Here is a 70847-nt window from a genome sequence, read left to right as displayed (position 1 = left end):
GGAGGAATATTATGAAAGCATCTTACCTATGAATCGACAGATTCATCGTTCTTACGAAGTCCCCGACTTAGAGTAGTCCACTCACCGCCATGTTTCGATCTCGGAGCCATGTTATATCTCGAAGTTGCCAAAACCGGACAGGTTTAAGGGTTGGAGGAATATTCTAATGGCACCGATATTATTTATAGATAGACGGATTCATCGTTTTTACGAAGTCTCTGACTTAGAATAGTCCACTTACCAGTTACCGCCAGGTTTCGTGCTCGGAGCCAGGTTATATCTATGTTACTTAGAGTGTTACCACCAAAATTTTTTTGTTGTAATTTTGTCTAATCCAACGTACCAAAGTTAGGGGAAGCAACTGCTACTAAATCTAACGGTGGGAATTTTGTGTTTGTTTGTCAAAAATTGTGTTTCTTTGCCAATCCGTATGCTTTTGCTTAGACCAATCAGATATTCCACTTTCCCGCCCAAAATCCCGCCCAAATTTGGTCACGTGTCTGCCCAAGAATTTTTCAGAGAATATTTAATTTTTGACAACTGCAACGTGTCCTATCCCATGTTTCCCCCCAATATTTTCACAACGCGCCCAAAATCATTAGTCTCTTCACTCTTCACAAAAATAAGAAAACTCTCTCACCAAAAAAAAAAGGAAAAAATCTCTCACCTATCGCCATGTCTGCAACTGTGAAGCTCTAACCCTAACAATCTCTTATCGTAAAACCCTAACAATCTCTCATCAGAAAACCCTAACAATCTCTCATCAGGAAACCCTAACAATCTCTCATCAGAAAACCCTAACAATCTCTCATCAGGAAACCCTAACAATCTCTCAATCACTCAAACTCTTCAGAAAACCATAACTATCTATTAATCTCAGAGTTCTTCAACTTTGAAGAAAACCCTAACAAATTTTCAAGAAAAGGATTTCACGAAGGGGTAATCTCTCATACTCTCAAATCTTAAGAAAATAAATCTCTTTGTTCCAGTTTTCTATTTTAGTAATTTTGAGTTTTTTTTTTCTTCACATAAATGTTCAGATCTTCACATGCAATTTAGGATTTGTTGTTTCCATGATGAAATTGGTATTGGGTCCTATTTAATTTTGGGAATTTTCGATTTTAGGTCTTTTTATGATGATTTTCATTTCGATGATTGTCTCTGCAGCTCATGTTCTAGTTTTTTTAGGTCTTTGTTCTGTGTTATAACAAAAAATCCCCCCTTTTCTTCCTTCCTATTTCCAATCCCTCTCTCCATCTTTCAATTAGCAAATACAGAGAACCCTAGATGGCCATGATTCCCATTAGCAACAGAGAATAAAAAATCATGTTAATGGGGAGGTGCTCTTCATGGGCTCATGACTACATCTTTAGTGTAATAATTGTAGTAGCAAAGATATGTGGAGTACTAGTGCAGAAGTTTAGCCACTGTGATGCATGAAGTATAATTTAGAATTCGTAAGAATTTGTGATTTGATAGGTGTAGCCTTATTCTCTTTAGGTGTATGATTTGATTATATTTGTGCCAAAGCATGAAGTTTAGCCACTGTGATTATATTTTTGCAAGGCATAACTGCAATAATGAAGACTAACAAGGAAACAATAAAGAAAAATCTGGTCAGGGAGTTGGCCATAAAGGTAAAGGCTTCTCATCTCAATTTCAGTGTAAATAAATTTATTCACCATATCATAAAACTAACCTATATGCATTATTGTTGCAGATGAAAAACAAACAGTCCAAAACTGATAAAGGTTCTCCATCAGCAGAACCATCCCTTCCACCTGAAAGTAGGCGATCATCACCAAGGAACAAGAAGTTTGCGATAAAGGTAAAGACTTTTCATCTCAATTTCACAAAAAACTACTTACCTTCTCATTTTAACTAAGCTACACTTTTTGCAGATGAAAAACAAACAGTCCAAAACTGATAAAGGTTCTCCATCTGCAGAACCATCCCTTCCACCTGAAAGTAGGCGATCATCACCAAGGAACAAGAAGTTTGCGATAAAGGTAAAGACTTTTCATCTAAATTTCACAAAAAACTACTTACCTTCTCATTTTAACTAAGCTACACTTTTTGCAGATGAAAAACAAGCAGAACACTCAACAGTCCCCAACTGAAAGTGCTTCACTCACTTCAAAGCTGCAACCCCCAACTCAAACCAAGTCCCCGACTCCATCTCTTTCACCTGGAAGTAGGCGATCATCACAAAGGAACAAGAAGTTAGAACCAAGTGCTGCTGTTTCTTCTCTAACTAAATGTGCAACAACTCCAAAGCGTCGTCTACAACCTGAAAGTGCTGAAATGTCATCACCAACTACAAAGAGACAGGCTACTAGGAAGAAGAAAGTGCAATCTGAAAGTGCTCAACATTCACAGACCACAACTACAAAGTCCCAATTAAAAAGCTCTGAAGGAGATACTGAAAAATCTGGAGTGGGGCGAAAGAATGTAAAGCGAAAACTTGACACAAGCAGCACAGGCCCATGTCTGAATGTTCAACTTAGGGATCCACACGACACTCTCGCAGATTTTCAAGATGAAGAAGAAGAGGAAGAGGAGGAAGCTGTGGAAGAGGATAACTCTGATCATGTGGAGCCTGATGTGGAAGAAGAGAATGATAATGGTAATGGTGATGAGCCTGAATTGGAAGAATAAAATGATAATGGTAATGATGATAATGAGGAAGGTGAAGAAGGAAAAGAAGCGAAGAAAAGAAAATATGTTCCACGTGGTCCAACCCAGATGTATGCACTGAAGTTAGATTCTGCTGATCCGAAAAGAAAAATTTCCTTCAACTCTAATGAACAACCGATTGGTGATCCATCTGTGCAACTTGCTAGTGTGCTAGGGGTGCTTGTTCGGAAACTTCCATTAACGTACAAGGATTGGAGACTTGTCCCTTATGAAGCCAAAGAAAACATATGGAAGATAGTCTCGGTTCGCAATTGATAACTCTTTAACTCTTTTCATTCGTCAATAATTATTTAAGTCATAGTCAACAATTATTTAATTCATAGCGTATTCTAATTCAATTATTTAAATTTATTTGTAGAACCGATTCATTGTGCCTGAGTATTACAAAGACTATTATTTCAGCAAGATGGGAACTTATCTTAGAGAAGCAAGGTCAAGGAAAGCTGGTTTGGTACTCGACGCTTTGGATCGGCTACAAGGGGAAGAACAAAAGAAACGGCTGGAGAAGTTAATGCCCAGGACCATGACAGTTAGGGAGTGGGAAGAGTTTGTGAAACATGTAGACTCTATTGAATTCAGAGTAAGTAATTTCTATTATATAGAATGCCTATATATTTGTATTAAAAACTTTAAAGTCCGTCAAATGATTTTTTTACTTTTCTATTCAGGTCAGAAGAATAAAAATGCAAGAAAATCGTTCAAAACACACCACCCCACATACCATAAGTCGAGAAGGTTACGCCCGATTGGAGGTGAAATTGGTATGTTCTACAGTCTTGATATTCACCATGTGAAAGCTATTGCATCGTTAAAAATATAATTGTTTGAAGTTCTCTACAAAGTTTTATCTTAGAAATATTCTGAGATAATACCATGTTGTTATGCTATTCTTGATGACTCATGTATTGATACATTTATTTGGCAGCAAAAAGAGCAAAACACAACCAAAGAGATTGATAGAGCTATAATCTGGAAAGTTGGTCATAAACAGCGCAAAGGAAAGAAACCACATCCTGGTGTTGTAGAAGCTTTGGTAAGAAATCTTCTCATGTTACTTTGTTTTATTTGTGTGTGCTTGAAAAAGTCAAAAATATCTGATGTTTTACACGCTTACACAGGAAAAACTTGAAAAAGCTCGAGAAAAGTATCATGTTGATTGTGGATCATCCGTGACAGATGATATTCTTGCAAAGGCCTTTGGTGAGGACAAGAAAACTAAAGGGAGACTTAAAGGAATTGGTTTTGGAGCGACACGTAAAAAGGTTGTTGCGCAGTCCCACTATAAGATGATGATTAAAGAGTGTCAAGAATCCTATAAAGCATTGAGTGATCGAGTGGTGCAGCTAGAGGTGAGAATTTAACTTGTATTTTATTAGGTCTCCTTTTCTTGATAAACTCAAACTCGATAATGCCCCTCATACTGCTGTTTGGTCTTAATATAGGGAACGAAATCAAAATGTGTCTGCAATGGAGTCTTACCCTCTCACATGTTAAGTCCCAGCAACAATCATGAGGCTAGCACTAGCAGAAATGTTATCTGTAATGAAAGAGTCTCAACTGATACCACTCCAAGTCATGTCAGGAAACAAGATGAGGTTCAAGTGCCAAAGAGATTCCAAGTTTGCAAGTTGTTAAGCTGGTACAAGGAGGACGAGGTGGTTGCAGAGGCTGAAATTGCTGAAACAGATCCAAGTAAGCAGATACATGGAAAACCAATCGGTCTTGGAGCCTACACTGTATGTGTGAAGGTTTCTTATGTTGATGATGCTCTTGTCTACCAAGCTACTTCAGAAGTCATAACTGTTCATGATGCTGCTTCAAATTTTATCACATGGCCCAAAGATAGAATAATCTACCAATAGACTTCTTAATCTTCTGTGATCTTTTTTGGAGACTTAACTTTTGGTAACAAACATATCACTGCCACTTTTTTGTATGTTTTGAGTATATCACATTGGTATGTGAATGCTTTAACTCTGGGTTTGGTTTAATTTGAATGAATCTTTCAGTTTAATCCAATTGTTTATTTACATTTCAGTTTAATCTAGTTGTTTCTTTACATTTCACAAATAGTAGTGACAAAAGTGAAATATATATTCTGAAATATGGGTTTGATCTTATTCACAAGTATTGTAAAAGATAGTCCTACTACACATAGTAAGTTGTATCAAGGTACTTCTACAATGCTAACAAGTGTACTAACTGTAATATTCACAATACTAATAAGTGTTGTGTTAACAATTTCTGCTACCCATGACAATAATTGTAAAAACAAATGTTCTACAATGCTAACAAGTGTACTGACTGTAATATTCACAATACTAGTAAGTGTTGTGTTAACAATTTCTACTTCATACCATAATCATTGTAAAATGAAATCTTGCAACATCAGCAGGTGTTGTTCAGAATAGTTATACAACTCAAGGAAGTGTAGTGAGAAGAGTATTCACAATACTAATAGACATCGTGAAAAGGTTTTCAACTACATAAACTAGATATAGTGAAACAGTTACTTTACAACATAAGTTCTTTGTTGTCCAAGATAGTTCTACAATTCATACAGGTGCTGTGCAAATATTATTCATAATACTGGTAATTGTTGTTGCATATGTTTCTACGATATGCAACTTATGTTGTCCACAATTGTTCTACAATACAAGCAAGAGTTGTGTTAGGTTATCAAAAAAATTGAAAAAGAATCACAACATTGGCAAACTATTGTTGAACCATGAATCACATCACTCTTTACAACACTTGTCATCCATTGTAGAAAAACTTGGACTTTCTACAATACCCCCGTTCCACAATGCATGAAATGGAGTTGTCGTAGGGGTACTGCAACTCTTATCTTGTGTCGTCAATGATGATTTTTCCCGTAGTGTGTCTTGATATTTGGTTCGTTTCCCATCAAAATGGACTCCTCTTGAGCTAAATTACGACACTCGGGTTTTTAGCCTCCAGATAGGCTATAGCTTGCTCTTTGTAGCTTGATAGGAAGTATGAGCATCCACTTGCTGGCATGCAACTAAGACTCATCAAGTATGGCTACAATCATCTATTTCGTCGAGCTACCGAGCTTAGATGATATGAGGGGCCAGAATGTCACAATCATCTCACAATTAGATGATATGAGCGACAGAGTGCTAGACCGGCAATGCTGCAACTAATTGAGCGACAGAGTGCTACTCTAAAGGGATCAAGCGCATACCGTAGTTCATCCCGAAGGGACAAAATCTTAAGCCAACTCATTTGCATGGCCGTGGCAAAGCAATAATGGTAATGTCCTAGTCCGTATAGGCCGCTCCATAAAAATGCATCCAAGTGAGGAATACATGGTTTGCGACATGGAATAGTGATGCGTAAGCATCAAATTCCCTCTTCGATAGTCTACACAACTATAAATGAGCCTTAGGCATCATCTATACTCGTCCGGCTAAGCTATGAAGCTTACTTGGTACATAGTCCGCATATGCACCATCAACCAACTTCCCCTCCCTATATATGTTAATTTGACATTTTTAGAACTCAAATTAGGGGAGAAAAAAATCATTCATCAACTTCCCACTTTTACTATTCATGGTCGTTGCCATGTACCCGGCCATGTTGGCTGTCCACTGCCAACCTGATGTGTAGCTATGTTGGCTGAACATTGTCAACGCATTGGCCAAGGGCCAATCTTCCTTTTCCAACGCAACAGAATCTTTGGATGAAGCTTCATCACAAGCAAATGGCGAATCTTTTATCATGCACCATGCTAAAAACACGGGGTGTTACTTTATCACACCCTTCAAAGAATTTCGTCCTCAAAATTCAAAACCAAACTATTGTGGACAATCTCTTCAGTTTGGATTTCCTGAGCAGAAGTCACATACCAGAAGCTCAGAAATCACGGGTTTCTTGAAGTTTCCATGAACAACAATTTAGACCTTCTGAGCAAATATCCCAAACCACCTGCCCAGGAATCCAAAAGTTCCCACAACAATACCAAGAATCTCAATTTGCCAGTGCCAAGAGGATACCTCAATAAGATATCCTAAGTATGCATCCCATACTACACACTCAGGAGTCCCTAAATGTCACAAGGTTGATGTCATTGAAATGACAAGATTTTAGCACAGTCATGTGTGGATCAGTATCCAGTTGCCCACAGTCCCTGATGGTCATCCAGGTTGCCACTCGTAAGTGGGATGCTAGCCGGGCCTGACAACGCACACCATTGGCCAGTTGACAATGTGTGGGGATGATTAGTCACATTGTCTACGCACCTTCCCAGAAGGTCTTCCGGATATCCACTCGTAAGTGGGGTGCCACTTAGGCCAGGCAAATTCACAGCGCATGAACAAGCTCAACTCGACTATTTCCGCGCAAAATTTGGCTTACTCTCCAACTTTATATCACTTTGAAGGAAAAATACTCGTTTGACGAGTCCATTCCGCACATTCCCTTGTGTTTTATTGGAACTTGCTCTGTTACCAACTATGACGGACCGAAAAATTACGCCTTTGGGGCGTTGCCACGTAGGCCGTAACTCCCCCGGTGCGCCATGATGAAGCTACGATCAGGGCTTTCAAGATAGGCAAATGCACGTCCATTTGCCCTTGCAAGCATGCTCGTGGAGCATGATGCGGCGAAATTAGCTTCCACACCTTTCCAACTTACCCTCGTTCCTCGAAGGGTTCATTAAGAAAATAAAAACTTTCTTTAAACGGCTAACACGGCCTTTTGAGGCCTTAAACGATAGTTTGGCTAAATTCTGGTGACCATGTGGATCTATAGATCACATGTCTTGATCTTTGGGTCCTTTCCCATCAAAATGGACTCCTCTTAAGATAAATTACGACACTCGGGTTTTTAGCCTCCAGATAGGCTATAGCTTGATCTTTGTAGCTTGATAGGAAGTATGAGCATCCATTTGTTGGCATGCAACTAAGCCTCATCAAGTATGGCCACAATCATCTATTTCATAGAGCTACCGATCTTAGATGATATGAGGGGCCATAATGTAGCAATCATCTCACAATTAGATGATATGAGCGACAGAGTGCTGGACCGGAAATGCTTCAACTCATTGCGGCTTCCTACGTAACCTTCCCTACTCTAAAGGGATCAAGAACATACTGTAGTTCATCCCGAAGGGAAAAAAGCTTAAGCCAACTCATTTGCATGGCCGTGGCCAAGCAATAATGGTAATGTCCTAGTCCGTATAGGTCGTTCCGTCAAAATGCATCCAAGTGATGAATACTTGGTTTGCGACATGGAATAGTGATGTGTAAGCATCAAATTCCCTCTTCGAAAGGTTACACAACTATAAATGAGCCTTAGGCATCATCTATACTCGTTCGGCTAAGCTATGAAGCTTACTTGGTACATAGTCCGCATATGCACCATCAACCAACTTCCCCTCCCTATATATGTTAATTTGACATTTTTAGAACTCAAATTAGGGGAGAAAAAATCATTCATCAACTCCCCACTTTTACTATTCATGGTCGTTGCCATGTACCCGGACATGTTTGCTGTCCACTGCCAACCCGATGTGTAGCCATGTTGGCTGAACATTGTCAACGCATTGGCCAAGGGCCAATCTTCCTTTTCCAATGCAACAGAAGCTTTGGATGAAGCTTCATCACAAGCAAATGACGCATCTTTTATCATGCACCATGCTAAAAACACGGGGTGTTACATTATCACACCCTTCAAAGAATTTCGTCCTCGAAATTCAAAACCAAACTATTGTGGACAATCTCTTCAGTTTGGATTTCCTGAGCAGAAGTCCCATACCAGAAGCTCAGAAATCACGGGTTTCTTGAAGTTGCCATGAACAACAATTTAGACCTTTTGAGAAAATGTCCCACACCACCTGCCCAGGAATCCAAAAGTGCCCACAACAATACCAAGAGTCTTTATTGGCCAGTGCCAAGAGGATATCTCAACAAGGTATCCTAAGTATGCATCCCATACTACACACTCAGGAGTCCCTAAAGTTCACAAGGTTGATGTCATTGAAATGACAAGATTTTAGCACAGTACTGTGTGGATCAGTATCCAGTTGCCCACCGTCCCTTATGGTCATCCAGTTTGCCACTCGTAAGTGGGATGCTAGCCGGGCCTGACAACGCACACCATTGGCCAGTTGACAATGTGTGGGGATGATCAGTCACATTGTCTACGCACCTTCCCATAAGGTCTTCTGGATATCCACTCATAAGTGGGGTGCCACTTAGGCCAGGCAAACTCACAGCGCATGAACAAGCTCAACTCGACTCTTTCCGCGCAAAATTTGGCTCTCTCCAACTTTATTTCACTTTGAAGGAAAAATACTCGTTTGACGAGTCCATTCCGCACAGTCCCTAGTGTTTTCTCGGAACTTTCTCTGGTACCAACTATGACGGACCGAAAAATTACGCCTTTGGCGCGTTGCCACGTAGGCCGTAACTCCCCCGGTGCGCCATGATGAAGCTAAGATCCGGGTCAAGCTAGGCAAATGCACGTCCATTTTCCCTTGCAAGCATGATCGTGGAGCATGATGCGGCAAAATAGCTTCCACACCTTTCCAACTTACCCTCGTTCCTCGAAGGGTTCATTAAGAAAATAAAAACTTTCTTTAAACGGCTAACACGGCCTTTTGAGGCCTTAAACGATGGAATTTTGCTAAATTCTGGTGACCGTGTGGATCTATAGATCACATGTCTTGATCTTTGGGTCCTTTCCCATCAAAATTGACTCCTCTTGAGCTAAATTACGACACTCGGTTTTTTAGCCTCCAGATAGGCTATAGCTTGCTCTTTGTAGCTTGATAGGAAGTATGAGCATCCACTTGCTGGCATGCAACTAAGCCTCATCAAGTATGGCCACAATCATCTATTTCGTCGAGCTACCGATGATGATATGAGCGACAGAGTGTTGGACCGGAAATACTGCAACTCATTGCGGCTTCCTACGTACCCTTCCCTACTCTAAAGGGATCAAGCACAGACCGTAGTTCATCCCGAAGGGACAAAAGCATAAGCCAACTCATTTGCACGGCCGTGGCCAAGCAATAATGGTAATGGCCTAGTCCGTATAGGCCGCTCCGTCAAAATGCATCCAAGTGATGAATACTTGGTTTGCGACCTGGAATAGTGATGCGTAAGCATCAAATGCCGTCTTCAAAAGGCTACACAACTATAACTGATCCTTAGGCATCATCTATACTCTGACGGCTAAGCTATGAAGCTTACTTGGTACATAGTCCGCATATGCACCATCAACCAACTTCCCCTCCCTATAGATGTTAATTTGACATTTTTAGAAATCAAACTGGGGGAGAAAAAATCATTCATCAACTCCCCACTTTTACTATTCATGGTCGTTGCCATGTACCCGGCCATGTTGGTTGTCCACTGCCAACCCGATGTGTAGCCATGTTGGCTGAACATTGTCAACGCATTGGCCAAGGGCCAATCTTCCTTTTCCAACGCAACAGAAGCTTTGGATGAAGCTTCATCACAAGCAAATAGCGCATCTTTTAGCATGTGCCATGCTAAAAACACGGGGTGTTACATTATCACACCCTTCAAAGAATTGCGTCCTCGAAATTCAAAACCAAACTATTGTCGACAATATCTTCAGTTTGGATTTCCTGAGCAGAAGTCCCATACCATAAGCTCAGAAATCACGGGTTTCTTGAAGTTGTCATGAACCAAGATGGGAAGATGAACTCAACTTGTACCACATACGATTCGAGCTTGATGCACAGAATGTGGCAGATGCATCAAATGGAAACTATCAAAAAGTTAGATGGGAATCTCAAGCTCTCATTCTAGACATTATGGATTTTTTAAGCAAGCATCCAACTTGGACTTGTAATTATATTAGTATGAAATTAAATAAGCCAGCTGATAATCTAGCCAAGCATTCTCGTTCTTTTCAATTAGTAGAAGTTGGATACAATATCCACCAAACTTCATTGATGCAGCATTACATGCTGAAACAACAATTGTACAGACTGCAATTCTTAAATAAATTCCTCTTTGCATCAAAAAAAAAGTGAAAGTCCTAAGCTTGTAAGGATGATCTATCATGATGCGGACAAGGCCAAGATTCTCATTATCGATGAATGAAATTATATTTTTGACAAGATTGGTAGAGAATTTATGGGTGGTGTTAAAGCTGTAAGGATCGTTGTTGATAAGCACAAGATGGCTACTGGTCACACGGTTGTTATTCTTAAAAATGACAGGACTCATTTTACTGTGATGTGCGAAGAAGATGGTTGTGGTTGGAGGATTCACTTTGGGCCTGTGAATGGTGACATTTCTCGGCTTGTGCTGAAAGATTCTAATGTTATTCACAGGTTAGTGTTGTTCATATTAGTCCATATTACTTATTCTTGTTTTTGTGATCCACGTTATTTATTTTTAGGATTTAATATGTTGACTTGTTTTAGGTGTACATTGTAGTGCACCTTACTTGTTGTAGGCTTTTTAGGTGGCACATTGTGGTGTAAATTTCATATTTTTGCTTGTTCTGTGCTTTCTTTTTGCATATGTGTTGTTGGTTTTGAAATCTTATTATGTGTACATTGTGGTCCACATTACTTATTCCAGTTTTTTTTTTTTTTTTTTTTTTTTTTTTTTTGTAGTTGTGGTGTTGGTTTGAGGTTGAAGAGTCCTGCGGTGACAACCAAGTTAGTTAAGCATTTGATCCCTGAAAATATATACAGGGTGATCCCACTTTAAAACCCAGACAAATCATGTCACTTTTTAAGAAGACATATGGGTCCAATATTAAATATCACCATGCCCGTAGAGGGAAAGAAGTCGTATTTGAAGAACAGATTGGGGACGACGAGAAGTCGTATAGCGATTTAACTTGGTATGTCAAAGCCATTGAGAAAACTAGTCCTGATAGCTTTGTGAAACTTGAAGTTGATGAAGAAACTGGAAGATTCCAGCGGATTTTCATTTGTTTCGGTGCTTGCAAGCATAGATACACGTATCTCAGGCCCATGATTTACTTGGACGCTACTTTTCTTACTGGTAGATTCAGGGGTACTTTGATGGCTGCAACATGTATCAACGGAAATGATGGTTTTTACCCATATTCCTTTGCTATTGTGTCTACTGAAAGCAAATAAAATTGGTTTTGGTTTCTAGATAATCTTAAACAAGTGGTCGATGGTCGTCCGATTGTTTTCCTTAGTAATCGTCACGAAGGACTTTTGCAGGGCATTCCAAGAGTATTTCCTGGTTCACATCACAGCTATTGCTTTTACCACATCAAGTGCAATCTCCCTATTGGATCAGGTGATGCGAATTCCAAGGCCGCTATTGATTTGTTTTACAAAGCTGCTTATTCTTACATAACAACTAACTTTGAAGAAGCTTTGCGGGGCATGCATGCAATTGGTTGTGGACATGTTGCTATTATATCAAGACTATTCCAAAGGAGAAATGGGAAAATGCATTTTTCCATGTATGCAGATATGCTGCTCACTCTTCATTTATTTCCGAGTCATTCAATAACTGGATTCTTGAGTTCAAAAGCTTCCTGCTTTTGCTCTTCTCGATGCGATACAATGATTTTTATGTTTAGTGTTTCATTCATTTATTTTTTACTGTCGTACACATGGATTTGCTTGATGTGCACATACTTGTACACATGTTTTATCTGTGATTTTGCAATTGTGTGTACATTGTTGTACACATGGATTTCCTTAATGTGTACATTGTTGTACACATGTTTTATCTGTATTTCTTTTATATCATGTTTTTATTTTATGTTCTGTGTTTTTATTATCTTAGTTTGAAGGTTATGAAGAAGAATTCTGAGAGAATGGTAGAAGATCTTGAGGATTTCAACACTAAGCTCACTCACGTATACGAGGCTATACTAAAGGAGAACATCGACATTGGTCTTACTTGGACTGTTGTTCAGTCCATGGAAAGATTGTATGAATTTAAGTCTCCCCGGTCTCATTCTATAGATCTATTGGAGAGAACTTGTACGTGTCACAGGTGGCGAGTAAATGGTTTTCCTTGTGCACATGCTACGAGGGAGGACATTTATTCATATATTGAGCCATACTTCACCACTGAATGGTACAACAGGACATACCAGGAGATCATCTTGTCAATCCCCAATTATGACAAGCCGCAGTCTTATGATCCTAGTGATAGGATTATTGTTCCTATTCATGTTCCTCCACCCGGTAGATGAAAAGCACAACGTTTCAAGAATGCTTGGGAGAAGCAAGAGAGACCTATGATGTGCACAAATTGCTTCATCCTTGGTCACCACAACAGAGCTACCTGCCCCATGCTTTAATGCTTTATACTATGTTTGATTTGTTCAAAAGATTCTATGTTTTTGATTTTTACTTTTGGTAATGTCTTTTCATTTTTCTAGGCGTGGATGATCAGTTTCAGGAGATGTGTACCATTATGTACACCTTCCTGTGCACTTCAGTTTACTTACCTATCTTTTTTACATGTGTACCATTATGTACACATTGATGTAAAATGGATGCTACTAGTCTATTTTGTTTAGTGATATTCTATGTTTTTCACTTCTGTATAATTGCTACTTGTTTTTATTTTTCTAATAACGCCTATTAAATTCTATGTTTAGTGTTTCAGTTCTATGTTTTAAGTTCTGCAGGCCTGGATAATTATAAAAATCTATCAGTACATGTGTACCATTATGTACACCTTATAGTACCATTATAAATCTTTGTTGTGTTAGTAAATGTGCACAATCATGTACACCTTAATTTTTTTTTACTAACCTGTAATATACACCTTAGTACTGACACAAGTATACTTTCAACATATGCATATCGTAACTAATAAAAAGATTAATTCAAGGTCTTAAGTATTTTAATAGTCATAAGTCTTAAATTGAAACTAATAAAAAGATTAATTCAAGGTTTTTATAGTATTGAAAACTGAAATTTGAAAAGTGTACTAATAAGAAGATTGATTATCTGAACATAAAAAACGTTATAAGCAATTCAAAAAGTGATCTTGTGTAATGAAACTTAAAAACTCTTCTTCATCTTCAAAGGATTCTTTTCCATACTCAGGCGCCAATGATTGTGCTCTTCATCCTTTTCTATATCCCACACCTTTTCATACACTCCGATTTTTTTCAGCATCTTTGCCACCAATTTTGCTCTCATTTCCTGACAAATGTCTTCGGCCCTCTGCTGAGCTCTTTAGATACTCTTTCTCTTCTTCATACTTCGTTTCATAAAGTAACAAGTATACATGAGGCATTCTGTATTGATTCCTTGTGCAGGGAATTGCATGATGTTTATTTCGTGCGGTTCTATAGGTGCATCACCCTTTAACACTCTCTTCTTGTTGAGTTCCAATTGCACCACATTTGCCAGTTGATGTGCATCATATTTATAGTACTCATTTGAGTGCAATGAGTTGTACCACTTCCACTCTTCAGCTATGAAATCAAACTTCAAAAGTGACCAGTGAACTCCTACTGCCAATTGTATTGTAGAGTGATTGACGGGGATTACAAGAACTTCTAGATTGTCAGGCATGTCCCGTATGAAATCAACCACAAGCCTTTGTACCTCGCTGATGATATTGTTCTTCACATAGTACTGCAATCAATAATTTTTTGGAAAATAAAATAAATTAGGTACACCTAAATCAGACCAGAAAACTAACAAGCATGTACAATACTACATATCAAACAAACGTATGATATAGATGTATCCATGACGTATGATACAGGTGTAAAACTATGTACACACCTATATAAAATCTAACAATCAAGCATTCATGCAAAAACTTAACAGAGCATGTGCCAATCATATGGCATACTGGTGTATATCTATGTCCACTCCTAAAGAAATCTACAAACACATAGAACACACCATGTCAATCAGGTGTACTAGTATGTACATATCATTAGAGTATCTATATATGACATTTTTGATTTGCTTTTGAGAAACTTACACATGAAGTAGGACTCATTATTTCACATATCATGCACTTCTGAACATCTGGATGACGGAAGCTATCTCTGACCATTGCATCGCAACGTCGATGGACGTAAAAATGCAGTACCTCTTGATCCAGATACTTGTTGAGCATCAGTTCACGAAGTACTTTTCCCACAATCAGAATTTGTTCCCTAACTGTTGGATCTTCGAGTTTTGTTAGTTCCCAAGCTACAGAGCTGCAGAATCATAAAGGAAATGTTAACATGGTGTACATAGTGGTGCACTTAGATTTTTTCAATAAGATTCAATCATTTCTATAGTGCGAGATATTGTTTTGTTAACTTACGTCAGGCTTGCATAGTCGAAGAATTTTTGTACCCTTCTTTTGTCTTGTCCTGGTTCCATGGCATGGTATAATGGTGATTGACGAATATCTGGCAGTGGGCGACAAGGATGGTACTCATTTTTATTTATCTTTATTGGTGAAGGATAACCTGGTTCTTCTCTCTCTTTTTGGATCCCCTTGACTTTTTGATCCACTTTCATCCTAACTTGTCTGGTTTTACCCTCGGCAGCGAAATCATGATCTAGTTTTTTCTTTGCAGCTCTCTTTGGTGGTGTCTTGGACAACCTGCCAGCCGTTTTTGTCTTCAACATCTATGCTTCCTTCATCTTCCCATCTCTTGTCTTTTCTGGTGGTGTCTTCTACTCTTCTACTTCTTGACTGCTAAAAAATTCATCTCCATGTTGTTGGATGCACTGCACTGCTTCAGCAACGGTCCTTTCTCGTACATCTTCATTGGATAATGATCTTTGCGACGACTCTTATTTTGGATCTTCTTGGCTCAACAATTAAAAGCTTGGACAATCGTGGATCACGGTTGTCATCTTTTCCTTCACGTCAGATGGTGCCGTTCTATTGTAACCTTTTTCAAGCTTTATGAAAACACTTTCAAACAAGTTGTCTAGAAGGTCCTCAATTGATGTATAAGGATCATTCTGTTGATCTTTTCCCTGTGTGAGTAAAAGCACATCTTCTTCAACCGGTAACATGCCTTTAGGGTCCAGCTGAGATATGGCTTGATCTGCGATTATCGTAGCTTCATCAATTTCAGCTATTTGAGTGGTATTTGTCACATCCTGGTTATCAAGGTCCATCTGGTCTTATTGATCTTCATTTGTCTGTGGCATTGAAGTGCTGAAAAAAATGCAATTTTGTTAGGTTGTACAAAGTTGTACACTATTGTACACACACACACAATAAATCACTAAGGTGTACATATTAGTACACATATACAGAAAATGAAATAAATTCGAGCTGAGAGCAATTTCTTTATCCTGGCATTTTTAGGGGCAACTCCGAAAGAATTAGGGGCGACTTTTTTATTCCCAACCCATAGACAAGGTTATGGGATGTCCAAATTTACGGAGATTACAAAAATATCCTTATACAATCGGTAGCTAAGGTAGTGGTATTATCTACCGATTATGAGTATTCTCAATGTTGTGGTCGTTAGCAATCGGTAGATAGGTGAAGTTCATAAATAACTTCTTAACCTATAATCGGAAGGTTATAAGTAATCACCCCTACCGATTATGGTAGATTTCAAAATTCATTACATGAAGAATTTTATAAAAAACTCATTTTGGGGCAACCTATAATCGGAAGGTTATAAGTAATCAATCCTACCGATTATGGTAGATTTCAAAATTCATTACATGAAGGATGTTAGAAAAAACTCATTTTGGGGCAACCTATAATCGGAAGGTTATAAGTAATCAATCCTACCGATTATGGTAGATTTGCAATCTCTAATCGGAAGGTTATAAGTAATCAAACCTACCGATTATGGTTAATTTCAAAATTCATTACATGAAGGATTTTAGAAAAAACTCATTTTTGGGCAACCTATAATCGGAAGGTTATAAGTAATCAATCCTACCGATTATGGTAGATTTCAAAATTTATTACATGAAAGATTTTAGAAAAAACTCATTTTGGGGCCACCTATAATCGGAAGGTTATAAGTAATCAATCCTACCGATTATGGTAGATTTCAAAATTCATTACATGAAGGATTTTAGAAAAAACTCATTTTGGGGCAACCTATAATCGAAAAGTTATAAGTAATCGATCCTACCGATTATGGTTGATTTGCAACCCATAATCGGAAGGTTATAAGTAATCAATCCTACCGATTATGGTAGATTTCAAAATTCATTATATAAAGGATTTTAGAAAAAACTCATTTTGGGGCAACCTATAATCAGAAGGTTATAAGTAATCAATCCTATCGATTATGGTAGATTTCAAAATTCATTACATGAAGGATTTTAAATAAAACTTATTTTGGGGCAACCTATAATTGGAAGGTTATAAGTAAGAAATCCTACCGATTATTGATTAACTACCGATTGTTATGTTTGCTACCGATTATAAAAGGGCATATTAGCCATTTTGAAAAATTGGGGATAAGGGGTAGCTTAGATTTACACTTGGGTGACCTTTTTTGTCCTTTTGTGTTGCCCCTAATTCTTTTGGGGTCGCCCATACAACTGCCAGGTTCTTTATACCTCGTCTTGTTAGCAGTTTCAGACTCAACTCCTAGGCTTGTTGCATCCTTACCATCCTCTTCTTCATTCGACTTTGACAGTGGGCTGCTGAGAAATACAATTTGATTTGATTTTAATCAGTGGTGTACAAGTATCTACATATACAAAAAATGAAAATAAATGCGAGCTTAGATCATCATACCTCGGCTTGTTGTCAATTTCAGACTCAACTACTTTGTTATATTCACTTCCATCCTCCATATCCTTTTCTACATTTCCCTCATTGGTCTTTGATGAAGGAGTTTTGAGAAAAGGTATGAGTTTTTAGCACACTGGTGTACAACTATGTACACACATAAAGAATATAAAAAGAAATGACTTGCAGATTTGATAAAAGTGATATTATACCTTGGCTTTTTAGGAGTTTCAGATGGAACTTTGTTCTTTTCGGATTCAGTTCTATCCTCCTCATCACCACGTTTGCTACCCTTGTCATTTTCATCATCATGTAGATCACCACCATTGCCACCCTACTCCTCCTCCTCCTCATCATCATCATCATCACTATCATCATGTAGATCACCACCTTTCTCACCTTCTTCATCATCATCATCATCACTATCATCATCACCACCACCTTTGCCACTTTTCTTACCTTTCACACCTTACTCCTCCTCCTGATCATCATCATCACGTTCATCCTCTCTTTTAAATTCTTTGTTAAATGAAATGATTTCTTGCAAGGTGTCAACAAATAAATCAACAAGATCCTTGTCATTTTCCGCATTCCTCAGATCAGCTGCATGATTTTTTTTGCTTTTTTCTTCAATGAAGCTAACAAGCTTTTCATGTTTAACCTGCAAGTCAGAAAGCTCTTCCAATGCTTCATCTCTTTGATGTAGTGCTATGTACAGATTTCTCTTCAGTGCATCTGTGTTATTTTCTTGCCTATTTTTTCTGTACTCATCCAAGATCTGTTGTTGTTCATCACTGTATGCTTTTACCCATTCTGGTTGCATCTGAAAATATGCCAAAGTATCAATATGGATAACAGGTGTACATCTTTTTACACCTGTGTTACAGGTGTATATTGTTTTACATATGACAAATTTTTTGAATTTTGTCACCATTCTGTACACCTTATCAAGGTGTATATTAATGTACACATCTAGGAAGAAATCACTAAAATAAGAAAGTTATCGAGTTACCTTTTTCATAGCTTCATTAATGTCTTTCTCGATTATATTGCTGATGTCACTTATTACTCACCTTAAAAACCTAGGGAAACCTTGTTCATTGCTTGGCGTCATGTTGTTGTTGTGTTCAGCAAACCAGTACTGCATTGACAAACAGGTAAAGAGTTATAAATGTGATAGGACCCAACAAATATACACATGAAGCAAAGCATGTAAATTGGTACAACTTAAAGCTGGTGTAAAACAATGTACACATGTAAACTCACCAACATGTAAACCATACAACCATTCACTTTAAGTGGTGACACGACATGTTTCCTAATGTTATCCATTAGATATTTATGTATATGAATTAACTGGACAATTGGTTTTCTTTATTCTATCCAATGATTCAAAGTAGTGAGAAAAATGTCTCTTGGTAAGCGCGCTCTCATTTGATGTGGTAAAAAAAACAGTGATGCACAGGTACATCCCAAACAACACTACCAAGTCCTTAGCATTTCTTTCAATCTCTCTATCCAACTTTGGTTTTAACTTCATTATACACAAGATTTCATTCTCCACATATAGTTTCCCCAACTTAGTTGGATCCTTCAGTTTCATTCGGGTTATCAGTGAACCATATCTCATCTCAGCTTGAGTTTAGGTACTTAATCCTTCTACAGGTTCTGATTCCACCATAGGTAATCCAAAAATTCAAACAAAATCTTCTGGCATACTTTCTACTTCCACATACTTTTTCTCCTAGGCAGTATTGAAAACGAAAACATTTCCCCCTGAATTATCATGGCGGAACTGGTTTACAACCTTCAATATTGAGTCTGGATTCTTGAACCACATATCTCTCTTCTTCTCCTTTTTCTTTTCTGACTTTTCCTCCTCTTTCTTTTCAGCTTTCTTGTGAACAAAGACATCTAATATAGGACAAAAAGGGCTCTCATTTTTCTTCTCTAACTGAAAGTCTGTGAACCAGACTTTTTCATGATCCTTTTTCCTTACTTCTCCATCCTCCTCAAGGTGCTTGTTCACAAACTCATTGATTGCATGAAAACCTGATCAATAAGGTTTGTTTGTAACTAAGAAAATAGACAAATGGGAATAAGAATAGAGAAGCATAACACATGATACTCAAAAAAAATACTGGTGTACGAACCAGTGCACTACTACAGAAACATCTTTAAAATACACATAACATGCCATGAGTCACTGGAATAGAATGCTTGTGTACAAATCTGTACACACAACTGAAAAGAAACAAACAACTCCAAAACACATATAACATGCCATTAACCATAAAACCACTAACACACTCACATTACAGGACATGTTGGTGTACAAATCTATACAAACCAGCAACAATTCTCACAAAAATTGGTCAAAAATCGACATATCATGACATGAAACAATACAACAACATGGTGTTGTACTAGTATGTACAGACCAGCAACAATTCTCACAAAAATTGGTCAAAAATAGACATATCATGACATGAAACAGTACAACAACATGTTGGTGTACTAGTATGTACAGACCAACAACAATCTCACAAAAATTGGTCAAAAACAGACATATCATGACATGAAACAGTATAACAACATATTGGTGTACCAGTCTGTACAGAACAGAAACAATTCTCACAAAAATTGGTCAAAAACAGACATATCATGACATGAAACAGTCCAACAACATACTGGTGTACTAGTATGTACAAACCAACAACAGTTCTCACAAAAATTTGTCAAAAACAGACATATCATGACATGAAACACTGCAACAACATATTGGTGTACTAGTATGTACAGACCAGCAACAAAACTCACAAAAATTGTCAAAAATAGACATAACTGGAAATGAAACACTGCAACAACATATTGATGTACTAGTATGTACAGACCAGCAACAAAACTCACAAAAATAGTCAAAAATAGACAGATTCTGGAAATAAAACACTGCAACAACATGGCGATGTACAGATCTGTACAAATATACAAGAAATCTCATAAAAATTGCTCACAAACAGACAGAGCTAGGCTTGAATTCTTACCTTTTTTTCTTTTAACAGATGTTGAAGGCTTTGAAAGCTTTGGAGGCTTTGGAGAATTTGAAGTCTTTGAAGTCTTTGATTTCTTCTTAACTGGTGATGTTTTTGAAGTTTCTGTTACTGAAACTGATGTTGAATCTTCTAATGATCTCTTCGATCTCGTTTTTGGTCATGTTGATTTCCGAATTTCTTTTGCTGCAAATGATAGAGTTGGGGACTGAATTGGTGTTGAATCTTTTAATGTTGACTTTGATCTCGTCGTTGGTGATGTTGAATTTTGAATTTCATCTACCGCAACCGATGGATTATCTTCTTCAATTGATTTTGAATCTTCCACTGTTGATGTGTTTCTCTTTGAAGCTACTTTTTTTTCCTTTCAACATGATGTTACTGATTGTTCAACCATCTAGTTGTTTTGATTAGTAAGATGTTAGGGTTTTTGATTGAATGTTTCTATGAATTGAAAAATTTCTAGGGTTCAAAATGTTGAGGTATGGAGTATTTTTGATTTTTTTCTTCTGCTTTTCAGTCTTCAAAAGAAAAAGAAAGAATAAATGATTTGTCCGTTACGCCGTTTTAATTCAGTTTTTAATTCCGTTTTTTTTCAAGCTACGTGTCACAATCACGTTTATGGTGTCACTTACAAAACTGTATCCGTTCGCTGCACGTGTGCTTTATTAAAAGCGTGCGGAGGATAGCAGCGTCTTTACACAATTTTTGGATTGATCTGTACCTAGTCAACTAGGTCTGGACTACATTGTAGTATTTGAGCCGGTTTTGGACTAAACCGTTTTTCCCCTAAACCATACTACCATAGGCTTACATTTCAACTCTGCCAGCCTGCAGATTTGCCCCATTGTTTATGCAACTTCTTCTTACCTTTTTATTATATCGCTTTCCTCTTAGTTACTTCAGTCACCCTCTCAGACTCTCATTTCTCTCAAACTAGGGTCGTTGCGATTTAAGGTATTTTGTTCTACTGCTCCATGACATGAGTCTTTCATTCCCATGATTTGATAGTTTCACTTCCACTAATTTATGATTGTGCAATTAATTAAAATCTAGGTTTTTGAAAAGATATGATGTTTAGTAACAGGAAAAACCCTACATTGCTTTTACTGTATTTAGTTTTTACACAAAATTGGTTAAAAAGACCAAAACCAATAATTCCTGGGTGAAATGGATAGTTAGATTTTGATACTGTTTAAATGGACAAAAATATAAAAATAGGCAGGATGTAACCAGTTTCATCGTGCCCATTTTCAAATATTTTTTCTTATTTTTAATTTATACAGGATGTATCCAGTTTCATCCTTGCTATTTTTCAAGTTTAAGCTAAGGATGAAACCAGTTTCATCATTACTATTTTTTTTTTGCCATTTCACCCAAATTATTTTTTACTCGTCCATTTGAATCGTGATTTAAAAATATTTGGACAAATGACCCTTTTCCGTAGTTTTTAAATAATCAAATGTTTTTGTAATCTTAGAGTTTGCTCAAAATAAAATGATAGTTAGACAATTTCTCATACCATGCAACTTTACAACATTTTGAGAATTTATTGTAATACTGAATACATTTAGTGCAACAATCTCTTGCTAATCAAAACTGTATTAAGGAAGGCATAGATTAGGTTCGTGCATGTCTTCAATTATAGTATATAGTTTTTTCTCAAAGAGGAAACTTTCAATTTATTGATCTCCTATAATTGGCTGCTAACCACTCCCATCCACTCGGTACTCCACTGGGATCCCACACTCGGCAGATATATAGATTTGATTGATTGCAACTCTTTGACAACCTGTGCCATTTCCATCCGTTCATTGGGTGATTCAACAGAACACAAGATCGCAAGGTTGATAATCCCTGTCAAAGCCTCGCATAACTTGGCCTCACTCGCTCCATTGATCGGAATTTCATTGTTGTTATCATTACCTTCCGCACGGATATGAGAAAGTGGCATTGTAGGGTCGATGTGCATTACTCGATCTGGACGGAGAGCTTTCTTAGAAAAGGTCTGCAGGCTTAAACCATCTGCAAACATGTCATCCGTGGGTCTCTTTCCAGTAAACATCTCTAGCACCATGATCGCATAACTGTAGACGTCTCCATTAGTCGAGACCTCGCTACCCAATTTAGCCTCTTATCCCGACTGAAGTACTGTTGGTATGGTGCTCAGCCTCAACATTGATAATGACTCTGTTGGAGTCTTGCAACAATAGAAGAAACGTCAGATGTATCAAACAATAAATATAAGGAACCGTATCAAACAACTCTACCACGAACAAATTGATGAGGGCAGAATCACAGGTTCAACAAGCTGTCCTTAATACATTAGTTCGCGGGTATACTCTAAAGTAATGCTAAACCCCAACGTGCGAAGATGTGTTCAGAATAAGACTGACTGATATAACTTGTATTAGCACAATACAAGTTACCCACTCTTAAACTCAGCAACGGAGATGGAAGTAAACCGCCGCACGAAAATAAAAGCAAGAAGATGAAGAAAAGTAGACCTAGAGATGGTCGCTGCTGGTGTGTTTTGAAAAGAGATTTTTGAGTTGTATTTATAGGAAAATTAACTTGCAAATCAAGTTAGGTTTAGGTTTTTTCTTATAAAACGAGTTTTGTTTCTTGTAAAACAATTAAACACACAAAAAAAAGAATTTTTCCATAAATAAAACTCTTAAATAAATTATTTATCAAGTTAAAAACTTGCAAAAAATAATTTCAAGTAGACACGGACTTGATGCTTGGTACACGCGCATGGGCATGGGTCAAAACATGTATTTTTCGCCAAGTTTTGTTTTTGCAAAAGAGCTCCAAAATCTTTAAGAAAATCATGAAAAAATTGAGCAAAGAACAGTATGGGAAGGTGGTAAGTAGGAAACCAAAATTGAGTGAGAAGATAAATGGCTGGAACCTCAAAGAAGAAGCTAAAATATTCTCAACAGAAGATTTTGTCTGTAGAGCTCAGTGGAAGGTAGAGCTCGAACAAATTATATTATTTGGTGTGTTTAGAAAATGGCAAAGAAGAACAAAGTCCAAGTCTATTAATGAAGGAGAAAGAAACACAAGGTATCTCCATCATCTTGTCAATGGAAAGAAGGGAAGAAACATAGTTCACAAACTTGTGACCAATGGAAAAAATTATTTTAACCAAAAGGATATTAAAGATGAATATAATAAATACTTCTCCAATTTCTTTACTGAACAACAAGTCCCCTGTACCAGATGGGTTTGCATTGGAATTCTTCAAGGTGGCATGGCTAAAAGTAAAATAAGACAACATGGTTATACTGAAAGAATTTCAACATGAAGAACAATTAAATTGGAGGATAATCTGCTCTTTTATCAGCTTGATCCCCAAAAAAGAAGAATCCAGCAGGCCTAATCACTTTAGACCAATTAGTTTGGTCAGTGGAATCTACAAGCTCATTTCAAAAATACTTTCTAACAGGTTCAAAGCGTAATTCCTAAACTGATTTCAAAAAATCAAGGTGCCTTCATCAAAGGACAACAAATACAAGATTAGATACTGGTTGCAAGTTAGATGATTGATAACAGATTAAAGTACAAAATTCAAGGGATTCCATGTAAATTGGATATAGAAAGGGCTTTTGACAATGTAAATTGGCATTGCCTAGACTCAATATTGGAAAGTTCTGGGTTTGGTGGAAATGGAGACAATGGATTGGTTGGTGGCTCTCTGCAGCTCAATCCTCTGTATTGGTTAATGGAAGTACAACTCCACAATTCAAGCATCAAAAGGGACTCAGGCAGGAAGACTCACTCTCCTCATTTCTTTTCATTCTAGTTGCGTAGATCCTAACTAAGTTGTTGAATAAAGGATAAGAACGAAACATGTTATCAGGCTTCAACATCCACAACCAAATAAATGTGTCTCACCTGCAGTTTGCTGACGTCACACTGATATCCTTGATGTTGTAAGAAGTAGTGGAAAACCTTGTTTTCACCCTTCAAGTATATGAAGCAATAACTGTTGTAAGGGTTAACCTAGAAAAGAACACAGTAATCAACATTAGATCAGATCATAAAATAGCTGATTTAACTAATCTGTCGAACTATAAAATTGAGACTCGTCCATTAAAATAACAAGGCATGCCGCAAAGGTGCAACAATTAGAAAAAGTTCAGTTAGGGTTCCTATCATTGACAAATTTCAGAAAAAATAGCAAAATAGAGAAGAAGATTATTATCCAGAGCTCAAAGAATGGTGTGAATCAATAGTGCTTTAGCAAGTTTTCCAGTATACTTTATGTCTCTTCTACAGATTCCAGCAGAAGTAAAAAAGAAAATGATAAGAATTATGAGAGAGTTTTTATGGGTGGAATCTCAGAGGGGAAGAAGATCTTCTTGATTGGATAAGATAAAGTGAGCAAACCCGAACATATGGGAGGATTAGGTTTAAGTTATTTAAAAGCAATAAACAAAGCTCTTTTGGCCCAATAGAGTTGGAGATACACAAGGGAGTAGGATTCACAGTGGCGAAAAGTAGTCCAGTTGAAGACAAAATCAGATGCAATGTGTTAGAGCACTGCCCGATCGAACTCGCAAGCGTTGTTATCTCAATCTTGTTTGTCAATGTTAGTGATCAAAACATAAGTCTTGATTTCTAGTCTATTTATAGTGATATATGTCTCAGACTAGGATAAATTGTGTAGTTGAGCATTACGCTTCTCGGCGTTCATCAATTGAAGATGAAGAACTGCTTAGGAGAGCTTGTGGAACTTCATCAACAAAAGGTATGTGCAGACTAAAACTCATCTATCACTTGGAAAGTCTATTTCTACTATATCTCTTATATTGAGACAAAAGTCATATTACTATATAGTATTCGATTATGCACATTTGAGATTTCGAGCTTAGATTAACTCGCTTACATATTTCTCGAAATATGTGTTGGTAAGCTTTCGCTTCAACCAAGATCATTTATATTCTTGACGAAAGTCAAAAGATGATCATGTGAAAATCTCCGAGTAACATCTTACATGATTTGTCTGATACAATCATTTGGTGTAGACTTGGAATATTTCGTTATGATTATTTTAATAACTTAAAATTGCTTTGATGCTAATAGTGTGTGAAAACGACTATTGTCATCCTCTAAGAAAGTTTCAATGATTGAAATAAAGTTTAGAACTATTGGATTATAAACATAGTGTGCATTCTTGCATATATGTGATCCATGATCGGAACTAGAGTATGCGTACCCGTATGTGTACTTGAAGTTGTGAAATTCCGCGTACCAAGTACACATACCGGTACACATACTTGCGTAAGGTATAGGTCCGGGAATTTCTGCTGGATTTTGTAAGTGTACTTAGGTATGCGTACCCGTTCCCATATTGGCGAACCCAAACTCAGATCGGCTACCTAGGTATGCGTACCCGTATGCATACTTGAGTGGTTAAAGTTCTAAGATCGGTTTGTTCATGAACTAATACATTTATATATTAAGGAATGCATTCTTTGCAAACAGTGGCTATAATTCTCATGAATTTATTCGAGTGAATCAAACCGATTTTTCTTCAATTGTGTTCTTGTATACTTTCATGGGAATATAGCAATTGAAAAACTATTTAACTAGTTTCATTTGAGTCATTTGAAATATTTATGATTAAGATGAATAAGGTTGATATGAGAGTGTTCATATAGCTAACCTTGGTTAACTACTTGGTGTACACGTTTAGGTGAGGTTACATAAACCTAAATTAGGGTACATTTCATATGTGTATAACAAACTAAGTTCGATCTAACGGTTGAAAGATATTAGCTTCAATCTAATCAGGTTTTCACCTAACAATGAATATTGAATGTTTTTTTACCAAGGTAACTTGGATTTCAAACCCTGATTTGAAAATTATATAAAGGAGAACTCTAGCAACTGGGAAACCTAATCCCCACACCTTCTGTGTGATACTAGTTTTATAAGCTAGAGTCGATTCTCCTTTAACCTTAGGTTTTTCACGAAATAGGTTAACGACTTAAAGACTTCATTGGGATTGTGAAGCCAGACCCAACTATTTTCTCTATAGTTGTGTGTTCTGATTTTGCTGTTTCTATCGTATTGAGTATTATCTTCTCTAAGATTTGCTCGAGATTTATTCTCCGATAAGCAAGATGAAAAGTAGTCACAAATATCTTCGTCTCATCGTTTGTGATTCCACAATATCTTGTTTCGCTACCATACGATTAAGATTATTGTGAGGTGATTGATATTTCTAGGTTGTTCTTCGGGAATATAAGTCTGGTATATCAATTGGTTCATGTTCACCTTGATTTACCAAAAGACGGAACAAAACTCGTAGGTATTTCTGTGGGAGACAGATTTATCTATTCCAACAGACTTTTCTGTATGATTCAAATTTGTTTACCAAGTCTTCGACTTTGGGTCGTATAAACTCTTGGTTGTGGGTGAGATCATCTAAGGGAATCAAGTGCGTAGTATCCTGCTGGGATCAACGATGTAAAGAGCGCAACTTTACCTTGAATCAGTGTGAGATTGATTAGGTTTCAACTACAGTCCACTCTGAAGTTCATTGGTAGTAGGCTAGTGTCCGTAGCGGCTTAATACAATGTGGTGTTCAAATCTGGACTAGGTCCCGGGGTTTTTCTGCATTTGTGATTTTCCTCGTTAACAAAATTCTGGTGTCTATGTTATTTCTTTTCTGCATTATATTTTGTTCTATAATTGAAATATCACAGGTTGTGCGTTGAATCGATCAATTGGTAAATACAACCTTCGGTTGATGATTGAAATTGATTGATCCTTGAACATTGGTATTTGGTACCGTTCAAGTTATTTCTCTTATATTCAATCGGGTTCGCAAATTCTTATTTGCTGATTGCAGATTGAATTGAGAGATGGAGATAAAAAAACTATTTGACATACTCTTCTCTAAATTGAGTCTGACTGTCTAGTTAATTCTCTTGAAAGTATATTGGAGTTTGTCTATTCAGATTAACAAACGAAATATTGGGTGTGGTTGTTGTACTCCCACTTTTTCAATTGGTATCAAAGTAGGAAAACACGTTTAAGGCCTTATAAGTCTGTGTTTGTGGAGATTCGACTCTATGGACATATGTTTTATCTCAACAAATGCACCACCAGATCTAGGAATTTCATAATTCTCTTCCATGACTGATTTAATAAAAAATGTAGAAGAAATTCTATCTAAACTTCCTCCAGGTTTAAAATCCCTTGAAGTGTTTTCAGGGCTTGAAAAGGAACTTGAAAGCTTATCTCTTGATGTTGAGTTATACCTCTAAATCAAGTTATGATGAATAATACTCATGTCGAGGTTGATATTGATTTACTAATTAGTGAGAGCAATGCTCCCCCTCCGTGTAATCCACTTGGTTGTAGTAAACTAAACTTATTATAAGAGGAGTTTAAATCTCAGTCGTCTGACGGTATCACCTCAAAGCATGATTCAGTTCATTGGTCAATTCCTGATACCCTGTGTCATGATAATTGTTTGGTTTACTGTTGTAAACATGTCAGGATGTATTACAAGAGGAGTTTCCCTACGCAATACTAAACATTATCTGCAGACACTGTTTTTATTAAAATGAGACATCAGGGACTCAAATTTTTGTGTATCTCTCTAAAGTCTTTTGCAAAACTTGTAAAAACAGATTCTTGGATGTTTCTCAACTTTCTTGAATGCAAAAGTAACTCTTTCTTGGTGTCATGGTGAGCAAGACATTGTTCACCTCAACACAACTTATTTATGTTGAAAATGCATCCTCACCATAAAAATGCCATGTTATGTATACAGTAAGGGAAGCACAAGAAATGGGCACACATAATCCAAACTAGGTTCACAAACTTAGTATCAGAGAACAGTTGGATGGCAAAATAAAAGAGGCAAGAAACTATGCTGGAAGATTTGGGCAGTCTTGCCATTTGATGTTGTCTGGTCCATCTGTAGAGAAATAAATAGAAAAATGATGGGGAAAAAATGAGGAAGGGATAAAGGTTAAGTCATAATTGAGATTAAACGAAGAATATATCAATGGAGATCTCTTCAAAGACAGTTTCAAGTGATATCCTTCCGAGATCGATCATCAACTGGGAGGCAGTTACTAATTGTAATTAATCTAGTATTTCTTTGGGCTTGAGCTCATGGGCCTAGTTGTATTTGTATCAGACACATGGGCTGGATATGACGTCTTTCTTTTTGAAACCTATTTTGAGACATACTAGATTGTTTTGAGGCATGCTAGATAATGCCAAAATAGGGTCACTAAATAAAAAAAACATCACCCCTCATCCACCATTTTTGATAATGGCATAACTACCCTTATATAATTAGTGTAAATGATTATGATTAGAATTGATTAATTATGAATTTTAAAGATTGATTAAACATTAAATTATTAGTGGTGAATTAGTAGAAAAATCAAATTTATGTGAGAGAGTTGGGATTTTTGAAAGGAAGAAGAAGAAGTGAAAAAAAAAGCTTGGGTTTTGACTTTTGAGGTTTTAGTGATTACAAGTGACCAAAATGTGTGATTCAAATCAGAGGTAAACTTCTATCGAGGTTTAATTTCCTTTTATAAGTTGAATTTGCCAAAAAATTGAATTTTTAAAACCCAGATCTGCTGACCAGATGAACAGTTCGGCTGATAACTTTTGAGCCGAACCTCTGTTTTTTTGAAATTATACCTAGGTTCGGCTGATAACTTGTCAGCCGAACCTAGGTATAATTTCAAAAAAAAAAAACCAGAGGTTAGGCTCAAAAGTTATCAGCCGAACTTCACTCAGAAACTGAATCATCCACTAGGTTCGGCTTGAAAAATTGAGGTTCGGCTGGAAAATTGAGGTTTGGCTGAAAATATTGTAAAGTCGCATTAGCCGAACATAGTGTTTCTCTAAATCATACACTAAGTTCGGCTCAAAATTGATACTGCAAGATCAGCCGAACTGATCTTCTGAAAACCCTAATTTCATCTTTGAAATCATATTCTACCGATCAAACAAAATAAAATCAATCAAAAACAAGATGGGTTTGTTACGCATACATTCTAAAATACATCTAAGAGCAATTGAGATTTGGATTTCGCATTCCAACATCGCTCACTTCGATCCGTGTTTCCTTTGTTTGATTAATTTCTTTATTGAATTGTAGTCCTAGATGTTTAAGTTTAAAGTTTATTTTGATTTTTAATTTTAGGTTTTTGAGGATAAGGAAACTATGACAAATTGAAATTATTCAGGGATATATAGGTAACTACACTACCTTTAGACACCCCTTATAAACCCACCCTAGATAATATAATGGATGAGTATGCCTCAAAAAAAAATGAGTATGCCTCAAAATAGGTTTCTTTTTTTTATCAACAAATTTGCCCCCTATTTATCAAAAAAATAATAAATTGCCCCAAATCAAACATATCAACTGAGTCGGATATCAGAAAAACGGAAAAACAAACGATTTGACATCTAACTCTCTTAACGATTTAGATGCCAAGTCAGATTTACATCTAAACAAACAAGGCTGCTTGACTCACTGAAATATCAAGAGCCTGTCAGTGCTGTCACCACCAACACACAAGTCAAAATGAAACGAGTTATGTAAACTGCTAAAAACCGAAAAACGATTTTACTTGCCTCATAACATAAGTGCACTCGCCTAGGAAACAAAAACCAAAAAAAGTTGATAGTAATTCTACGAAGTACTGCACTTAATTCACTTCCAGTCACACTGACACATTGCAAAGTCTTTGCATCACCCTCTCATAATATGGGACCAGCAACGAAACGTGAATCAACTGATTAGCTCAATAATTGTTGGAGAGCAGAGACCACAAAAGAGAAAAATCAGATATTATTTTTAATATCTTTTTTAACTTTTATACACCAACTTTTGTGGGGGAATCAATTAGGATGGGACACTAGTCACGCATGGGCAAAAGAGGGAACTTTGTATATACAAGTTGCAGCAAGTACAGACTGATATCAACAACAAAAATTGGTACACCCATCCCAACTTTGAAACTGATACTACAATGGCCGCTGTTCAGGGCATGGTGGATTGGAAGAGAAAACCAATCAACAAAGACAAACATGGTGGAACTATAGCTTCATTATTCATCCACTGTAAGTGCATGTATTTGAATTTTTTAACTTCAAATCAACTTCTTCCAATTATGTGCATGATTTACTCAGGGTTCTATTTTCGTAGTTTTGGTGGTGATGACAAACATAACATTCATAGGGAATGTATTCAACATGGTCACATATTTTCGCCAAACTATGCACATGGATGTAGGGAGATCTTCAGCAACTGCGACAAATGTTATCGGTGTATCTTGCGCATTTGCCTTGGTTGGAGGGTTCTTCACAGATTCATACATAACTAGGTTTACTGGCATCCTAATTGCCGGCCCTATTGAGTTCTTGGTAAGTAAATTGCTCAGACTAATCTTTCAAAAATAGAATAATCTTAACCTCAATCTATATATCTAATTAAGAAAATGATTCAGGAATATATTCATTTTTATAATCTTTTATACTGTATGCTTGTTATTTGAAATGTGAAAATGAGCTAAGTTTCTGTAAAAGTCTGATTCTGGTGATAAATCTTGCACAATATCAACGAATACAATGTCGTGCAACCCATTATTGTTTCTCTATTTGACAGGGATATGTGTTACTAGCATTGCAAGCACATCTTCCGTCACTTAAACCACCAGTATGTGAAATGTCAGAGCAATTTAGTAACTGCAAACAAGTTCGAGGATACAATGCAGTTGTACTCTACATAGGTTTATACCTTGTTGCCTTCGGAGAAGGTTGTTTTCGAGCAAACCTTGCATCTTTAGGTGGAGATCAATTTGATGACGATGACCCAATTGAGTTGGAACAGAAGTCCAGCTTTTTTAATTGGTACACCTTCAGTGTTTCACTTGGAGGTTTAATAGGTGTGACTCTGTTAGTGTGGATTCAAGGGAACAGAGGATGGGATCTTGCTTTCACATTAGCAGCTGGTTTAACTCTACTAGGGGTGGTGGTGGTCGCCTCTGGCTTCTCATTTTACAGGAATTTGATCCCAATAGGCAGTCCTTTAACTCGGATGTTGCAGGTACACCAATCCAAAAATCACTGCACTTGAATCACTAGAGTGCAAATGTTTAATTGTACCTGCTTTTTTCAGGTTCTTGTGGCTGCATATCGAAAACGCAAGCTTCCCTTCCCTGAAATGGATGAAGAAATCTACTTAGAATATAGCAAGGAAAATAATGTAGGCGAAATATTGTTACATACTAAAGGCTTGGCGTAAGTTTGTAACCAAACATATGTATTAACTGCAATCTGTTTATTGGGGAGTGATTTGTGTGGTTTGCCAAATGCTACATGCAGATGGCTGGACAAGGCTTCAATATCAGATGGGAAAACTGGAGATTGGTATCTCTGCAGCGTCAGCCAAGTAGAAGAGATTAAAATTGTTATCCGAATGCTGCCAGTTTTTCTCAGTTCGATGATATGTTACATTCCAATGACTCTAGTTCAAACACTGACAATACAACAAGGAGGCACAATGAACACCAAGTTGGGTGCAATTCATGTCCCACCAGCATCTCTCTTTGTTATTCCCATAGTTTTCCAGCTAGTGATGCTAGTCATTTACGATCGAGCATTTGTACCATTTGCCCGCCGAATCACAGGGTGCCCAACTGGCATATCTCACTTGCAACGTGTTGCTGTTGGTTTAATAGCTATAATTATAGCAACCATTTTGGGGGCGGTTATTGAGAAGAAACGGAAGGGTGTGGCAGAAGACCATGGATTACTCGATTCAGGAAGCCCAGTGCCTATGTCTGTAATGTGGCTGTCTCTCCAGTTCTTTGCTACAGGTATTGTTGATGTTATGGCATTCGTTGGGTTGCTCGAGTTTTTCAATACTGAAGTGTCCAGAGGGATGAAATCCTTGGGGACTGCTATGTTTTATTGCAATCTAGGCTTGGCTTCTTTGCTGGGGTCTGTTCTTGTGGATGTAGTCAACAAAGTTAGTAGACATGGAGGTATTGGATGGTTAGAGGGAAATAACTTAAACCGAGACTATCTTGACCGATTCTATTGGTTTTTAACCATCCTTGGATTGGTGGCCTTTCTGAACTACTTGTATTGGGCAAGACGCTATACATACCGGCAACACAACCGGGCAGCAACTAGCTGAAAAGTCTACTGAACAGAAGTTAAGTTTCTATATTGTGTTGATCATATGACAAACCTTATAACTGTACTTACCCTAATGATTGTTTGTTTCTAATATAACTTTCTATATTGTACCAACGGATAGGTAGTGTTAAGTTTGGTCTACGCCACTATGGCCATAGACTCTGAAAGAAAGCAATGGAAAAATAGAAGATTCACATGACGAAACTCAATACAAAGTCCAAGGATATACTTACAAAAAAATATCTCTGCCGGAACCCACCATGTTCTGGATATAATTTCCCATAATTTGTCTAGTTCACCAAAAACCAAAGACATACATAAGATTATTTCTGTTTCTCCAATTTGCATGATAAGATTTAAAAGGACAGCTTTAACAGAGATTTTTACTGATGGGCTAAACTGTGGTCAAGAGTTTCACTTTCATTCTTAAGTTGATTCCTCATCACAAAAGGCTGAACCCAAAAATTCAAAAAAAATTTGTCTATGTTGAATTCATTAATGCTAAGCAGCAAACAACAAAAAGTATTCATTAGGATTGCCATAATTCACTTGACTAAAAATCGCACAACCCGGCGGCTAAACTATTAGTTGCAGTCACTTAAAGTATCATTGTATCAACATCTCGAGTCCCATTTCCATATTTTTAACTTATTAGAACCCAGCTACCTACATTATTAGAAATGGCATATTCTAAATTTTAAATGAAAATGAATCAATCATTTTGAAATGTCAATGGAATCAGTATGTATGGGACCTTGGATCTGTGGGCATGAGACAAAACTTATATACAAGTAAAGTGATAATAGAACTGCTTATAAAAACTTTGTATACATTTCAAGCTTGAAACAGAACAGAAACTGAAACTGCAATGGGTGTTGTCCATGGCATGGTAGACTGGAAGAGAAAACCAGTCAACAAAGACAAACATGGTGGAATTGGAGCAGCGACATTTATACACTGTAAGTTTGATATCCTCACTTAACCGGAACTAATTATATTATGAGCAGTTCAATCTTCTTCTTCTTCTTTCACCACTACTTACTTCTCTAGTTAGTCCATGAATAAAAACTGTTTTTTTTTTCGTTAACTACCTGAGATAACATGCCTCAAAGGAAAATTATAATAAATACTAGCTACTTCTCCACCGAGTACTTATGATTGTTTTGATATCCATGTTCTGCAGTTTTGGTGGTTATGACGAACCTAACATTCATAGGGAATGTATTCAACTTGGTTACATATTTCCGTCAAACCATGCACATGGATGTAGCGACTGCTTCAACAGCAGTAACTAACATCATGGGTGTAGCTTCTGCATTCGCGTTGGTTGGAGGATTCTTCTCAGACTCATACATAACTAGGTTTACTGCCATACTAGTGTTTGGTCCCTTCGAGTTCTTGGTAAGAGTCTTTTGCTCAAAGACATAGTAATCTTAACCCTAACTTTGTTTTTCTCCTGCGCAGAATCTTACTACCAACCTTGACTAAAATAATCTCGGAAGTAGCTTATTTCTCCTAAGTTTATTATACTACTATTTTAAAATAATTTCTTCACAGCTAATTTCTTGGTTAGGTAGAACCAATTTGAATTATTGTTCCTAGTTAGGTGTTGAAATGGATAGCTGTTAACTAAACTAACACATACTAGTAAACCGAGTTCCGCCGGTGGCAGAAATCAATTTTCTGATGCAAATAAATAGTTCACCAGCGTGGACTTCAGTGGGACCATACTGGTTTTTCGACCATAATTACTCAATCCCATGCTAGTTCTTATTATTGACACATTAAAGTCGAGAGGCACTAGTTGGCTTCTTTGACTATCTCGTGGAGCCATGACGCTGACATCCATTCTTATAAGAAGAGTAAAGCCATGGACCTGAAAATTGGCACTAAACGTTGATTCAAGTGTTGCACTCACTTCCTCTAGTTTACAATTTAGTTTGTAAAAGTTCTCTTTTTCATACCACTGGTCTAGACAAATACAACTGATTCAGGCGGCATACCAAATTAACATTAAAGCTAAGAATCGTATACCTATGCACAATTTTATAAACCCAGGGAGAAATGGAAAATGTAATCTCCAACATGTGTGTTCATATTTCTTAGGTTTATTCTTAAAAACTATGGAAACAAATTAACATAAGTTAAAGGAGCAAATATATTGACTAAGCAGCACAACTATTTCTTATGTTTAACAGGGATATGTATTATTAGCAACGCAAGCACATCTTCCATCACTTCAACCACCAGTATGTGATATCTCGGTGCAATTTGATAACTGCAAACAAGTTCACGGTTACAATGTGGTTATACTCTACGTAGGTGTATACGTTCTTTCCTTTGGAGAAGGCTGCTTAAGAGCAAACCTTGCATCCTTTGGTGGAGATCAGTTTGACGACAATGACCCAATTGAGTTACAACAAAAGTCTAGCTTTTTCAATTGGTACACTTTCAGCATTTCACTTGGAGCTATTATAGGTCTCACCCTAATAGTATGGATTCAAGAGAATAAAGGATGGGATTTTGCTTTCACTTTGTCAGCTGGCTTAGTTCTAATAGGGTTGATTGTGGTAGCCTCTGGTGTCTCATTCTACCGTAACCTAATACCAACAGGTAGCCCTCTAACAAGGATGTTGCAGGTAAAGTTTCTTGTAATCATATCCGTTCACAATTTCGATTGACTATTCCAGATTCCTACATTTGAACAATAAAAGTAAATGCAGATGTAATTGTACCTTCATTTAGTTTGGTGTCGCACCATCGACAAGCTTCATACCCAAAAGTTTCCCTGACTCCTTCACTTTTTTCAGGTTTTGGTGGGTGCATACCGAAAACGCAAGCTTCAGTTCCCTGAAATTGATGAGGAAATTTACTTAGCATATAACAAGGGAGAGAATGTTGGTGAAGTACTTCCACACACCAAAGGGTTAAAGTAAGTTTCCAGTAATTATGCTAAGAATTAAAAAGAGTTCTATAAGATTAAATGATTATTATTCTCAGGTTTGTTGTATGTTCCACGCAGATGGCTAGACAGGGCATCAATTTCTGATGGAAAAACTGGAAACTGGTATCTTTGTAGTGTTAGCCAAGTAGAAGAGATGAAAATCGTTCTTCGAATGGTCCCAGTTTTTATTAGTTCAATGATCTGTTACATTCCCATCCCTTTACTCCTAACATTAACAATACAACAAGGAGGCACGATGAACACCAAGTTGGGTGCAATTCATGTTCCACCAGCATCTCTCTTTGTCATTCCCGTAAGTTTCCAGCTGGTGATGCTAGTTATTTATGATCGACTATTTGTACCATTCGCTCGTAAGATCACGAGGTGCCCAACTGGCATAACTCACTTGCAACGAGTAGGTGTCGGTTATGTAGCTACAATATCAGCGACTGTTATAGGGGCCGTGATTGAGAAGAAAAGGAAAGGCGTGGCAGAGGCTCATGGATTACTGGATTCAGGCAACCAAGTGCCCATGTCTGTTATGTGGTTGGGTCTCCAGTTCTTTGTTCTGGGCATCAATGATGTGACCACATTTGTTGGGTTGCTCGAGTTTTTCAATACTGAAGTCTCAAGAGGGATGAAATCCTTGGGGACTGCTATATTTTTTTGCAATATCGGGTTGGCTTCTTTCATTTCATCTATTGTTGTCAATATAGTTAATAAAGTTACAAGACATGGAGGGATTGGCTGGTTAGAAGGAAATAACATTAACAGGGACTACATCGACCGGTTCTATTGGCTACTTTCTGTTCTTGGATTCTTGGGTTTCTTGAACTACATGTATTGGGCAAGGAGGTATACATATCGACAGCATAATCTTACTCCTGTTAGCTAAAATGTCGCTACTAAACAGGAAAATGTTTTTCCATGCTTTTTGTATATTCCAATTTCCATAAATATCAACCGTTTCTCATGTGTTTTAACTTCAGTCACAACTTGAGTTCTGAGTTGGCATATACATATTATTGATTTCAAACGGATACATAGACATGGTGAGAAAATTCATGGCAGTTATAGAAAATTGACGGGAAAGAATGGAAACAGTATGATGGCATTATTAAATTTTTGAAGGAAAGATCATAAGATAACTACAAACCTTTTTGCTCATGCTATCGATTTTGGGAGCTTTATTCTCATAAACACAGCATCACCATCACCATGTCCTTAAGCCATGACTTTTCCAATTCCCATGTTCTCATTAATGCATCAAATCCAAACGACTCCTCTTAATTTGCAACTGAATCAAATAACATAATACTACATCAAATCTATGGACATTTCGTCGAACAGTGCTGCTGCACAACCAAAATGCCCAACATTATTTTTTTTGCATAAATCAGTAATTTAATCCAATTACATCACCAAAAAATTTGTTACTGAGCACTTTTCAGCAACGAGCTGAACTGGTTGTACTCGCTAGTGTGGATTATATGAATGGTGATTCGGGTGTGTTAGGAGAAGATTTTTATCAAAAAATCAGATGTTTGGGGTCGTGAATTCTGTTTAATTATGTGGATTGGAATTCTATTGCAGGGTCAAGTCATGGACACTTTCTGCAAGGATTCAAGGAATCTTTCACCATCCGGACCCCTAGATCGGTAATCTTATTAACTTACGGCGAAATCAACAAAAAAACTTGGATTCATTTCATCATCTTCGTAGTGGATGCAGACTACTTAAATCTTTTGTGTTGTGTGGTGCTTGATTTCATATCTTGATTATTGGTTATAACACTATGTTAATTAAGAGGTTCTGCTAATACATTTTTGCTTATATTTGTAGCTACAAATATTGAGCATCTATCTCAAAATTTGACTTCTATTGTACTGAATCTTTCCATAAAGTGATGAACAACACCAGCAAAAATCATATTCTATTCCTGTTCACTCTCTATCTCTCATTTCTAATCTATCAAGTTTCTGCTGCTGACAGTTCAAGGTATGTTCCACTTGATAGCATTCCCTTGGACTGGCACAGAAACAGAAGCTACAGATGATATGACATGGGAAAGCAATTTTGGTTCAAAATACCAAGCTTCGGAGCTGACTACCTCAGAATCTTATAACGCTTCTCACCAAACCTGTTCAGTAGCTGATGTACCATACATGACAGCACGATTTTTCAAATCTGACTTCACATATAGTTTTCCTGTTGGTGCTGGTAGGAACTATGTTTGTCTTCATTTTTACTCATCGCCCTATGGGAATCTGAGTGCCTCTAATGCTCTCTTTCGGTTTCAACTGGTGCCTATACTCTCCTTAGAAACTTCAGTGTATCACTAACAAGTGAAGCTCTGCAAAATGATGTCATTGTCAAGGAATTCTCTGTTAACGTAGATGAAGGAAGACTGAACATTACCTTCGCACCATCCTCAAATTACACCAATTCCTATGCACTTGTGAATGGGATTGAGGTAATGTCGATGCCAGATATCTACAGTTCTGCCAATGGAAGTGCTGTTATTGCTGGCAAAAATGGAGTTTCTCTCACCATAGGTAATACTACTGTTCTTGAGAAAATTGTTCGATTGAATGTCGGTGGGAAAAAAATCTCTCCTGGGGCAGATACTGGATTGTTTCGTTCATGGTCTGATGATGAATCATATATTTTTTACAATTATGATCCACAGTTTGGTGTGACGGATTCTGCAGATTCTATCTTGGCGATTAAATACTTTCCAGCATTTCTTCTTATGTTGCACCAGAGAGTATCCATAGGACTGCTCGAACAATACAACCTAACCAGAATAACAACTTGACTTGGGTTTTCTCCATTGACCCTGGTTTTCACTACCTTGTAAGGCTACATTTCTGTGAGTTCGACTAAGAGATCACTAAGGTCAACCAAAGGGTGTTCCAGATTTTTCTTAATAATCAGACTGTTGAGTATCAGGCTGATGTTATTGCCTGGACTGGAAATGCTGGGAATGGTATTGCCTTGTACAAGGATTATGTTGTGCGTGTTCCGAAAAGGGGTCCGCAAGTCCTATATGTTCAGCTACAACCTAATATAGCAAGTAAGCGCAAATATGATGGTGCAATCTTAAATGGTTTGGAAATCTTCAAGGCAAATGATACTACTGGAAACCTTGCCGGACCAAACCCACTTCATACTCCTGTTAAGCAAGAAATAATCCCAAGCAAGTATCTGCCTGCAATTTTTGTAGGTGTTATAGGTGGAGTGGCTGCTTTATATCTACTTTATGTTGCTGTCTTTGTGGTATTCCGAGAGGAGAAGCAAGGAGATTCTGGTGCCACAGGTCGGCCATCTTTGCATGGAAATTCACATCCTCCAATTCCAGGAAAAAAGAAAGCTACCCAAGGTTTTGCTTCGCCAATTTCTTCGGATACTTGTCATCACTTTTCATTTGCTGAAATTACAGCTGCGACAAGCAACTTCGATGAGGCTTTAATCTTGGGTGTTGGTGGGTTTGGAAAGGTTTACATGGGTGTAATCAAGAATAGGACTCCCAAAGTTGTCATTAAACGTGGAAACCCTCTGTCTAAGCAGGGAGTAACTGAATTGGGATTCTGCGACACCAAATCTCAAAATATTAGCTACTCACTGTCCCTACTTAATTCATTAAATAGAGAAAATACCTATATCAGCATATATGGCTGAGAGAAAAACCCACAGATTCTTGAATTTGTGGTGTTCAACCAATGAGATACAACAAAAGTCTAGCCTTTCAATTGGCACACTTTCAGAATTTCATTTGGAGCCATTACAGGTCTAACTCTAATAGTGCGGATTCAAGAAAATGAAGGACTGGTTTAGTTCTCCTAGCAGTGATTTTAGTATCCTCTGTATTTTCATTCAAATACCAACAGGAAGTCCTCTAACAAGGAAGTTGTAGGCACATTTGAACAATAAAAAGTAATGCAGATTTAGTTGTACCTGCATTTTATTTGGTGTAGCACCATCGACAAGCTTCAGACCCCAAAGTTTCCCTGACTCGATCAATTTTTCAGGTTCTTGCAGCTGCTATGCAAGCTTCAGTTCCCTGAAATTGATTAATTTAGCAGATAACAAGGAAGAAAATGTTGGTAAAGTTTGCTACATGTTGCATGCAGATGCTTCAAATTCATCAGATATGAAGCATTGTGAGCAAGTTTGTGGCACTTGTACAAACTATTAAAGGAAGAGTATGAATACCAGAAGATGATATAAAAACATCATAGCTACAAACCTTTTATGATATCTACTTTCTGAGCTTTATCCTTAGAAACACAGCATCACCATGCCCTTATGCCATTTCCCTAAACATTCTCTCTAAAAACCAAAATTTCTCATGAGTTAACACAGCTCATATTTCTATGCATCAAATCCAAATGACTCTTCCTAGCTCGCAACCGAATCAAATTAATATGATACTACACCAAATCTTTGGGATATTTTGTCAATCAGTGTTACTGCATCACTAAAATGCCCAAAGGAAAGAAAAGGCAGGGAAATTTTGTTGAACTTATGACCTTAAGGAGGATTTTGGCTTTTAACTTTGAATTATTCTTGTTTGGTGTTTTCTAGAGACAACAAAGTGCACTAGCAGCTAGTGCTTGGTCCAAAATAGAAAGGAAAGAACTGTTGTAAAAAGAATACTAATCCCTTCCTTATCAGGAAAATCTTCAAACAAAAAGAGACTCCAATCTCAAGACAAGAGAGGCCGCATCATCATATTCCACACAATTTGGTGACCAAAAGAAGATGGAAACTAGACTCACTCAAGCGAGCAACATGCTGATTAAAGAAGATACCCATGTTCTTATTTTCACACGACAGACCAAAAATAGTTAAGGTGTGAAAGCATCGAACGAATAGAAAAACGTTGGTTTAGCTGTTGCATACTGCATGTGCCCCTTTTTCTTTTTGACACTTTCCTTGTAAATGTTCTTGAATAAACTTGTGTGTTAGGTGATATTTTTATGAGTAATGATACTAATTAACATGTGGTGCTAAACTTTAATAATTGACAACCTATTATTGATTATACTAATCGAGATCTATTACAGCCCGATAAGCACTAATCTACGATTAAAAAATAAAAAGACACAAAGAAACAAGGATTTTCCAGGAGCCAGCCGAGCCCCGTGTTACCGTGTAAGGGTGTCATAGGCATAAGAGAGTGAGGCAGAAAAAGGGGCTAATGTTTGTGTTATACTTGTTAATCTTGTTAACTTACAGTGGAATCACTTCATTGTCATCTTTGCAGTGGATGTAGCTGTCTGTATGTATGTTTGAGTGACCGATTTCATTTCTTTTTCAATATCAAGCATCCTATCTACTTTATATTTTGAGTTGTATTTTTGATTCTTGAGTTTCCATGAACAACACCAGCAAAAATGGCGTTTTATTCATGTTCAATCTCTGTCTCTTCTTTCTGATCTATCGAGTTTCTGCTGCTGACAATTCAAAGTATGTTCCACTTGATAGTATTCTCTTGGACTGTGGCACAGAAACAGAACCTACAGATGATAGGACATGGGAAAGCAATTTTGGCTCAAAATATGCAGCTTCAAATCTCGCCACGTCAAAATCTTATGAGGCTTCTCAATGGAACCATTCGGTTGCTAATATACCTTACATGACAGCAAGAATTTTCAAATCTAAATTCACTTACAGTTTTCCTGTTGATGCTGGTTGGAAATATGTTCGTCTTCATTTTTACTCATCGAGGTATGAGAATCTGAGAGCCTCTAATGCTATCTTCTCGGTTTCAACTGGTGCCTATACTCTCCTTAGAGACTTCAGTGTATCACAAACCAGTAAAGATCTCAATAATGCTGTCATTGTCAAGGAATTCTCTATTAACGTAGATAAAGGAAGACTGAACATAACCTTCATACCCTCAAATTTCACCGATTCTTATGCACTTGTGAATGGGATTGAGGTAATGTCGATGCCAGATATTTACAGTTCAGCCAATGGAAGTGCTGTTATTGCAGGTGCAAAAGGAGTTTCTCTCATCATCAGTAGCACTACTGTTCTTGAGAAAGTTGTTCGACTTAATGTTGGTGGGAAAAAAATCTCTCCTGCGGCAGATACTGGTTTGTCTCGTTCATGGTCTGAGGATTCACCGTATATTTATGCTGGAGAGACGGATTCTGCAAATTCTAGCTTGGCAATTAAATACCTTCCCGGCATTCCTTCTTATGTTGCACCAGAGAGTATCTATAGGACAGCTCGAACGATGGGACCGAGCCCAGTTGTTAACCAAAATTACAACCTGACTTGGGTTTTTTCAGTTGACCCTGGTTTTCATTACCTTGTAAGGCTACATTTCTGTGAGATCAATTCAGATATCACTAAGGTCAACCAAAGGGTGTTCCAGATCTTTCTTAATAATCAGAATGTAGAGAATAAGGCTGATGTGGTTGCATGGACTGGAAATGCTGGAAATGGTATTGCCTTGTATAAAGATTATGCTGTGCGTGTTCCGAGAGGGGAAGGCAAGCAGTATCTATCGGTTGAGCTACATCCTAATATAGCAAGTAACCCCAAATATTATGATGCCATCTTAAATGGTTTGGAAATCTTCAAGGTAAATGATACAACTGGAAACCTTGCCGGACCAAACACAATTCATGATCCTGATGAGCAACACATGGACCCAAAAAGCATTGCAATTTTAACAGTTGTTGTAGGTGGAGCGGCTGCTATGTATCTTCTTTATATTGTTTTCTTTGTGCTATTCCGGAGGAAGAGGCAAGGAGATTCCAGTGCCACTGTTCGACCACCTTTTTGGCTTATGCGTTGTCTCTATGGTAATTCAACTCTTCAAGTTTCAGGAAAAACAAATGCTACCCGTGGCTTTGCTTCGTCACTTACTTCTGACACTTGTCGTCACTTCTCATTTGATGAAATCAAAGCTGCTACAAGCAACTTCAACGAGGCTTTAATCTTGGGAGTTGGTGGTTTTGGAAAAGTTTACGAGGGTGTAATCGAAAATGGGACTACCAAAGTTGCCATCAAACGTGGAAATCCTCTCTCTAAGCAGGGGGTTCATGAATTCCAAACAGAAGTTGAGTTGCTTTCTGAACTCCGACATCGCCATCTTGTATCCCTGATTGGGTACTGTGAAGAGAACTGTGAAATGATTCTTGTTTATGATTACATGGCTCTTGGAACGCTACGTCAACACCTCTACAACACCAAAAACCCTCCCATACCTTGGAAGCAAAGGCTTGAGATCTGCATTGGAGCTGCTCGTGGCTTGCATTACCTCCACACAGGCGCCAAACAAACAATCATTCACCGGGATGTGAAGACAACAAACATCCTCTTGGATGAGAAATGGGTTGCGAAAGTTTCAGATTTTGGGTTATCAAAAATTGGACCTTCGTTGGATCATACGCATGTCAGTACTGCTGTGAAGGGAAGTTTCGGCTATTTGGATCCAGAATACTTTAGGAGGCAGCAAATAACAGAGAAATCAGATGTCTACTCATTCGGCGTCGTATTGTTTGAGGTCATTTGTGCAAAACCAGCACTCAATACAACATTAGCAATGGAGCAAGCATGCTTAGCGGAATGGGCTTTATACTGCCAGAGGGAGGGCATCCTCGAACAGATAATTGACCCTTACTTAAACGGCAAAATAGCACCAGAGTGCTTGAAGATGTTTGGAGAGATTGCCGAGAAGTGCCTGAATGATAAAGGAATTGATCGACCATCAATGGGGGATGTTCTTTGGAGTCTTGAATGCACCCTACATTTGCAAGAGAACATGGAAGGAGATGGTGGAGTTAGTGGCGACGTGGATAACGAAGAATCGCCATTTACCAAATACGAAAACAATAATTCTGATGCCATACCATCAGGGTCCAATGGGAGTGGAAACAATTCATGGAGCAGTGGAGTGCTACCGCGCTAAGCACAGCTAGCGACATTGAAGAGTGAGGATTCCTATGGTTTAACTTAAGACCTAGTGTTGTATTATTGCACGTACTAAACTCATTAAGGTAAATCATGAATGGCAGTGAGATAATTAAGCGAATTAAGGAGAATTTTATCAAGCCTTCTGCAGAATCTGCACTCTGTAAGCTGTTGTAATTTATTGTTAACATAATTTATACTGAATTGTTTAGCAACACTATTAGTCTGCTACTACTAGTCTTGTACTGACTGCATAAAAAGAGAGTTTTTATTCTATCAATCCCTTCTCTTATACTAGGAATTTTCAGTATGTGTTAATTGACTATTCCAAATTCCTTTTTTTATCTGAACAATAAAAAGTAATGCAGATTTAATTGTACCTGCATTTTATTTGGTGTAGCACCATCCACAAGCTTCAGACCCAAAAGTTTCTCCGACTCCAGTTTTTCAGGTTCTGGCAGCTACTGCGCAAGCTCCAGTTCCCTGAAATTGATTTACCTAGCAGATAACAAGGAAGAAAATGTGGGTGAAGTACTTCCACACACAAAAGGCTTACAGTAATTTCTAGTAATTATGTTAAGAATTTAAGAATCATTTGTTAGATTAGTTAAGTTTGTTACATGTTGCATGCAATTTCCCAAACAATCAACCATTGAGTGCTAAGTGAACATATACATATTATCAATTTCATCGGATATGAATCATGTTGAGCAATTTTGTGGCACTTGCACAAACTATTAAAGGGAGAGAACGAAAACAAGAAGCTGATATAAAAAAATCAAAAAAATAAATCATAGCTCCGAACCTTTTGTTTACGCTATCTACTCTCAGAGCTTTATCCTTATAAACACAGATAGCCGTGTCCTTTAAATGTCCATGCGCATCGAATCCAGATGATTCTTCTTAGCTCGCAACTGAATCAAATTAACATGATAATATACTAAGTCTTTGGGACATTTTGTCGATCAGTGTTGCTGCATCAGTAAACAATATTTGCATAAATCAGCAATAAAATCCACTAGCATCACATGATTACTCCTGTTATCTAGCAGATTGTAATCTTAATTAGTCCTTTATGATTGGATCTTATTAAACCATGGACATGGAGAAAACTGATCGCTTGATGGAAATGGAAGAGGAGAGGGGAGAGAGACCGTTAAATCCAAGGAAAGAAAAGGCAGGGAAGTTTTCTTCTTTCTTTTTTCATTTTTAAAATGGTCCGCCGGAGGGATTGAAGTCACACCCCTGGGACGAAGAGGATTTTAAAGGCTATCGTACTCCAATAGGGGTGGCTTTACTTGGATTCTTAATGTCCAAAAAAGTGGTTATGAGATATCCTAACACATATACAAAATGTTTAGATTACCCTTTAACTAGAAGTAATTTTACGTCCAGGTTTGGATTAATTCCAAACGTAGAATTTTATTTGCATGTAATTTTACGTCCAGATTTGGATTAGTTCCAACCGTAGAATCTCATTTTACGTCCAGGTTTCTTTTAATTTCAATCGTAGAATCTAATTTTACGTCCAGTTTTCCTTTAATTCCAATCGTACAAGTGATTTTACGTCCAGGTTTGGATTAATTCCAACCGAAGAATTTTATTTGCATGTAGTTTTACGTCCAGGTTTGAATTAGTTCAACCGTAGAAGCTTATTTTACGTCCAGGTTCCTTTTGATTCCAACCGTAGAAGTGATTTTACGTCCAGGTTTGGATTAATTCTAACGGTAGAATTTTATTTGCTCAAGTTTGAATTAATTTCAACCGTAGAAGCTCATTTTACGTCCAGGTTCCTTTTAATTCCAACCGTAGAAATGATTTTACGTCCAGGTTTAGAATATTCCCAACCGTAGAAGTGATTTTACGTCTAGATTTGGATTATTTCCCACCGTAGAAGTTTAAGAGTATAGTGGAAACTGAACTTTAGAAAATATGGAAACTAGACTTACCAGAGTAACTTCCCAGCTAAAGAAGATAAACACCCACTAATTTTAGACCACCCACAACACAGAAAGTAATCTAGTTTAAGGTGAGAAAGCATCAAATACATTTTCCGTTCCTCGATTTTTCAGACAAAGAAAACACTGCTTTCCCTGTAGTCGTTGTCCCCCTTTTTCTTTTTGACATCTTCCGATGTCTTATAATGTTTTTAATTATACTTGTTTTTGGTATTTACTCATGAGTAATGATACTGACATGTGTTGCTAAACATTAAAAAATGGCAACTTATATATCTTATCACACTAATCGAGATCCATTCCAGCACGATTAGCACTAATCTTATTAGAAAATAATAAGACTCAAAACACTTCTGCTGTTACTTCCAGGAGCTAGTTTCTGCTGTTACTTCCAGGAGCTAGCCGAGCCCCTTGTAATGTGAACAGGCATAAGAAGAGTTAGAGTAACAGGATCTAAACAAAGAAAACAAGGATTTCTTATGTTTATTAAGAGGTTCAGCTATATTTTTGTTTACACTTGTAGGTTATAGCTACCAATTTTGTCAAGCATCTATTTGTGTACTTCAAATTTTGAGTTGTACTGTTCTGCAATTATTTCCATGAAGAACACCAGTAAAAGTCATCTTCTTTTCATCTTCACTCTCTATGTCTTATCTCTGATCTACCGAGTTTCTGCAGCTGACAATTACACGTATCCATACGATAGCATTCTCTTGGACTGTGGCACGGAAACAGAAATTACAGATGAGACGATGTGGGAAACCGATTTTGGTTCAAAATACGCAGCTTCAGAGTTGAACACATCAGCACCTTACAACGCTTCTCACCGTGGGCGAACCCCTAATGTTCAAGAAATACCTTATATGACGGCAAGAGTGTTCAAATCTGAATTCACTTATAGTTTTCCTGTTAATAGTGCTGGTTGGAAAAGAGTTGTTCTTAATTTTTACTCATCATCGTACGGGGATCTGAGTGCCTCTGATGCTATGTTTTCGGTTTCATCTGGTGGCTATACTCTCCTTAGAGACTTCAGTTTATCACAAACCAGTGAGGTTCTGAAATCTGATATCATTGACAAGGTATTCTACATTTACATAGATGAAACAACAGTAGTGAACATTACCTTCACACCATCCTCAAATTACAACAATTCCTATGCACTTGTGAATGGGATTGAGATATGGTCGGTACTAGATAATATGTTCAATTCTACTAATGGAAGTGCTTCTGTTGTGGGTGAAAAGGGAATTTCTCTCAACATCAATCCCACTAATGCTCTTGAGATGGTTGTTCAGCTGAATGTTGGTGGGGATGATTCCAGGTATGAGAGAGATAGTACATGGTCTGATGATTCATCTTATATTGTTGAAAAACAGACTAGTGCTACGTATTACGCAAATTCCAGCGTGGAGATTAAACACCTTTCCAGCGTTAATTCTTATGAATCAGAGGAGAGTATCTATAGGACCGCTCGAACATTGGGATCTCTCCCAGATTATAATCAGAATCAGAACCTGACTTGGGTTTTTTCAGTTGACCCTGGTTTTTATTACCTTGTAAGGCTGCATTTCTGTGAGATCGATCCAGATATCACCAAGGTCAACCAAAGGGTGTTCCAGATCTTTCTTAATGGTCAAACTGTTGAGGATCGGGCTGATGTGGTTTCATGGACTGGAAATACTGGAAATGGTATTGCCTTGTATAAGGATTATGCTGTGCGTCTCCCGGAAGGTGAGGGCCAGCAGGATCTATGGGTTGCGCTACATCCTAAATATTATAATGTCATCTTAAATGGTTTGGAAATCTTCAAGGTAAATGATACTACTGGAAACCTTGCTGCACCTAATCCAATTCATACTCCTGTTCAGCAACGAATTCTCCCAAATGTTCCAAGTAAGTCCAAGATTTATCCTAAAATTATAATAGGTGTTGTTTCTATGGTGGCCGCTTCATGTCTTCTCTGTGTTGCTTTCTTTGTGGTATTCCGAATGAAGAGGCAAGGAGATTCTAATGCCAGTGTTCGACCACCTTTGTGGATTATGCGTTCTGTCTATGGCAACTCACATCTTCCAGTTTCAGCAAAAACGAACACAGACAGAGGGTATGCTTCATCACTTTCTTCGGATACTTGTCAGCACTTCTCATTTGCTGAAATTAAAGCTGCTACAAGCAACTTCAGTGAGGGTTTAGTCTTGGGTAATGGTGGTTTTGGAAAGGTTTACAAGGGTGAAATCGAAAATGGGACTATTAAGGTTGCCATTAAACGTGGAAACCCTCTATCTAAGCAAGGTGTTCATGAATTCCAAACAGAAATTGAGTTGCTTTCTAAACTCAGACACCGCCATCTAGTATCCCTAATTGGGTACTGTGAAGAGAACTCTGAAATGATTCTTGTTTATGATTACATGGCTCTTGGAACGCTACGCCAACACCTCTACCATACCAAAAACCCTCCCCTGTCATGGAAGCAAAGGCTTGAGATCTGCATTGGAGCTGCTCGTGGTTTACATTACCTCCACACAGGCGCCAAACAAACAATCATTCACCGGGATGTGAAAACAACAAACATCCTCTTGGATGAGAAATGGGTTGCCAAAGTCTCAGATTTTGGGTTATCAAAAATTGGACCATCTGATGATACGCATGTCAGTACAGCTGTGAAGGGAAGTTTCGGCTATCTGGATCCAGAATACTTCAGGAGGCAGCAAATAACAGAGAAATCAGATGTCTACTCATTTGGCGTTGTACTGTTTGAGGTCCTTTGTGCAAAACCAGCACTCAATCCAACATTAGCAGATGAAGAAGTATGCTTAGCAGAATGGGCTTTAGAAAACCAAAGGGAGGGCATCCTTGATCAGATAATTGACCCTTACTTGAATGGCAAAATAGCACCAGAGTGCTTGAAGACATTTGGAGAGATCGCTGAGAAGTGTCTGAGTGATAAAGGAGTTGATCGACCAGCAATGGGGGATGTTCTATGGAGTTTAGAATACGCCCTAGAGTTGCAAGAAAACATGGAAGGAGGTGGTGGAGTTCGTGGCGACATGGATAACGAAGAAACACCGTTTACCAAAGACGAAAAGAAGGATCCCGATGAAATATCATTAGGGTTCAATGGGAGCGGAAACAATTCATGGAGCAGTGTAGTGCTACCGCACTAATCATGATCAGTTAAGAGTGAGGACTCTTCTGTTTCTCTGCACTATGTAAGATTATATGATTTATTTCTAACATAATTTATACTAGGTTGTTTATCAGCACTATTGGTCTACTGACTGCATAACATTGCAAGATAGACAATTTTTTAATCTATCAATCTATTCTCTTATTAGTTTTATGACTAATACCCATAATTCTAAGTGAAAAGTTAAAACCCTCTTCATTTCCTTGAGGTCACTACTTCTTACGTAACTGGTGAATTTTCACACCTTGTAGATATTACTCTCATCCTTCGTGGATGGGATAGTAACTGATTTGGGATTTTGCGACACCAAATCTCAAAATATCAACTAACAATCCACATTCAGATTTTTATCACTCACTGTCCCTACCTAATTCATTATCAAGACAAATTATCTATGTGAACATATATATTACGTGGCTGAGAAAAAAACTCAGGGATTCTTGAATTTGTGGTGTTCAACCAACAACCAATGACACACTAGCAGAAGATCTTCATGGATAGATATATCTAATCCATAATCCAACACTAGTAGCCTATATAAAGAACCTGAATTGCATCAACTCACCAAATCAAACTACCATCTACAGTAATCTTTCATTTTCAAGCTAACAAGAAAAACATATCTGACGGCAACCATGGCTCTCTCTTCTCCATCATTTGCAGGGAAAGCTGTGACTCTAAACTCACAAACAGAATTCCCAACCAATGCTAGATCTACTAGCAATGGTAAGATCTCGATGAGGAAGACATCCGCAAAGAAGCCTGCTGCTTCTTCAGGAAGTCCATGGTACGGTCCAGACCGTGTCAAATACCTCGGTCCCTTTTCTGGTGAGTCTCCTTCTTACCTAACTGGTGAATTTTCTGGTGACTATGGTTGGGATACTGCTGGCCTATCAGCTGACCCAGAGACCTTTGCAAAGAACCGCGAACTTGAGGTGATCCATTCAAGGTGCGCGATGCTAGGCGCTTTGGGCTGTGTCTTCCCCGAGCTCCTTTCTAGAAATGGAGTCAAATTCGGCGAAGCAGTTTGGTTTAAAGCTGGATCTCAGATTTTCAGTGAAGGAGGACTAGACTATTTGGGTAATTCCAGCTTGGTTCATGCACAGAGCATCTTAGCTATTTGGGCCACACAGGTCATCCTAATGGGTGCTGTTGAGGGTTACAGAGTTGCCGGTGGTCCACTTGGTGAGATCGTTGATCCACTTTACCCAGGTGGCAGCTTCGATCCGTTAGGCCTTGCAGAGGACCCAGAGGCATTTGCTGAGCTAAAGGTAAAGGAATTAAAGAATGGTCGCCTGGCTATGTTCTCCATGTTTGGGTTCTTTGTTCAGGCTATTGTGACTGGAAAAGGTCCTCTAGAAAACCTTGCAGACCACCTTGCCGACCCAGTGAACAACAATGCTTGGTCATATGCTACCAACTTTGCTCCCGGGAAGTGAGCATAAGCGTAACAAAGGCAAAATGGTGTCTGGCTTCCTACTTCTTTCTTAATATCCTCTGTACATTCATTTAGCTTGTAAAATTGTGTAGCGCGCATGTCTGCATTTGGTTTATATACAGTGTTTCTGTCTATGGTCTAGTTTCTGTACCTCGTAAAAATGCAAGGGCGATCTGGAGATAATTAGGTTCTCTACATCGAAACATGTATCACTAATACAATCCATTTTTGAGAAAATTCAGAGTTTATATATCTGATTCCAACTAAACTACATATATTCCCTATATTTTAGAAACAATCAAGCGGTTCAATTATTGTGTTCTAGATTGCAAATTGTGATAGGCATTCTGAGGAGTGTTCTAAGTTCTAACTCTCTTCATCATGAGCATTATTATTACCAGTGGATAGAGGTAGCATTATTATCATGAGCATTATTCTAAGTTCTAGCATCGACTGCCCATCCAGCTAAGCCATAGAATCCCATATAAAATCAGACAAAGGATGAGATATACTTGAACCAACAAATTCTCTGACCTTACCATCTAATTCAACCAAACTGGATGTCCTCTAGGCTCTAACAAGGATGCTGTAGGCAAAGTTTCTCGTAATCATTATCATTCACAATTCTATATCTAAATGACCAAGTATCAAGATAAGAAAACTTATATTTGAACAATAAAAAGTAATGACTCAATTGTACCTGCATTTTATTTGGTGCAGCACCATCAACAAGCTTCAGACCCAAAAGTTTCCCTGACTCATTCACTTTTTCAGGTTCTGGCGGCTGCTGAACAAGCTTCAGTTCCCTGAAATTGATGAACTTAGCAGATAACAAAGAGGAAAATGTTGGTAAAGTACTTCCACACACAAAAGGCTTACAGTAGTTTCTGATGATTGACCATTTGTTAGATTAAATGCTTAACATAGTTAGGTTTGTTACATGTTGCATGCAGATACTATACTGCAATTTCCCAAACAATCGAACATTGACATCTTGAGTAGCTGAGTTAACATATATACATATTATCAATTTCATCAGATATGAAGCATGATAAGTTTGTGGCATTTGTACAAACTATTGAAGGGAGTGTATGAAAACAAGAAGCTGACATAAAAACATCAAAAAATAAAATTAAAAATCATAGCTCCGAACCTTTGGTTTATGCTATCTACTTTCTTTTAAATGGAAGGAGAGTGAGAGAGACTGTTGATCCGAGAAAAGAAAAGGCAGGAAAGTTTTTTTTTTTTCATTTTTAAAATGGTCCGTGGGAGGGATTGAAGTCGTGACCCCTGGGAGGAAAAGGACTTTCAACTTTGAGCTGTTCACTTAAAAGCTGAAGTCTTAAGATTACAGTGGAGACTAGCCTCACCCGAGTACACATGCACCCACTTATTTCAGACCACCAACCAAAACTAATAGTTTAAGGTGGGAAAGTATCCAGTATATATTTTTTTTTCCTCATTCTTCATACAAAAAGAAAACACTGCTTTCCCTATACTCGTTGTGCACCTTTTTCTTTTTGACATCTTCCGTCTGAACGTTCCAAATTATACTTTTTTTATGGTATTTATTCATGACTAACTATACTAACATGTGTTGCTAAACTTTAATAATTGGCAACCTATATATTATATAATACAAGTCAAGATCCATTCCAGCCCGATTAGCACTAATCTATATTAAAAAATAATAAGACTTAAAACACTTGGTTTCTGCTGTTACTTCCAGGAGCTAGCTGAGCCCCTTGTAACGTGAACAGGCATAAGAAGAGTTAGAGTAACAGGATCTAAACAAAGAAAACAAGGATTTCTTATGTTTATTAAGAGGTTCAGCTATATTTTTGTTTACACTTGTAGGTTATAGCTACCAACATCGTCGAGCATCTATTTGTGTACTTCAAATTTTGAGTTGTACTGTTCTGCAATTATTTCCATGAAGAACACCAGTAAAAGTCATCTTCTTTTCATCTTCACTACTCTCTATCGAGTTTCTGCTGCTGATGATTTTACATATGTTCAACTTGATAACATTCTCTTGGACTGTGGCACAGAAACAGAAGTTACAGATGAGACGATGTGGGAAACAATTTTTGGTTCAGCATACGCAGCTTCAGAGTTGAACACGTCAACATCACATAACGCTTCTCGCCGTGGCCGAACCCCTGGTGTTCCAGATATACCTTATATGACGGCAAGAATTTTCAAATCTGAATTCACTTATAGTTTTACTGTTAATAGTGCTGGTTGGAAGTCAGTTGTTCTTCATTTTTACTCATCATCTTATGGGAATCTGAGTGCCTCTAATGCTATATTTTCGGTTTCATCTGGTGCTTATACTCTCCTTAGAGACTTCAGTGTATCAAAAACCAGTGAGGTTCTGGGTTCTGGTATCATTGTCAAGCAATTCTCTATTTACATAGATGAAACAAAGGTACTGAACATAACCTTCACACCATCCTCAAATTACACCAATTCGTATGCACTTGTGAATGGGATTGAGGTCTGGTCGATTTCAGATGATATCTACAGTTTTACTAATGCAAGTGCTTCTGTTGTGGGTCAAAAGGGAGATCCTCTCATCATCAATCACAGTAAACCTCTTGAGATGGTTGTTCAGCTGAATGTTGGTGGGGATGATTCCCGTGCAGAGAAAGAAGATAGTTCATGGTCTGATGATTCATCTTATATTATTGAAAAACTTATTAGTCGCACGTATTATGCAAATTCCAGCGTGAAGATTAAATACCATACCGGAGTTGATTCTTACTTTGTACAAGAGGGTGCTCGAACAATGGGATCTTATCGCAGAGTTTAATCAGGATCAGAACCTGACTTGGGTTTTTTCAGTTGACCCTGGTTTTTACTACTTTGTAAGGCTGCATTTCTGTGAGATCGATCCAGATATCACCAAGGCCAACCAAAGGGTGTTCAAGATATTCCTTAGTAATCAGACTGCCGAGGATCAGGCTGATGTGGTTTCATGGACTGGAAATGGTATTCCGCTGTTTAAGGATTATATAGTGCCTGTTCCAAAAGGGGAAGGCCCGAAGGATCTATAGGTTGTGCTACATCCTAATATAGCCAGTAAGCCCAAATATTATAATGTCATCTTAAATGGTATGGAAATCTTCAAGGTAAATGACACAACTGGAAACCTTGCTGCACAGCCTGCACCAAACCCAATTCATGCTCCTGTTCAGCAACACATAGAGCCAAATTCTCCAAGCAAGTCCAGGATTTATCCTAAAATTATAGCAGGTGTTATAGGTGGAGTGGCTGCTTCATCTCTTGCTTGTGTTGCTGCCTTTATAGTATTCCGATGGAAGCAGCACGGAAATTCTAATAATGCCAGTGTTCGACCACCTTTGTGGATTATGCATTCACATCCTCCACTTTCAGGAAAAATGAACACTAATAGAGGCTATGCTTCATCACTTTCATCAGATACTTGTCGTCACTTCTCATTTCCAGAAATTAAAGCTGCCACAAGCAACTTCAGTGAGGCTTTAGTCTTGGGTGTTGGTGGTTTTGGAAAGGTTTACAAGGGTGAAATAGAAAATGGGACTATTAAGGTTGCCATTAAACGGGGGAACCATCTCTCTAAGCAAGGTGTTCATGAATTCCTAACAGAAGTTGAGTTGCTTTCTAAACTCCGACATCGCCATCTTGTATCCCTAATTGGGTACTGTGAAGGTAACTATGAAATGATTCTTGTTTATGATTTCATGGCTCTTGGAACTCTACGCCAACACCTGTACAATACCCAAAACCCTCCCCTAACTTGGAAGCAAAGGCTTGAGATCTGCATCGGAGCTGCCCGTGGTTTACATTACCTCCATACAGGCGCCAAACCTCAAACAATCATTCACCGAGACGTGAAGACAACAAACATCCTGTTGGATGAGAAATGGGTCGCAAAAGTTTCAGATTTTGGGTTATCTAAAATTGGACCTTCATCGGATGATACGCATGTCAGTACAGATGTGAAAGGAACTATTGGCTATTTGGATCCGGAATACTTCAGGAGGCAGCAAATAACAGAGAAATCAGATGTCTACTCATTTGGTGTGGTACTGTTTGAGGTCCTTTGTGCAAAACCAGTAATCAATCCAACATTAGTAGATGAGGATTTATCCTTAGCAGAATGGGATGTACAGAAACAGAGAGAGGGCATCCTTGATCAGATAATTGACCCTTACTTGAATGGGAAAATAGCACCAGATTGCCATTTACCAGATATGAAAACAATGATCCTGATGCCATATTATCAGGGTTCAATGGGAGCGGAAACAATTCATGGAGCAGCGGAACGCTACCACGCTAAGCCTGACCAGTGAATAGTGAAGATTGAGGATTCCTATGGTTTAACTTAAGACCTAGTGTTGAGATAGTTAAGCTAATTATGGACTTCTGCAGAATCTGTACTATATAAGATGACGTAATTTATTGTTAACATAATTTTTATACTGAATTGTTTAGCAACACTATTAGTCTTGTACTGACTGCTTAACAGTGTAATATTCAAGATAGAGAGAGTTTTTAATATACCAATCCCTTCTCTACATACCCATAATCATTAAACGTATCTTACTGCAACCTGAACAGCTTTAACCGGAAAATGTACAAAAAAAAATTAAAATTTCGCCTCTGAAAAATTATCCAAGATATTCATGGATAGATATATCTAATCCCTAATCCAACACTAGTAGCCTATATAAAGAACCTGAACTGCATCAGTCTTAACTCACCAAATCAAACTACCATCTATAGTAATATTTCATTTTCAAGCTAACAAGAAAAACGAGTATTTGATAGCAACCATGGCTCTCTCATCTCCATCATTTGCAGGGAAAGCTGTGACTCTAAACTCACAAACAGAATTCCCCACCAATGTTAGATCCACTAGCAATGGTAAGATCTCGATGAGGAAGACATCCGCAAAGAAGCCTGCTGCTTCGACAGGAAGTCCACGGTACGGTCCAGACCGTGTCAAGTACCTCGGTCCCTTTTCTGGTGAGTCTCCTTCTTACCTAACTGGTGAATTCGCTGGTGACTATGGTTGGGATACTGCTGGACTATCAGCTGACCCAGAAACCTTTGCAAAGAACCGTGAACTTGAGGTGATTCATTCAAGGTGGGCGATACTCGGCGCTTTGGGCTGTGTCTTCCCAGAACTCCTTTCAAGAAATGGAGTCAAATTCGGCGAAGCAGTTTGGTTCAAAGCCGGCTCTCAGATTTTCAGTGAAGGAGGACTAGACTATTTGGGAAATTCCAGCTTGGTTCATGCACAGAGCATCTTAGCTATTTGGGCCACTCAAGTCATTCTTATGGGCGCTGTTGAGGGCTACAGAGTTGCTGGTGGTCCACTAGGTGAGGTCATCGATCCACTTTACCCAGGTGGCAGCTTCGATCCATTAGGCCTTGCAGAGGACCCAGAGGCATTTGCAGAGCTAAAAGTAAAAGAACTAAAGAACGGGCGCCTTGCTATGTTCTCCATGTTTGGGTTCTTCGTTCAGGCTATTGTGACTGGCAAAGGTCCTCTAGAGAACCTCGCTGACCACCTTGCCGACCCAGTGAACAACAATGCCTGGTCATATGCTACCAACTTCGCTCCCGGGAAGTAAGCATAAGCATACCAAAGGCAAAATGGCGTTTGATTCCCTACTTTTTTCTTTAATATCCTCTGTACATTCATTTAGCTTGTAAAATTATGTAGAATGTTTCTATATAGTGTTTCTGTATATGGATTATTTTCTGTACCTCAAAAATGCAAGGGCGACTTAGAGATAATTTGGTTCTCTTCGCCATCCTTCGTAACACTCTAAAATAATCCAATTTTCAGATAATTCAGTGTTCTGATAAAGTTCATAGATCTGATTACTATGGAAACTACATATGTTCTAGAAACAGTGAAGCAGTTCAATTGATGTTGTGTTGTAGATTGTAAACCACAATAGTCAGAAGTCGCAATTCTAATTGGTAGTCATTCTTGAGCACTAGCATTACCAAAGAATAAAGCTACCAAATACTAAAAGATTAGCATCGACTGCTCATCCATTAAGCCATAATTTCACAAATAAAATCAGACAAATGATGAGCTATATAAGATCCAAATTGGAACCTGGAAACTCCTTTAGAACGCCCTGTTCTATCATCATCATCAGAAGGCGGTATACTAGCGCTTCTTGGGTTCTTGGCTTTATGCATCAAATCCAAAAGTTTCTTCTTCATTTGCAACTGAATCAAATTAACATAATACTATATCAAATCTTTGAGGCATTTTCTCGAACAGTGCTGCTGCATCACCATTATGCCCAACATGTCAAATAATAACAATTCAATTTCATCATATGATTAATCATGTTATCTATCAGACTATGATCTTCTTTTATGATTGAATCTTAAACCATGAACATACAGAAAAATTATTGGCTGGATGGAAATGGAAGAGGAGAGTAAGCAATGGTTACAAAGAAAAGGCAAGAAAGTTTTTCTGTGTGTTATATAAAGCTAGATAAGTAGATAGCCATTGTTTTGATACAGTGTTGAATGCACACCATGATTTCCCTGGTAAACAATATATATATGCCTGTTAAAAGATCACTATTGTTGCCTATAATTGATGCTGCTGATGATGAACTTTTGTTACTGGAAACTGAGAGCATCTTTGAATGAAAGAAAAGGGGTTGTTTTTTACCTGATATTGAAGCTCAAAATTCACTCCAAAAATCCTAATTGTATTTCAAACGGCATCTGCAACCCCGATCAACTTGCCCTAGCAATTTGTTTGACAGTCATCATCCAACATTACCCCCTTTATACTGTGATTTTAAAATCGACGGATTTCTTTCTATTACTTTGTTTGTTTATTTATGGTTCCGGCGTTCCGCCAAGTATCGAGTTCATGACCTCACGCCTCGAGGAGGAACCCAATTTCCTAACTTGTTTCTCAGAAGACTTTTAGTCCCACATCGCAAACAAAATAGACATCAGTTTATTATTTAGACTTCAACATTGGCTAAACCTAGAATCGACCCAGGCATATAGGATCTTTGGCTGTGGGTTCGGGAGGTGAGCCTGCACTCCCATCAAAGGGGGGCTAGCCCTGTTACACGCACGTGAATGAATGTTGCTACTGTTGGCTCACCTTTTTTTTTTTTTTTTTTTTTTTTTTTTTTTTTTTTTTTTTTTTTTTTTTTTTTGTCTCGCCAGATTTTTATCCACCGGAAGATCCTTGCCTGATTTGCGATCTAGGCATTCATTACCGCACCATATTTCAAGCCATGTTAACAAATTAACTTTCATTGTAAACGACTTCTGGGCATGGTTCAAATTAAACTGGCTTGTAGGCAACTTCCAAGCACAAATACTTCAATTCATGGAATCATTGAATTGGGATTCTGCGACAGCAGGGCCGGACCAACTGCTTAGGAAACATAGGCAATCGCCTAGGGCCCCCGAATGATAGGGGCACCCAATTTTATTTTATTGTGTATTCATCCGTTAGAAAGAAAGAAAAAAACTATTGTCAATCCCATAATCATGATCAACAATTGAACATTGGACTAGTTTTAGTGGATTGAAGAAATAATATAGCAAGAAAAAATTATACATGGTGTTTTTTTATTTGTTGTTTAATTCAGATTTTAGTTCTTCTTTGAATTATGAGACGTAATTTTGTACGTCAAATTCTATTTGCTAGAAGAAACTTAAAGGCCTATTGAAGTTCTTGAAATATATGAAGGTTGCTACCCAAATGTAGAAATTGCATACAAGATTTTATTGGCAATTCCAGTTACAGTTGCTTCTGCAGAAAGAAGTTTTTCGAAGTTAAAGTTGATCAAGTCTTACCTTGGGTGGAAAATGTCACAAGAAAAATTAAATAACCTAGCAATATTATCTATCGAGATCGACATGGTAAATAACATTGATTACGATATGATAATTGATGATGCATCAAGGAGGGCACGAAGACCAATTTTTCGTAGATTAACAATTCTTGTATGGTCGTTTTCCATTTGAAAATTTTATTACATACTTATGTTATTGTTTATTTTCTTAAAACATACTTATGTTGTCGACTGGGTTGCACAGACGCGGACGCGTAGACGCGGACACGACACGATGCGGACACTACAAAATTCTCAAAAAACTAGGATGCGGACACGTATATACATATTTTATTTATATATTATTTATATATATAATCATGTATTTATACAGCAAAGTCAAGTATTTTCGACCCTGTATAAATTTCAAAAGAAAAGAAGATATCGTCTTTTATACACGTCGAATGTCAAACACTCAATCATTATTAAACATATGACAGAATTAAAATGTATTCTTAGAACAACACATGCCCAACTAAGGGTATACGTGATGTCATTTCCAATTAAAAAACCCTAATAAAGACCTAAATTATTGATCTAAATGTTTGTCTTTCTTCGTTTGGTTAATAATAGTAAAAATAAAGGAAAAAGTTTAAATGAAAATGAAAAAAAATGCGTCGGACACGCGTCATCGGTGCGTCCAAACCAGACGCGCGCAGAACACACAAATTGGTGCGTCGGACACGCGTCGTGTCAGCGTCCACGCGATCTTCTTACTTTAAACGACCGGGAAAAAAAATTCGTTTTTCGCCTAGGGCCCCTAAAAAACTTGGTACGTCCCTGTGCGACAACAAATATCAAGCACAACTACTTCAATTCATGGAATCATTGAATTGGGATTCTGCGATAGCAGGGCCGAACCAACTCCTTAGGAAACATAGGCAATCGCCTAGGGCCCCAATTTTATTTTATTGTATTCAACCGTTAGAAAGAAAGAAAAAAAAACTATTGTGAATCCCATAATCATGATTAAGAATTCAACATTGTACTAGTTTTAGTGGATTGGAGAAAACAATAGAGCAAAAAAAAATTATACATGGTGTTGTTTTATTTGTTGTTTAATTCATATTTTAATTCTTCTTTGAATTATGGGACGTACAAAATTGCGTCCCATAATTTAAATGCTATTTGCTAGAAGAAACTTAAAGGCCTATTGAAGTGTTGAGTTTCTTGAAATATATGAAGATTGCTACCCAAATGCAGAAATTGCATACAAGATTTTATTGGCAATTCCAGTTATAGTTGCTTCTGCAGAAAGAAGTTTTTCGAAGTTAAAGTTGATCAAGTCTTACCTTCGGTGGAAAATGTCACAAGAAAAATTAAATGACCTAGCAATATTATCTATCAAGATCGACATGGAAGACCAATTTTTCGTAGATTAACAATTCTTGTATAGTCGTTTTCCATTTGAAAATATTATTACATACTTGTGTTATTGTTTATTTTCTTGAAACATACTTATGTTGTGGATCTTCTTACTTTAAACAACCGGGAAAAAAAAATCGGTTTTCGCCTAGGGCCCTTAAAAAGCTTGGTACGGCCCTGTGCGGCAGCAAATATCAACTAAGAATACTCAAAATATCAGTCAGTAATGTCCCTATCCAATTCATTGCGTGGCTGAAAAAAAAAACCCACAGAATTTGTGGTGCCAACTCTACAACCAATGAGAACACGGCTGAAGATCTTCATGGATAGATATATCCAAGCCAGAATCCAGCACTAGTAGCCTATATAAAGAACCTGAACTGCATCAGTCTTAACCCACACAAAATCCATATACCTTCTTCAATAATCTTTCAATCAATCTAACTACAAAAATACATATACATGGCAACCATGGCTCTCTCTTCCCCATCATCTGCAGGGAAAGCTGTGACTCTAAACTCACAAACAGAATTCCCCGCCAATGTTAGATCTAGCAGCAACAGCAAGATCTCGATGAGGAAGACATCCGCAAAGAAGCCTGCTGCTTCTTCAGGAAGTCCATGGTATGGTCCAGACCGCGTCAAGTACCTCGGTCCCTTTTCTTCTGGAAGTCCATGGTGCTGATTCTTGCAGGTCTTCTAATTCTCAAATCAATATAAAAATTAAAATTGAGTATTCCCAAATTCCTTACATTTGAACAATTCAAAGTAAAAATGTAATTGTACCTGCATTTGATTTGGTGTAGCACCATCAACAAGCTTCCTACCCGAAAATTCCCCTGAAATCCTTTATTTTTATCAGGCTCTGGCTGCATAGTAAAAGCACAAGCTTTAAGGTCCCTGAAATTTAAGAAATTTACTTAGCGTATAACAAGGAAGAGAATGCAGATGGCTAGACAGGGCATCAATTTCTGATGGAAAAAATGGAAACTTGTATGTTTGTAGTGTTAGCCAAGCACAACAGTAACTTTCATTGAACACACCAAGACTATTGCTGCTCGCTTTGACGATATTGGCAAAAGCAAGTGCGCAGATGAAATTTAGACTAGAAACTTACAAGTTGTTGACCCACTGGTAGGTGGAACCGGTACTACTTGAGTCTCCTTACGCTCAGCACTACAGTGGGAACGTTGTATTCGGATACAAAAACCTAAATGGACAGTAAAGAGAATAGTTTTCTTTGAAAACATTGACATTTACTAGATTTCACCCTGGATTTTTTCCAGCGAGGGGAAAGGATACTCTTTTAGGAGTAGCTTGTCTTCGATTTGTCTTTTGTTCCTGGGATGGACTTAGATTGGAGTTTTGTTTAGGATTGACCACCTCTGCATCTATCTTAAAGAATAATAATTTCATGGAGAAAATTGTCTGAGAAATTTAATATAAATAAAATCTGGCTAATATAATTGACCCTAGTAACATGCAAATTAAAATAAAATGTTGGAGATACAGATAAAAATGGCTGCAGACAAAATTCTTGTACTCATCAATTAATATAAATATCTCAAAAGAAAGACAATTTTAACGGGGCAGTTTAAATGTCATTATATGACCAAGATCGTTAGTCTAGGGCCAATAATACAAGAACAAAATTGGATTCATTTACACCTAAAACGAGTGGTGTCACTGCTAAGGGATCAGGAACAAAAGTAGATGAAACAGTTAATTTGACAACAACAAGTTTCATGTCAAGATGGAACGTTGGATAGCACAGTTTAAAATGAACTGATTATTGATAACTCATAGACCATATTTCAGAGACTAATTACTGTTAAATTTACATATCCAAGATTATTGTTTTTTTTGATTACTTGCATGTATGACAAAGTACGACAGGAATAAAACTCAAAACGCTAAAGCTGCAGTCCATAAATAAAGACTGCGTACATGTTTGTTATAAATAATAAACTTCCTTAGGTGTTGTCTAATTATCCTCGTAACTTGATTTTTCTAATACCTACATATACATAATCGCCACATTTATTTTTACTACAAGGTGGATGTATATGAACCTGAGACTCTGAAGGCTGAGAGTATACCGTCACGCCACAGGGGAACCATCATACATTCCAGTACCTGCATCATTCCTGCCATTCATTTGCTCTAAACTTGCAGACTGGGCATGTACCTTGCTGCCGTAGCCATGGGACTGGAATGGAACTGCGCTCGTCAAGAAAACAAGGATCAAAGAGATGGTTACAACGAAAAATGAAGTTTAGACTCCACAACTAGTACAGAGCATATAGCATCTACAGCATAAATAAACAATAACAAAAGGTAAGTGCTTGAATGGTGATAAACTGAGGGGCCCACACGCCACACCTGATGCAAACATGGAAGGGTACGGATGATTTCTCCCTCATTCACTTGCTCCAAGCAGACGCTACAAGTTAGTTCATCCACAGGTGCCTTTGGAATAGCCTCTGCTTCACCAGAAACTTGATGACTCTGCTAGTGAGGAAAAATCAATACATGACAAGTAACCTTATATAACAAGAAACGGAACATTATTTGTAACAGGGGAAATGATCTGGTAAAATTGTACAATATGTAGGAAATTTCAGTGCAACCAGTTTTTCATAGACAACTACAAACTGGTAAGTGTAGTAGTGCATTATGTGAATGAAGAGAGTCAAAACAGAAACCTCAGCTGCGGGTGCAGAGGAGCTTTGCTCCTGTAATGCATCTTCACTGTAGAACAAAAATTGAAGGATAAATGTTAGAAACATTTCATACTTTCCTAATAACAAGGACACCTATGGAGATTAAGTAAGAGAAAGAAAACACTACATACAAGTTGCGAGAACAAACACAATACTTGCCTTTCTCACCCGTAACCCTGTACTTATGAACATGAAGGGCATTAATCTCTTCCTCAATCATTGAGGGAGCAGGGGAAACATTATACGAATCAATTGCACCCAGAGTTTCAAATTCTGCAAGAGAAATTAAAACAATTCGATACCATTAGAAAATTGGCCTTTCAAACAATCCTTTAGGCCTTTAATCATATGTAGATAGTAACTTGAGGAATTGTCATACATCGCAAATCTGCCTGAAAAATAACCTAGTACATAACCAAAAATGCGCTCAAGTGTCGTATACCTAGTTCATCAAAATTATAACCTAGTGCAAGCTGGAGTCTTAAACCTTGCAATCCACCTCTTGCTGCAATTGCCAACGATGACGGCATGTGCAACCGCCACTCTGTTTGACCTTGCAGTGCATCACTGGAACCCCCAGCATGAACCTGGGACTGAGCTTGAATTTGTCTGCATATTTCATACATTCGAAAGATTTCGGCCACCAGAAAAACACCGAAAACTAACCGAACCTACAAAAGATGGAATTACAAAAATGACTCCATTAAATATCTGTATTGCACACAGCATACATTACCAATTTGAGGAAACTTCTAATTTTCAACTCTCGCACTCTAATAACCTAATCATACCATAAATCTTGGTGATATCTGATTAGAGTTTAGTATCATGAACAGCATGAAAACTGCAGAATCAAACAATTAAAACTCATGTGAACATAGGTAATCACAACAAATGTCAATTGTAGTTGCATTTTATAGATAGGCATAATAGTACCAGTGAAAAGAAAAGCAAAGGAGTTGGTATTATTCGGCGGTGATGCCCGTATTCTCTGATAATCAAAAAAGAATCAACATAAAACACAATAAATCACAAAGCCCACGAAATTGTCTCACATTTTAAATTACTGCTAACCAAGGAAATGTTGAATAATACCAATGAAGGACGTTGATGAGGAATAACTCTAGCACACCCACTTTCAATATCAGGTCTAGCTCCTCGAAATGCATAACTCATTGTTGCTACAGCAGAAAGTTGAATATATATACTTATAAATTGCAGATACGTTTCAAAACAACCTATTATAATAACCTGAACATGAAATTGTAACAATTTGACTTAGGTCAGGTACTAGTACCAGAAGTTGTGTAAGGAATGTAAACTCTAATAATTACACAACATTACAACCTACTAAGTTGCCTCAATTTGATCAAGAAATCAAAAACACAAATTCAACTCAAAACACAAATATAAATTGTAAAGTTGATTATATGGCTTTGTGGGTATCATCCCGACAGCTTGGCATAAACATCGTCGAACACTGATTTATCAATTGGCGGCATCGAGCTATTCGTGCCGATAACGTGTTATGTAATGGAGGACGTATTGGAATACCAACTAACTAATACTCTTTGACTCGGTTTTTAGTAATACTAAAGAGTATACGGGATCGTCTATATTAGTGGTATATACTGACCACTAGCACTAACCAAGAAGTAGATACATGAAAGTGGGAAAAGGAGGATTTTATTTCATTCAAAATGTTTGTTACATTTTACATTAAACAGAGAAAGCTATTTATAGCCAAAGTGTAAAGTGCAGAGTGAGATACTATACAACCACGTATGGCTATTAGGTGTCAAATTAAGGGTAAACTTAATTCTTTAAGAAAGTGATTAACCTTATCTAGTTGGACTGGTTCTCATCCAAAATTGAGTCCAGTAAAAACTGGAGTGTTCTGGACGATCATACGGTGGGCCACGTCCCAAACACTTGTTTACACAATACTCCCCTTTGGACCACCATTTTAAGAATACTGTCTTGTTAATGCTTTGCCGGTAATACCTGATGGGATAAAATTCGAGCAAATTTGTTGTCTCGTTAAAACCTTGCCAGAAAAATTCAACTGGGACAAAAACTGGTCGAAGGAAAAAGGGTACAACACTGGTAGCTTTAAAGTGATGATGGTAGTACACATTTTCTCCCGTCGCCGAAATCGTGTCAGGAAAACCATTTAGGAAAAACCTGAACTAGGAGTGAGCTTGATCACCGCCATGAAATGCTTCCTCTATCAAAGTTGCGTCAGGAAAACCATTTAGGACAAAACCCGAGCTTAGAAAGAGGGTGGTCGCCGCCACAAAATATTTTCTTTGACAAGATTTACGCCAGGAAAACCACTTGGGATAAAACCTTAGCGCCGAGAAATACTTCCACCATAAAAAATTGTGTTAGGAAAACCATTTGGGGACAAAACCTGAACGCTTGTGCCAGGAAAACCGCTTGGGACAAAACCTGACCACCAAAATTCAGAATAATGCCGACGTCGATAAGCATGTTGCCTCGTTAAAAACCTTGTCTGGAAAACCACGTGGGACAAAACCAGACCAAAGGAAAAGAGTACAACGGACGCCGCTCGATAATGGTGCTGAACACGTATATGCTGCCTCGTTAAAACCTTGACAACAAAAACCCCTGGGGACAAAACCTTGATGAAGGAAAAAGAGTACAGCGCGTTTAATTCCAGCCTATGATTCTACGAGTTTACTCCCCCTGAAGCATGACTTCTTAAAGCGGCTGGTGGTGAAAACATTATATAGCCTTTAGAAAACCGCTTTACCATTTGCAGTTTATGGAGGATTGACCGCAGGTCTTGCGCCGGGTGCACAATCGCCATTGTACACCTCGTATTTAAATCCTCAGTCCATTGCACACCAATTTCTTTTACTCCTTAACTTCAGGCATAACAATGAAAGGCCTTTTGTAAACTCATGAATACCGTAGAATCAATTTCAGCTTATAAAAGTGTAACCTGCAAAACAAAAGTTAGAACACAACAAGACAATGCATGCATTATATTCGTATATGGTACTTCTGGACCATAAACTATTATTTCTACGTACGTATCAGATAGATCGATCACTTCCCACCTTTGGGAATCACATAGTAATAGTGCCAATTTAGTAGCACAATAAGTATCATGAGTATCAAGATTGAATACTCTAGTCTATACAGACATGCTATGCTAGCATGAACTCGAACTTCAGGTCGAGCAAATGTTTCACTTTTCAATGAGATCCCATAGTTTAGTTCATGTGTGGATTTTAGCGCTATTAGGTGCTCGTTAAGAGGCCAAGGATGATACCATCAACTTATCCGGACTTTAGTCATTTTTCAACAACTCAAAACACACAAAGGATTGTTCACGAAATTCTCCTCTTTTAACTGGTGATTATGACTTGATTTCAAGCCTCACATAGTTCATAAAGTCAGGTGGCTGTCTGAGTTGGAAACTCGAATCCCTCAGGGATTCATTACATTCACTAGTCATAACAAGATGCAATATGAGTCCTTCATGGAATACCATGCTAAAGTGCATCTATATTAGGAGAATACTGTTTGTTTTACAGAATCAATCCTGGGGGGTTCAGCAGGAAAAACCCTTAAATCGCACCTTTAGCGATTATATTACTCTCTCTGCGCTTCATCTCAAACACCAACCTGTAATATTCAGGCCTCATGATTTTTACGGTGTGAGTCGGATCCGATATTTTGCGCTTTTTAGAGAGATTCCATCCTCTATCTTATTTTGAGGGGAATAGACTATATGCCTACCAATCAGGATGTCGATGTTCCTCTGCAGAGGGGTACATAACCACCATTGTAAATAGATAATCGACAATCATATACAATCTAACACATTCTCTAGTGCATGCACACTTAACAAAAATTTCACAGACTGGTACCAGCGCCACTTCAGGGGCATTATCATCTCCTCATCTTTAATAAGGAGTTTTAAATTTAGAGAATGTGGATCATATTTTGATAGTCTTCACGAGCACTATCTGTAGTCTCTCTTCAAGAGCACTGCATGTTAGAAAAGTGATTGGATTCTCTTTTAAGAGGCATACATGAGGCAGTTATTCAGGCCTCAAGCGTTTTTTAACACACGACTTCGTCACTGCGAGATGTATCATTTAACCTGCTGAGACAACTTCCCGTGTATGCATCCTCAAGCAAGTGACCAACAATATTTTTCCAGAGCTGCTGCAGTTATTTGTTTTAATCATGAGTAATCTCTAACACCTCAATTACATCCAATATCTTGGTGTGAGAAAACAAATGAGATGTTTCACGATAATTCTAGTGGCAGCCAAACTTTCTTTGATCAGGATAAACACTTAATCAGATAACCTATTTAATTTGTCGACATTGTTCACTGCAACTTTTATGTCGTTCTTGTCGTCTCCATGACTTCAAGGGAAAACCCATAAGGTTGTCGACATAATATGTGCCATCTTCATATGGCAGTCTTTCTCCCCCTGGTTTAGGCAGGAAAAACCCTTTTAGGTTATCATAATTTGCACTATCCTTTTATGGTGACGTTTCTCCCTCTGATTAAAGTGGGAGAATCTTAAAGGTTATCAACCCTACTCTTGCCAAACTTATGGTGGTGGGTTGTCATGCCAACTTCTGGTGGCATTTTAGTTGTCCTGATCATGGAGGAAACATTACTATCTCATTTATGGAAACTTCTGGTACCATAATTGCCTGATTTTCAAAAGCAATTCTGCTCATGATAGTTTTTGGGTTTTAATTTAACTACACAAAAAGTACCCAAAAACAGCTGCAAGCTCGATAAGAGATGAGATATTTTACGCCGTTCCTTTTTGACGGCTTACTTCCTCCCCCTAACGGAGGGAATACAGTCTCATCTTCAATAAGACATTACCAACACACGGTTTTAAATGTCTTATGAATCGAAACCAACGTATATAGCTAGGTGACGCTATGGACCAAACACGTAAATTTTCAGGTTTCTTCGCAAGACATAATTGATAGTAAATAGTTGGTCGAGCAATAAACTAAAGATGCTTAGGCAAAGAACTAAACTAGACCATGTCGAGTGCGCACATGTGCTAATTATATGCTCGATATAATACCAACTGAAGGCAAAGCATCAAAAGCCTATAAATTTACCACCAAATTAAATGGACTTAACAAGAAAGTCCAGAAAATAGGTATGCAACCAAACAAATAGTGTGAGCATCTTAGCAAACACGAGAGACCATCTAGTGGATGTGTCTTTCAATGCGATAAGTTCTGCAGGGTGAATAAGTTCTGCATATGCCACCTTGAATCCTTTCTAGGGATTAATGTTGGTGATTCAGCAACTGGTTACCATAATGTTAATGTTAATGGAATTTAATAACTAATTATCTCTGGGACCAAACAACACAATTTACATCCTCATGTAATAGAAGCTTCAGGTTCTGTAAAGGATGTACATGAGCATTTTTAATTGTCTACTCATTTTGGTAGAACTTTGGTGTTCATACGGACCATGCCTAGGCATGAAAAATCGAGGTCATTAGACTTCTGGCTAATGACACTGTGAGATTCTACTGATAGAGTTTTCATATGGCACACCCATAAAAGAGAGAGCCTCAAGCTTCTCTAAATGTGCTTCTGCCACAAAAACAAATGAAGTAACAAGATACTCCATAAAAATGCTCGTTTGTCGTTTCATGGTGGTATAGCCAAATATTCTCAAAAACTCAACAGATTCTTCAGGAATCCGGAATATTATAAGGCGTTAATAAAGATGACTGTTGTACCACCAAAATGATACACGCTCTTCCGGAGCTGTCTATCATATTATTCGAACCCGAAATGTCATTTCACATTTCCCAAAACCTCTACAAGGTTACAGAAATGATTCGAAAAATTTGTGTTTGTTGTTCCCTTGTTTAGAGACAAATATCTCTATCGTCTATTTAAAATGGATAGATTACTTCAGGAATCCATATCCGATGTCACGGTTGGACGAGAGACATACATTAATAAGTCATTAACAATATCATTACGTAACCATGGGCTACTTCGGGAACCCAACGACCACTTCTGGAGTCTAATACGATTTTTACAGGAAACCACAAATTACATGTTGGACTACTTCTGGAGTCGGCAACATCTCATGGATTGCTTCTGGAATCCATTACTTACAAAAATAAGCAAAGAAAATAGGCAAAACTTGAAACAAAGGATAAACATCAAAACAAATATGGCACTAATACAATATCAACAAATCTCCAATTTTGACACCTTCATGGCCAACGAAATATCAATTTACAAGTGTACAAATGGATACACTCTTTATGGAAAAGTTTCCTAGTTGGTCACTTCAGGGACCGCCAACAGGAACGACTAGCACTTTTATAACGGGTCACTTCTGGGACCGAACGGCTAGCGGAGCGTGCCTTTTGCATCCATACTATGCTAGAAGAAATTCCAGCTTCTTGTGGAATTATTTCAAAATCTCTGGAGATTATTTAGTGCAAGAGAAATTAAATTTATATCATCCTCTAGGGATACAACAATTTCTCGCTTCGCCGGTATTAAAACCGCAAGTACCATAACTAAAATAATAAAGCGGAAAAATTATTAAAGTTTACGGAGTAGTGGTTCTCATCTTCCCGCACTTACCCAAAAATATCCGTACAAGTCTGCAATACTTGTAGAACAATTTGCCTCCATTAATAGTGTTACTACCCTGATCAATAGAAGCAACAGAGTCAGTACTACTATCCACATATATAATCAAAAACACAAATTCAACTCAAAACACAAATATAAATTGTAAAGTTGATTATATGGCTTTGTGGGTATCATCCCGACAGCTTGGCATAAACATCGTCGAACACTGATTTATCAATTGGCGGCATCGAGCTATTCGTGCCGATAACGTGTTATGTAATGGAGGACGTATTGGAATACCAACTAACTAATACTCTTTGACTCGGTTTTTAGTAATACTAAAGAGTATACGGGATCGTCTATATTAGTGGTATATACTGACCACTAGCACTAACCAAGAAGTAGATACATGAAAGTGGGAAAAGGAGGATTTTATTTCATTCAAAATGTTTGTTACATTTTACATTAAACAGAGAAAGCTATTTATAGCCAAAGTGTAAAGTGCAGAGTGAGATACTATACAACCACGTATGGCTATTAGGTGTCAAATTAAGGGTAAACTTAATTCTTTAAGAAAGTGATTAACCTTAGTGAAAAATACTAGAACCCCCTACTATATGGGTAAAATATATAGAAGCCCCACTAAATGGATCCTCCCCTATCAACTCCATACTTTCACTTTTTAATATTTTTAGGCCCAGAACTTTAGATTTCAGGGCTTGTTAATAAAGTTTAGGGTTTGGAAAAAATTCGTAATACCAAAAATACCCCTTAGTATATATACCTAACCAAATAGGCTATATGTTTCATTTCCAGATTCATTTTCATTTTCGTGTTCTCTCACTTCTCTCTCTCGTCTCTGCTCTGAAATAAATTAGAGTTCCTTCGTCAAACCGAAGAAAACAACGAACCTAAATCTGAGAAGAATCATATCAGTGTTAAGCAGATGTAGAGCAGAATCATATCAGTGTAGAATCAATCAACGAACCTAAATCTATAAATTTAACAACTTATCATCAGTTACTTCACAAATCAGGATCAGACGATTTGATTGATTCTTCGTTTGAATCTAGGTTTTAGAAAAATTCATTGGCGAACTTCAAATCTCTGCAACCTCAACACACAGATCATCAGCAAACGAAGTATAAGGTAAGTTAATTTCATTTTCTCTTGCCATAGTACTTCGATTAAGTGATTTTAGTTGATTGATTTAGAAAAGCAATTTCAGAAAAGTAATTTAGGATTTCAAAAATCTAAATCTTCAAATTCGTTTCAATTGAATTATCTGAGTCAAAATCAGATCTTAGATTTACAATCATCTACTCGCTTAGATCATTTTCATGTAAATATTTTAAAGAATCTTGAACAAAATTTTCAGATATGTTCTTCATCGAAATCGTAGTATCTATCAATTTCTAGCTACAATCTAATAACTGATTTGAGATTCGATATCAATTAATCATCGCCTTTATTACCCCTCGATTTGATTTGAGTTTCATCTAATCTTAATTTTGTCAACTTGTTCTATTCTTGATAAATTTCATAAAGTTTAATGTTTATTTTTTTAAATTTGTTCAAATTATAACAACAAATGAAATTTAGTATCACGGCTAGAACTATGTATCTAATAGAAGAAAAATCTACTTTGAGGTTCATTGTCAATTCAATCTTTTACCGAGTATCTAGTAATAACAAGATGTTGTCGATTCACAACAAGTACGAGCTGAGATCTCTGCAACCTGAACTCGCTCATAGCAACAGAAGCTCTCGTAATACATCTGTGAATTGATATCGAAGTGTAATGAACTCATATAATTCATTATCTTCTTAAATTTTTTTGATTGATATATCTCTTTAATCTTGTTGGTTTCTTATGTTTTCTGAATTTTTTAGCCTACTGCGTGGTCGCAGCGAAGCTTCCAGAAGACAAGTTCCAGTTGCATTTCTAGAACGTGTCAAGGATTGACTTCAGCAAGAGATATAGAGGAGGCAAGACTGGAATTGTTGTTGCACACAACCTTAAAAAGTAGTTTGGGTAATTCTTTCAAAATTTACCTGCCAATAGGAAACAATAATTAATAATTATGTATCTTTAAAGTCATGAATTTGAGTACTGCTAAGCATATGGATGTGTAACT

General features: G+C 37.5%; 9 protein-coding genes and 2 pseudogenes across 9 annotated transcripts in view; 10 read left to right on the top strand and 1 right to left on the bottom strand.

Moving 5' to 3' along the window:
• LOC113360562 (uncharacterized protein DDB_G0290587-like) overlaps positions 1-2658 on the top strand; it is a 4024-nt gene extending 1366 nt beyond the window's left edge. The window contains exons 2-3 of the mRNA XM_026604065.1: positions 1902-2009; positions 2083-2658. Of these exons, the coding sequence (XP_026459850.1) occupies positions 1902-2009; positions 2083-2658 (684 nt within the window). The remainder of the gene's footprint in view (positions 1-1901; positions 2010-2082) is intronic.
• Positions 2659-11431: 8773 nt separating this feature from the next.
• Positions 11432-12897, top strand: LOC113360557. The gene is made up of 3 exons (XM_026604059.1): positions 11432-11729; positions 11835-12153; positions 12483-12897. Exons 1-3 carry the CDS (start codon positions 11432-11434, stop codon positions 12895-12897), a joined length of 1032 nt encoding a protein of 343 aa, XP_026459844.1.
• A 17513-nt stretch (positions 12898-30410) lies between these two features.
• On the top strand, positions 30411-32758 carry LOC113316362 (protein NRT1/ PTR FAMILY 4.6-like). The gene is made up of 5 exons (XM_026564561.1): positions 30411-30562; positions 30648-30865; positions 31107-31547; positions 31620-31741; positions 31826-32758. The coding sequence occupies exons 1-5, from the start codon at positions 30472-30474 to the stop codon at positions 32640-32642; spliced, it is 1689 nt and encodes a 562-aa protein (XP_026420346.1). The 5' UTR covers positions 30411-30471; the 3' UTR covers positions 32643-32758.
• Positions 32759-33457: 699 nt separating this feature from the next.
• On the top strand, positions 33458-36576 carry LOC113316369 (protein NRT1/ PTR FAMILY 4.6-like). Its single transcript, XM_026564566.1, has 5 exons — positions 33458-33603; positions 33828-34045; positions 34843-35283; positions 35455-35576; positions 35667-36576. Exons 1-5 carry the CDS (start codon positions 33513-33515, stop codon positions 36481-36483), a joined length of 1689 nt encoding a protein of 562 aa, XP_026420351.1. The 5' UTR covers positions 33458-33512; the 3' UTR covers positions 36484-36576.
• Positions 36577-37588: 1012 nt separating this feature from the next.
• Positions 37589-39476, top strand: LOC113360553 (annotated as a pseudogene).
• A 1120-nt stretch (positions 39477-40596) lies between these two features.
• On the top strand, positions 40597-43765 carry LOC113316356 (receptor-like protein kinase FERONIA). The gene has a single exon (XM_026564556.1). The coding sequence runs from the start codon at positions 40969-40971 to the stop codon at positions 43516-43518; it is 2550 nt and encodes an 849-aa protein (XP_026420341.1). The 5' UTR covers positions 40597-40968; the 3' UTR covers positions 43519-43765.
• A 2113-nt stretch (positions 43766-45878) lies between these two features.
• On the top strand, positions 45879-48752 carry LOC113316314 (receptor-like protein kinase FERONIA). Its single transcript, XM_026564528.1, has one exon. It carries the CDS (start codon positions 46078-46080, stop codon positions 48637-48639), a length of 2562 nt encoding a protein of 853 aa, XP_026420313.1. The 5' UTR covers positions 45879-46077; the 3' UTR covers positions 48640-48752.
• Positions 48753-49221: 469 nt separating this feature from the next.
• On the top strand, positions 49222-50352 carry LOC113316329 (chlorophyll a-b binding protein of LHCII type 1-like). Its single transcript, XM_026564538.1, has one exon. It carries the CDS (start codon positions 49298-49300, stop codon positions 50099-50101), a length of 804 nt encoding a protein of 267 aa, XP_026420323.1. The 5' UTR covers positions 49222-49297; the 3' UTR covers positions 50102-50352.
• Positions 50353-50872: 520 nt separating this feature from the next.
• On the top strand, positions 50873-54651 carry LOC113316321 (annotated as a pseudogene).
• A 261-nt stretch (positions 54652-54912) lies between these two features.
• On the top strand, positions 54913-55842 carry LOC113316337 (chlorophyll a-b binding protein of LHCII type 1-like). Its single transcript, XM_026564543.1, has one exon. It carries the CDS (start codon positions 54921-54923, stop codon positions 55722-55724), a length of 804 nt encoding a protein of 267 aa, XP_026420328.1. The 5' UTR covers positions 54913-54920; the 3' UTR covers positions 55725-55842.
• A 6078-nt stretch (positions 55843-61920) lies between these two features.
• On the bottom strand, positions 61921-63252 carry LOC113360548 (E3 ubiquitin-protein ligase SDIR1-like). The gene is made up of 6 exons (XM_026604052.1): positions 63172-63252; positions 63013-63067; positions 62868-62920; positions 62519-62747; positions 62208-62349; positions 61921-62104 (listed from the first exon to the last, which is right to left on the bottom strand). Exons 1-6 carry the CDS (start codon positions 63250-63252, stop codon positions 61921-61923), a joined length of 744 nt encoding a protein of 247 aa, XP_026459837.1.
• Positions 63253-70847: the final 7595 nt, after the last annotated feature.

Source organism: Papaver somniferum, chromosome 1 (genome assembly GCF_003573695.1).
Source record: "Papaver somniferum cultivar HN1 chromosome 1, ASM357369v1, whole genome shotgun sequence".
NCBI classification, from domain to species: domain Eukaryota; kingdom Viridiplantae; phylum Streptophyta; class Magnoliopsida; order Ranunculales; family Papaveraceae; genus Papaver; species Papaver somniferum.
The sequence above is the reverse complement of the archived record's forward strand: the minus strand, read 5'-3'. Positions and strand labels throughout refer to the sequence as shown.

What these genes read in the sequence shown, in the direction of transcription:
- LOC113316314 (XM_026564528.1), top strand. Translation starts at nt 46,078, where the DNA reads ATGAAGAACACCAGTAAAAGTCATCTTCTTTTCATCTTCACTCTCTAT.
- LOC113360548 (XM_026604052.1), bottom strand. Translation starts at nt 63,252, where the DNA reads ATGAGTTATGCATTTCGAGGAGCTAGACCTGATATTGAAAGTGGGTGT. An exon ending in AGATATCACCAAGATTTATG is followed by an intron (nt 62,748 to 62,867) that starts GTATGATTAGGT and finishes CATCTTTTGTAG; the next exon opens with GTTCGGTTAGTTTTCGGTGT. An exon ending in TTATAATTTTGATGAACTAG is followed by an intron (nt 62,350 to 62,518) that starts GTATACGACACT and finishes TTTCTCTTGCAG; the next exon opens with AATTTGAAACTCTGGGTGCA.
- LOC113316362 (XM_026564561.1), top strand. Translation starts at nt 30,472, where the DNA reads ATGGCCGCTGTTCAGGGCATGGTGGATTGGAAGAGAAAACCAATCAAC. An exon ending in AGCTTCATTATTCATCCACT is followed by an intron (nt 30,563 to 30,647) that starts GTAAGTGCATGT and finishes CTATTTTCGTAG; the next exon opens with TTTTGGTGGTGATGACAAAC. An exon ending in CCGGCCCTATTGAGTTCTTG is followed by an intron (nt 30,866 to 31,106) that starts GTAAGTAAATTG and finishes TCTATTTGACAG; the next exon opens with GGATATGTGTTACTAGCATT.
- LOC113316356 (XM_026564556.1), top strand. Translation starts at nt 40,969, where the DNA reads ATGAACAACACCAGCAAAAATGGCGTTTTATTCATGTTCAATCTCTGT.
- LOC113316369 (XM_026564566.1), top strand. Translation starts at nt 33,513, where the DNA reads ATGGGTGTTGTCCATGGCATGGTAGACTGGAAGAGAAAACCAGTCAAC. An exon ending in AGCAGCGACATTTATACACT is followed by an intron (nt 33,604 to 33,827) that starts GTAAGTTTGATA and finishes CATGTTCTGCAG; the next exon opens with TTTTGGTGGTTATGACGAAC. An exon ending in CCACACACCAAAGGGTTAAA is followed by an intron (nt 35,577 to 35,666) that starts GTAAGTTTCCAG and finishes TGTTCCACGCAG; the next exon opens with ATGGCTAGACAGGGCATCAA.
- LOC113316329 (XM_026564538.1), top strand. Translation starts at nt 49,298, where the DNA reads ATGGCTCTCTCTTCTCCATCATTTGCAGGGAAAGCTGTGACTCTAAAC.
- LOC113360557 (XM_026604059.1), top strand. Translation starts at nt 11,432, where the DNA reads ATGTCACTTTTTAAGAAGACATATGGGTCCAATATTAAATATCACCAT. An exon ending in TCTTACTGGTAGATTCAGGG is followed by an intron (nt 11,730 to 11,834) that starts GTACTTTGATGG and finishes TTTGGTTTCTAG; the next exon opens with ATAATCTTAAACAAGTGGTC. An exon ending in GGGAAAATGCATTTTTCCAT is followed by an intron (nt 12,154 to 12,482) that starts GTATGCAGATAT and finishes TTATTATCTTAG; the next exon opens with TTTGAAGGTTATGAAGAAGA.
- LOC113316337 (XM_026564543.1), top strand. Translation starts at nt 54,921, where the DNA reads ATGGCTCTCTCATCTCCATCATTTGCAGGGAAAGCTGTGACTCTAAAC.